General features: G+C 50.3%; 2 protein-coding genes across 2 annotated transcripts in view; one reads left to right on the plus strand and one right to left on the minus strand.

Moving 5' to 3' along the window:
- Positions 1–5057: 5057 nt before the first annotated feature.
- On the minus strand, positions 5058–43625 carry BLK (BLK proto-oncogene, Src family tyrosine kinase). Its single transcript, XM_044450292.1, has 14 exons — positions 43542–43625; positions 26762–26840; positions 24637–24653; positions 23809–23857; positions 22368–22461; positions 21382–21480; positions 19970–20073; positions 18488–18634; positions 16195–16347; positions 14274–14453; positions 13005–13081; positions 9042–9192; positions 7558–7689; positions 5058–5360 (listed from the first exon to the last, which is right to left on the minus strand). Exons 2-14 carry the CDS (start codon positions 26832–26834, stop codon positions 5131–5133), a joined length of 1506 nt encoding a protein of 501 aa, XP_044306227.1. The 5' UTR covers positions 26835–26840; positions 43542–43625; the 3' UTR covers positions 5058–5130.
- A 21290-nt stretch (positions 43626–64915) lies between these two features.
- FAM167A (family with sequence similarity 167 member A) overlaps positions 64916–70649 on the plus strand; it is a 6969-nt gene continuing 1235 nt past the window's right edge. Inside the window, exon 1 of the mRNA XM_044450318.1 lies at positions 64916–65341. Within this exon, the coding sequence (XP_044306253.1) occupies positions 64946–65341 (396 nt within the window). The 5' untranslated portion in view covers positions 64916–64945. The remainder of the gene's footprint in view (positions 65342–70649) is intronic.

Consider the following 70649-nt stretch of genomic DNA (forward strand, 5'->3'; position numbering starts at 1 on the left):
GGGTGGGATACCCTGGGATTTCCCCATTTTGTCCTCACAACCGCCCTGCAAGGTAGTGGAGCTGGGAGAAATGGCAGCCAGAGTGAGGAGAACCGCTTGCTTTGTGCTCAGGCAGCTGCCCCTCGATGCTCTGAGACCAACACGCGATGAGCAATGCCAGTTCTTCTGAGAAGCGTGGCTTTTGTTCCAGGTCTGGGCACAGGGTGGCACAGCAGGGCCCCGTCTCCCACCGCGATCCACAGAGGACTTGCCGGGATTCTTTCAGGGGAAAGACAAGGCGGAACGGGCTCTCTAATGGGTGGAGCGGGGAAATGACAGCCCGGATTCATCCTGGCAGAATAGGAGGGACCACGGCCGTTGCCTTAAGTGGAGTTCATTTCCCAGGCCCATCCGGGCCAGGAGAGCCAGCACTGATCGGCAGCCCTGATTCTTCAGGGTTCCAGACAAGCCATTCCCAAGTCCCAGCCGGAGACGGGAGGGATCGATTCTGCGGCTTTCTGCATGCAGAGCGCTGAGCCATGACTCCTCCCAGAAGGACAGGAAGCCTTGGAGAAGGCAGCCACCGCCGCTGTTTGCATTCGCCCTGGCGATGCGAAGCGAGATTTCCGAGTGATGTGCTTGTGTGTGTGGCGATGATCTCACAATAAACCCACCGGGGTCCCGGTTAGGAATGTGGAGGGATCCACATCAGGGCTGGGAATCTGCCGGAGTCCCTGGACTCAGCTCACTGCCCTCTGGCCCATTTTGCAGCAGTGCTGACCCCCAGTTCCTGCTGAGCGCCCCCAACATTTATGGGGCGCTTGCCAGGAATCGAGCCCCACACCCTGCCGGAGCTGTGCCTCTTGACATGGAAGAGGGTCGACTGTGCGGGGCTCATGGAAGGGGCGGCATAGAAATGTTCTAATAATAATAATAATAATAATAATAATAATAATAATAATAATAATAATAATAATGGAAGGAGGCCAGCATCTGGGCTTCTTCTCCGCTCGGCTCCCTTTCTCCACCAGGCCAAGTATGAGAAGGAAGCCCGCGAACGGAAGAGGGACGGAATCCGCTTAGTCTGAGTCTCAGTAGAGCCTTCTGCAGTGCCTGGATGGATATACCCACTTCCCCAGATGCTGGTATTTTGGTCTGCCTCTTGGCTCTTGCACAGTTTTAACAAGGTCGACGTCTTCCGAGCTCTTCAGCCAAAGCTTGCTGCATTTGCATGGCGTCTCCTGCTGGAATGGCTGGAATGCGGCCGAGGAGCATCCAAAATGGAAGAAAGAGCTGCCGGAAGAGCCTTGCCCGGTCCGCAGAGCTGGAGAAATCGACGTGCTGATTCCGGGGCTCGTGTTGGCGTTCCCCGTCAGGCCAAAGGTCAGCTGTTGGTTGGGGTTCTTGCAAGAGTTGCCGTGTGCCTGCCTGAACTACGTCGCCACCTCTGCACAGAGAGCTCTGCCTCAGTTCACCGAGTCACAGGCCACTGCACAAGAAGCAGATGGCAGATGGGAGCAGCTGAGCTTCCTTTTTCACACACTGAACACCTGTGAGGGTTGTTGTTGCTCACACACCCACCCTAAAGGCTGCTCCGGCCCAGGCCACCTGCCCTCACACATCCCATAAGCAGAGCGAAGGCTTTGGAATCCACCAGGGGGATGTGCCTGGGAGAGAACGCCCACCGCTGCTGGTTGGATGGAGCCCTCGGTGGGGAGAGGAGGAACTGCAACTTGGTGGGAAAGGCTCAGGGTTCGAGCCAATTGCCTCTGAAACCCTGGAAAGCCCCTGCCAGCCAGCAAAGAGAACCCCGAGCCGGACAGAACAATATTCTCACCTGCTTCAGGCCACTTCCTATGTTCCTGTGCCCACTGAACTTGTCTCTGGATCAAACCTCACGCTAGGCACACAGTCCCATCCAGGATGCAAGCCATTCTGTACCTGGAGAGGGAAGGCTTACGACTGCCCCTCCCCAAGCCACCCCCTCAGCCGCCTCCTTCAAATCAAATTAAAAAAAGAAAAGTGTCTGCATTTGTACCCAGGGATGCTTTCCCCTTTTTTTCTTGCACTTATTTGAGATAACGTACAGAATGGTTGTATTCTGATCTTCTCGGGGCTTCTCTTTGCAAGACATTTATTGTGCTTTCATAATCCCTTATGCACAGACGTTCTCCGGAAGCTTTCCTGCATTTTCCAGGCTTTATAGCTTCCTTTATTTTCTCAGTGAAGGAAGCCTGGGATGGAACTATAAACTGGACCAAAACCCTTGGGCATTGTTGCAAATCCTGACTACTGCAGCTCCGTCACAGCATCACCCTGTGGTTGGTTAACAAAACATCCAGATAGCAGAGAAATACAAACCCCAGCGGGGAAAAACCCCGTGCAAAGGATGTTTTTCCCCCACAATAAAAATAGAAAAAGAAGCCTCGGGAAAGTCTTCCTCGTGCAGAGGAGCCCTGGCTCTCCCTCCTGGAATTATTGGCATCCCTGGGAAAAGGGATAATGCTCAAAAGTTCTATCCCCTTCAAAGACAACACTGGCGCGGCCCAGTAGGTTCCTGTGACATTTGATAGAAGTGCAGTCTAGGCCAGGGGTCGGCAACCTTTAGCACTCAAAGAGCCCTTTGGACCCGTTTCCCGCACAAAAGAAAACACTGGGAGCCGCAAACCCCTTTTGACATCTAAAATGAAGATAACACTGCATATATCGTTTTTTACCTTAATGCTAGGTATATCTTCATTATGATTTAGCTGCAGCTCTTGCTCAGTCACTAAAAACTGTTATTTTTAATCTTACATTATAAACTAGTAGGACTCCTTTCATATATTTTGAATAGGAGAACCGCTTCCTGCAGAGTCAAAGGCAGTGCTAAAGGGCTGCATGCATTAAACTGCAAACCCCGTAAGTTCGTCAGCAGTAAAAGCAAATGAATCTACCCATGTACCATTAAAAATTTGGTTTTCTTCAGAAACTTTTCTTCGATTTATCCATGGTTGGCCTATGGGGTGGCAGGGTGGGGGGGAAGCTCAGTAAATCGGGGCAGGTCGCAGCAGATATAGGTGTGTTTAGGGACTGATTAGCAGGTAAACAGGCAAGTGCTGTGAATTGTGACAGGTCCCAAGCGCAGCTTTTAACATTCAGAGGAAGGAGATGACATTGGGACAAAGTGAATCTTTTCAGCAGTGTTTCGTGTAACGTGAGAGCCTGCAGGAAGCTTGTTCCACTCTTTCCCCGCACAATAGCAGAGGAATGTCACAATTTACTTAACCCGCTAGTGCGGTGCGGCGTTCCTGATGGATGCCTCATCATCACCTATTGGTATTTTGTAACTCGGAGCCTCGGCTGCGGATCGTCGGCTGTCACGCATGTTTTGAGCGACGGAGCCGCAGCAGAGGGATTCAAGAGCCACGTGCGGCTTTGGAGCCGCGGGTTGCCAACCCCTGGTCTAGACACTGTTCTAAGCCACAATGGCCTGTCTGAATGTGGGAATCACACCTTTTCCCAGCAACAGGTGATGGCCACTTGGAACAACTGAAACCAACAAGGTGCAATTGCATTTGGCGATTCCAGCAACACACGCCTGGCGACCTAGTCAAAGAAATGCTAGAATGAGATGCCGTTTCACGCCTGCTGAAGCTAGGACGGTTACCCCAAGGAAGGTCTTGGTGTGGATCCAGAATTCATCAGAGTCCACTGGAATAAACAGGACTTTGCAAGGCTTGTCGATGGAGTGGTTGAAGCCCCACTGGGGAGGCTGTTCACGGATAGGCTGGACATGCACATGGTGGGCATGTCAGGAGTGGAGCTGGCTGGAGCCAGGGTCAGACTAGATGACCCGGGAGACCCCTTCTGACTCGCTCTGTTTCTCTGTTTCTATATCTAGCTCAAGCTAAGGTCGCAGTGAAGCTCGGCAGCAGCCACCCCACTAGCTTTCCCAGACTTCCTCTCGTGCTCAGCCCAGCCTTGGAAATTTTGCAGAGCTGATAAGACATCTGCGAATGCTTGTGGAAGAAAGGCTGTGCAACTGGCAGCCTTCTTGCACACCGCGTGCTGTGACGTGGAGGAGGGACGTTGCTTGCGGAGGGCTCACATGGGGCTGAATTCCTTCTAAGTGCACTGTGGATGCTGGGTCCTCCTGCCAGGAACTCAAGCTCACAGCAAAGTGGACTGGAGCCCGGGACAGCCCAAGGAAACAGATGGATTCCCAAGGTGGTGGATCCCCAAGAAACGGATGGATTCCCAAGGATTCTCAAGGTGGATTCCTCTCACATTCCTAACTCAAGCCCTGTTGTGCCCTCAGTGTGTCTTTTTAAGGAATGACCACGCTTGGATCCTGCTCACGGAAATGCACGGAGAACTATCACTGGCATTGGAGTGTGTTCCAGCGGGGGTCTCCTCACAAGCAGCACTCCTGTGCCCTGGCCGTGTGTCTCACACTGACATTTCTGCTGCCTAATCTCCCAGAAGCTGCACATCCACAGTTGTGGAAAAGGGCCACCCGCACCTATCAGATTTCCCAGTTATGACGAAGCAGTCTCCCTTTGTACAGATCAGAATTTGTTTAATCACAGAAAAGAACCCTCTAGCCATACAGCCAGGCCAGTCAGGGATCCTGATCATGGGAAATAACCCTCTAGCCATGCAGCCAGGCCAATCAGGGTTCCTCATCATAACCCTCCATTGTTAGAGCTGTGCCAAGGTCAGGGACTATTGATCACAAGGAAGATCCCGGGCCAATCAGGGCCCTCATTCTCAGGGAAGAATCCTCCATGCTCGGTGCCAAGCATGGGAGTGTTGCATGGCTGCGGAGTCGGAGGCCTGGCCAGCGTGGGAGAACCTGCTCCCTCTCGTCTGTGCCTTCTTTCGCTTGACTCTTTTGCCCAGCCCCGCCAGTTTAAATTAGAGTCTCATGGGTGCAGATGGAAAGACTGGTCTGAGCCAGGCAAAAAAGCACGGCTTAAGAGGCAGATGTGTCTTTCCTTCCCAGATCTTCTCCTTATGCCTGGCATGGACAATTCTTGTAGCTCATGGCCTCATAAGGGAACCGGATCCTTTCAAACATGTTGTGACACAGAGAAAACGTTGAAGGGAGGGAGATGTCAAACATCTCGGTAAATCCCTCGGTGAAATTTCAAGAACTCTCCAGCAGCTCTATCTGTTGGTCGTGGGGTGGGGAACTGTGGGTTCGGGCTGATACTGCAGCTCCGTGGCAGTGAAAAAGTCTTCAAGGGTGGCCTGGAGGTAGTCAAAGGTGGGCCTTTCTTCCGGATTGTTCTTCCAGCATTTCTGCATGATCGCATAGAGTTCGAGGGGGCACGATTCCGGGCAGGGCATCCGGTACCCCCGTTCTAGGTTTTGGATCACTTCCGGATTAGTCATTGCTGTGGAAGGGAAAGGAAACATTGGGAAACTGGCTTATATTCTCTCCGCCCAGTCTGCCCCAGGATCCCTCCTCCTCCGCCAGGTGGGAGAGGAGCTGCAGCCAACCAGCAGAGGGGACAAGATTCTCGGGTGCTGTCAGGGCTGGAAACAGGAGCCCAGTGGCCCTGGGCAACTGCCCTGGGGCATGGATGGCAGGCTTCCTTGGGGCAATTAAGGATTCAGTTCCCCAGACCCAGGAGCCCGTCCTGGCTCCAGGATCCTGAGGCGTCCTGGGCAAGCCACCCTTGCTTGTGAGCCATTGTGAGTGTGGCTCCACCTTCGCACAGTTACTGCTCACCATCCTCTTCCTCCTTGCACTTGCTCGCTGACCAGGCAGAGAGGCAGGGGAACAAGCAGGCTGCAATGGGGAGGAAGAGGAGCGAACCCAGGGGGTGGTAGTCCAAGAGGCCTGGCTGGGGTTCTGGCCTCCAGCCATGCCTGTTTCTGAGCCTTGCTCAGGCCACAGGAGCTGGTCCACCTGGTCCCAGGTTGGCTACTGGTTTGCCTCAGTCCAAAGGACTACCGAGCCTTCCTGTTTAGGCTGGGACTTTGCCTGGGTGGGCACATCTTTCCTGCTTCTGCAAAGGGTTCTCTGGACCTCCTTGGGATCCACCCCTCTTGCATCTGCGGACCCTCCTCTCCTGCTTGGCCTGGTCCTGCAAAGCGAGCTGGGCCAAGAGGAAGTCTGTGAGCACTCAGGAGTCCCCCTCCCAGTTGCAAACTGGCAACCTTTCCCTCAGGATCAGGGGCTGCACATGGCAAAGGTCACACCAGGTACCGTTCCCAGTGACCAACCTTGTTCCCGGCCCACTGCTGTCTGGAATTATCTGTCCAACCTTCCACCATCAGGTGCCTTCCAGATGCTTCAGACTACAATGACCATCAGTCCCAGCCAGGTATGGTGGTGGGAAGGCATTGAAACTGGAGTTTAACCATACCTGGGGAGGACAGGCCTATTCTGATAGGCGATGGCTCCCAAGAACTAACAGAGAGGTATTTTTTGTCAGATGTAGCCTGAAGCCCTTTTCTGCCATGGCACTGAATTTTCAATGTTTTCCGAAGCCCTCAGATCTCACCCCTGTTTTGCACAAGTCCATGGTGTCCTAGCAGCTTTTGTTGACTACCATTGTAGATTTTTAGCTCCTTCCCCCCACACCCTTGAAACAAATAAGAAGCAAGCTAATTCTGAGGGAGGGTTCCAGTTGCCACCGGCTTGCACTCTGAAAGGGCTTCCTCTGGAGTTCCAATGCCTCTGATGGTATCAGGGCCATCTGGGTGTAGCACAAACCCCTTGCCACCTTTGATGGCATCTTCCTCAGCAAAATATCCCAAACAGATGGTCTTTTTTGAAAAACAACTAAAGAGCTCTTAGTGGAAGGATGCCCACTGGGGCGTTACCCAGTTTTGAGTTGCAAATGCCAGTGATTAAGTTGGTAACTTCTGCATGCAAAACGCACATGCTACCATAAAGGAATCTACACCCTCCCTTTGGGTTATTTTAGGTTTAAGGCAAAGCCCTAATGAAACAGTTCCTGGGTCTTTTTCATCCATACAGGCTGCCTCTTTCTTGACGGGTTCTGCAGGAAATCCGATGGAAAATCCATTTTCCAGGCACCAAGTCAAAACATTTAAGGCTCTCCCAGTCTTAAGCTTGCAGGCTTTGGAACTCCTTCCCTTCAAAGTTCATCCAGGAGAGGTTCCTGATTTTTTGAATCAGTCTTGCATGCTCCCAACACATGGGAAAATCGCAGACTTGGGAGAAATTTAGGCTTAAACCATTCAAGGAAGAGCTGCCTTAGGTCATTTCCCCCTCATGTTCCTCGTAATCTGGTTGTTTGCCAAGTTTCAGCTTCTTTGCTGGTGAAGAGATAATGAATATATGACTAGTTTTTCTAGAGGGAAAAACTGAGGCAAAGCTGGAAAAATTGGTTAGGGTCCATGCTTTTCTTTGGATTTTCTCATGGACAAAAATATCCCAAAGTCCTGGCATTTCTTCCCCCCAGACCCTTATGTCACTACATCTTCCCCCCACACTTTGCAAAAAAATGGGAAATATAAATACAGAAATAATCCACCATGAGTAACTTTGGATAGCGCAGGGTACAAATTCAATGGAGGAAGGGATGATGGGTGATGTGGTGGCAAGGCCTGCCCTACCTTGATAGGGACACTGTCCGTAAGTGACAATTTCCATGAGAAGAATCCCGAAAGACCAGACATCAGATTTGATGGTGAAAATCCCGTAGTTAATCGCCTCTGGAGCTGTCCATTTGATTGGAAATTTGGCACCTATCAGGAAAGGAAACATCTGTAAGGAAAAGCTGTTATGGATCCTCTCAGTCCGATTTAGGCTCCGAACACCCCCAGTGAGACACTCTTGGCCAGATAGGATACTCTGGACTCCTACCTGGGGTGCAGATTTTGCTTAAAGTGAGCTGAGCCAAGATTGAGTCTGCAAAACACACAGGGGTGATTGTGGCACCTTCGTGCCAAGTACGCAACTTACATAAAGCCTTGCACAGAGTACGCAAACGATCCAAAGCTTGCGAGTGATGTCTGCAGAACCCCATTTGCATAGTGGGGACCTGTGTGCCAGGTGTGCGAGCGGGCCTCATGGGCTTGCTTGGACTTGCTTCTGCTGGAAGGCCCCCACAAACGAGGCCAGGGTGGGGCACAGAGGAAATGGGAGCCGAGTCGAGGAAATTGGACGGAGCCCCAAAATGGATTGCTCCCACATGGCAGCAGCGCAGGTTCAGGGGACTTTAGTCCAGCACATCTGGAGTTACACCAGCTCAGGAAAGGACCGATTCAAGGCCTGGGCATCTAATAAATATCCGTTGCTCAGACTGGCCAGAATCTCTGAGATAAAATTTGGGAGCTAAGCCATCGATCTGAGCCTGTAGGCACTGGATTTCACCTGCCCAGGTCCAAGTCAAACTGTGGGTTGAGTGTGGATTGTTGTGGAAATGTGCCTTATTAAATCTGAAGCTAGCTGTGCGAACAAGCCATGGCCGGTCAACCCTGAGAAACCATGGTTTGTTGTTGGGTTGTGAGCTCTGGGTTGTTCACCATGGTTTGGTATCTTGGCTGGGTTCAGACAACATGGTAGTCCAACAATTCAACAACAGTCCACAAGTCAGTAGCCACCCTCACTCAACCATACTTAGGGGCTGAAAATGGATTATTGTGTTGTCCAAAGCCCAAGGGTGTGGGATGGGCTTCCATGGGAGGTGGTTGAGGCCCCCTCGGTGAGGGTGTTCAAGGACAGACTGGACATGCACATGGTGGGCATGTTGTGAGGGGAACTGGCTGGATCCGGGGGTCAGACTAGATGGCCTAGGAGTCCTCTTCTGACTTGCTCTGTTTCTATGTTTCAAACCCAGCTGGTAAGTAAAGCATATTCTGAAGGACATCCCTGCCAAAAAGGATGCATTTATGCACACAGAAAGCTAGCCTGCCAGGAATGTTCTGCACCCCCGTCCTGTGTTAGGTTTTTTTTGTAACGATTGGAGTCTCTCTTGCCAGAATATTAGAGTTAAGAGAAGCAGTCCAATCTTTAAAATCACTGAGTGGGCAGAAGTTGGTCTCAGAAAGGCCAACCTTTGGCCGCTGGAAAACAAGGCTTCAGATGTTGAACTGACCTTCTCGGGCAAGATATTCATTCTCTACAATTCTCGCCAGGCCGAAGTCCGCAATCTTGCAGCACAGACTGTCCGACACCAAAACGTTTGCTGCTCTGAGATCCCTGTGGATGGAGTTCATTTTCTCAATGTATGCCATTCCTTCAGCAATCTGGGAGGAACAAGGCAGATGATGGAAATGAAACAGTGTAGAACAATCACAGATTCTGCCAATCATTGCAAAGATGGATTCTGTGTTTGGCTAATAATGAGCAAAAGCATAAATTCTGGTTTCTCCCTGTTTTCACTTCCCCAGTCTTCAGTTTCATCTGTTCTACCTCAGCCAATGGTGCTGTGTGTACAGTCTGTGCAAAATTGGTTTGCATTTTGTGCAAAATAATTTGTGCATTCTGTATGCATTTTTGCCTGGTATGTTACTTTAATGCAACTTGGCTAATGTATGCCATTTTTGCATGCAATTCTTCCTAATGGAATGCATTTTGAACACAGTTTAACTAATATGCCTGGAATTGTGTGCACTTTTCCCTAACAGACACAGGTTGGTGCACATATTAGTTTAACTTAATTACAGGGCTGCAGAACAGAATTCAGAGAAGTGTAAAACCTGCAATTTTGTTCATGCAATTATTCGGCAAGTGAAAAGTAGGAAGATTCACATTCAAATAATTAATGTAACTTAAAATTACATTACTTTAAGATTTCTCCAACCCCATCCCTAAACCTGACAGCCTTCCTTCCAGCCAGCCTTTGAATCTTTCTGCCCTCAAAAAAGGGTTGAACAAAATTTGGTTTCCGGTTGTTTGGACCTACAACTCTCATCAGTGCGAGCCAGTCTTGCTAATGGTGTAAGGTCATGCAATTCATTAGCCAAAACCTCTGGAGGGCCACAAGTTTCCCAGTCTTGCGGGAAGAGCCTGGATCCTGGGTGGCATCCCCAGTGGAAGGGGAGCGGGGCAGAAGGAGCTCTCCCCTCCCGCCTCCAAACAAACACATCCTTTACTGGTTTATATCTTAGTGTGGATGGAAGCTTATACTCTCAGTTGATAAGCAGGGTATAAACAGAACAAGAAAATGGATGGACTGCTACTTTCTGGAGAGCATTAACTGTGTTGTTGTGAGTCGCAAAGTCGTGCCCGACCCATCGCGACCCCACGGACAACCTTCCTCCAGGCTCTCCTGTCCTCCGCCATCCCTCGGGGTCCACCCAAGCCCACACCCACTGCCCCAGTGACTCCATCTAGCATTAACATTAACATCTAGGATTACTCAGAGGAGGGCTTTCTCTGCGGTGGCGCCCCGGCTATGGAATGCGCTCCCTAGAGAGGTCCGCCTGGCGCCGTCATTATATGCTTTTCCACACCAGGACAAGATCTTTTTATTTAACCAATGTTTTAAAGTTAATTAATTTCAATGGTATATTTATTTATTTAATTCATTTTAACTATGTTATTGTATACTCTCGTGGTATAGCCAATATATTTATGGTATCGGAAGCCGCTGAGAGGTCCAGGAGAACCAACAGAAATGAACTCCCCCCATCCCTCTCCCTGCACTGGTCATCATACAGGGCGACCAAGGCAGATTCAGTGCCATACCCGGGTCTGAAGCCGGACTGAAATGGGTCCAGAGAATCAGTCTCATCCAAGAGAGCATGGAGTTGTCCCACCATTCCAACACCTTGCCCAGAAACGGGATGTTGGCCACTGGTCTATAATTGGTGGCCATCTCTGGATCCAGGGACGCCTTCTTTAAGGCTGACCTGACCACCGCATCCTTTAGAGAGGTGGGCATCTGGTCGTCCCTCAGAGAGGCATTGATGACCTCCAGGATCCAGGCATCAATCCCGTGTTTGGCTTTGGTCAGCAGCCACGACGGGCAAGGGTCCAGTAAACAGGTGGTGGGACGTACTTGTCCAAGCACCTTGTCCACATCATCAGGCCACAACAACTGAAACTCATCCAACCATATGTGACCAGACGGTAACAATATGTGCCCAGAGACCTAGGTTCTATTCCCCATCCAGCCATGAATCTCTCTGTGTGACCTTTACTCTCACTCTGACCTACTTTGCAGGGTTGTTGAGAGGACAAAATAGGGAGGGGGAGTGTATAAGCTGCCCTAAGTTCTTGGCCGGAAAAAGGGCATGAGATAAATAGAGCAAAGACACGCATTTAGCCGCTGCAGAATCACGCTATCTGGAACCAGGATGGTCCACGGCATGGCAAACCTTCCGTTTTGTATGGTTTTGCTCTGCTCAAAGGGGCGCAAGAATTTTCCAGCCCGCAGAGATGGTGTTGGTAATTTTATTTTCCACCCCGGCGCTTTCATGTGGTCTCAGACAGGATATGAAGAGAGACTTTCCACAAATATCTGACGCGCTCGAGCTGACAAGCGTCGGGCTTGACTGCCGCTCACCTCAGTGGAAAGCAGAGAGATGGGTGTAACTTCCCGTCCTGGCGATGAGGCGATAGTGGCGACAGCTGCTCCCCGCCCTCCGCACAGGCGCAGGCGCTGGGCTGACCACAAGAACAGGCACACACTGAGCACTTTATAATTTTAGCGCCTGCCTGTGAGATTGTGTTGGGTCAGCCCTCGCTCTTGCACCGCTGCTTCTGCAAGCCTCTCCTGGACACGGGAAAGCTCTCCTCTTTTCTCCTCCCTGTCTGCCAGCCCGTCTTTCTCTTTCCAGGACCCCTTTCTCTCTCTCTCGCTCTCCCGCTCTCTCTGCCGCCATCTCCTCTCCCTCTTCCCCTTTGCCCTTTTGCAGCAGGCTTCCGAGGGATGGGGAGGTTTGCCGGAGGGTTGAAAAAAATGCTTTCTGGGAGCTTAGGAACAAGCCAGAGGGTCCCAGGTCGACCACCCTTGTGCTTAGCAGTGCTGGGCAAATGTGAGCATTGTGGTCCAGCCAGAGATCTTGCATTCACTCCGTCGTGCCCAATTAATTGCAAATGTCACCCGACAGCTGCCAGTCAAGAAATCTGAGCTCTGCATTGACATCACAGAGTATAGTTCTACAGGTCAAAAGGTGGCTCAGATGGGACCCTTCTATTTCAGCTAGTTGTATTTTCCCCCGGTGCTACAATCAACACCTGGGCTCTGCCCTCCATGGCCATCTCTAAGCCAGGCTTGCAGGAGGGCCTTCTCGGTGGTGGCCCCTGAAATTATGGAATGAGCTCCTCACTGAGGCTCACCTGGTGCTAACCGTACTATATTTTAGGACAAGTTAAGCCTGTCCTCTAAAACAGGACACTGAATCAGCTCTAGGAGGTATATTGGGTTGGGTATCTAAGAAGCCTTGTGACTGACTTTTTAAACGAGACTGAGGGAACTGGGTCTCTTCAGCCTGGAGAAGAGGAGACTCAGAGGGGATCTGTTGGCGACATACAGGTATGTGAGGGGGTGTCACACGGAGGTGGGGAGAGACCTGTTCTCCCCTGCAGAGGAAGGCAGGACACGCTCCAACGGAGCAAAGCTCAGGGAGCCAAGGTTCAATTTGGATGCCAGGAAGCACTTCCTGATGGTTGGGACCCCCAGGGTGTGCAATGGGCTTCCACGGGAGGTGGTTGAGGCCCCATTGGTGAGGGTGTTCAAGGACAGGCTGGACATGCACATGGTGGGCATGTCATGAGTGGAGCTGGCTGGAGCCGGGGGGTCAGACTAGATGGCCTGGGAGACCCCTTCTGACTCAGTCTTTCTATGTTTCTACGCTTTTTCTTGCAATGTAGTTTTTGAGATTGCTTTTACTGTTATCTGTATATTTACACTGTATTTCTATTGTATTTTATGCACTGCTGCAAACTGGCCAGGGAGCTTCAGCAATGGGGCAGAATAAAAATAAATAAATACAGAAATGCATAAATGCATACATAAATAAACCGGTGTGTGGATGTTGAAGAAGCTGCATCCAGGCCGCAATGGGTCACTGAGAACAGAGACCATTTCAAAGGGAGTCAAAGCACCTACCTGGGCGCCCATGTCCACAAGTTTGGGGAAGCACAGCCTAAGCCCCTCGTCTGTTTTCAAGAAATCCAGCAGGCATCCTGAAAGAGAGGAGAAGCAGCATCTTTTATTATCGGGCGAGTCGGCAGAATCGCATTTGCCACCGGATTCAGAACTGGGCTTTACAGAGGGCTGGTGCTGGGGCTTCCATGAGCAAGCCGCTCAGCAGGCTAGTCTGAAATGTGGCAGGGCAGAAAAGCTGGAAAACAGGAGGAGGAACAGTGGGGAACTTATAGGAGGTTAAGGATGAGCAGCACATTTAGTCCGTCTGTTCCATCTAGACTAGCACGAGAGTTGTTTTGTGGCCATTTTTCTCCGTGCTCAGTGACTTTTAGAAAACAGGTTGTCCTCGCAGGTAGGGGAGGTGTGGCCATGTGCACTGCACCTGAGGAGGCACGTAATCCAGTGCCGTTTTGGGAAACAGCCTGATCTTCTCCCCATCTGAGATTATGGGACTTCATCAATTCCCATCCTCAGTGTGGGGGCAGGAAGAGAAGAGAGACAGAGGGCGAGTCTCCTCTTCTCCAGGCTGAAAAGACCCAGCTCAATTGATCTCACAGGGCACCCCCTCCACACCCCAATCCAGCTACTCTGCTCATGTCCCTGCAATGAACTGATTCCAACCTTGCTCTGTTTCTCTTGTAATGAGGGGCCCAGAACTGAGCACAATACTCCAGTTGCGGGCGCACCAGAGTCGTATAGAGTGGCAGCAATACCTCTCTTGATCTAGAAGCCACACTTCTGGTTATGCAACCAAGGGTGGCGTTCACCCTCTTGGCCACCGCATCACACGGCTGGCTCATGTTCAGCCTGCAGTTGACCAGCACCCCGAGGTCCCTTTCACAAGTGCTGCTCTTAGGAGCTTCATTTATATCTTGCCCTTTTCCCTCGTGCCAGGAGCCCAAGGAAGCCTACCTGCTTCTCTTCCACACAGGTTTTATCTTCACAACAACACCCCTGTGAGGCAGGCTGGCTGAGAGTTGGTGGCCGGCCCAAAGTCTCCCAGAGAGCGTCATGGCTAGAACCTGGATCTCCCAGGTCCCCAGTCCAAACACACCACCCTGGCTCTCAGCTGTGCACCAGATTTACAACTCTGAGCAGACACTCGGCCTTAATTGCCCTTTGGTCCCGTCCAGGAGGATGCCTGTGTTCTGATACAAAAATTCCCCCATAAAGAGAAAACTAGCGTGCAACTGGCACCGATCCACCGGCCGTGGAGCCAAGACATTCTACCTTTGGCCATGTATTCCGTTACGATGTAGATCGGGTGCTGTGTGACCACGGCGTACAGGCGGACCAGCTTGCTGTGCTGCAGCCTCTTCATTAAATTGGCCTCGGCCAAAAAGGCGTCCCTTGGCATACTGCCTTCCTTCAGGGTCTTGATGGCCACCTTCACGTTGTTCAGGTAATACCCTGCAAAATGATGGCAAAGGCAATGAGCGGCGGTCTGTTCCGGCAGGATCTGGAAACCCAGCCTTGGTGGTGTCGTGGAACGAAGGCATCCGGGGACGCTGACCTCCACTGCTCCCCCACCAGATCCCCTGCTCTCTGGGGATGGGGAAATTAGTTTTCCGAAGGAAAAGCATTTATTTTCCCTTTTGCAGTGTGAGACGACTTGATCTGGAACGAGCAATTGGCATCCAGTAGCTCTGCAAAAGATCTGCTTCAGGTGGGACGAAACCAGGAGGAGGTGACTCAGCTCGGGGTCCTTCACAGGCAAAGCGCTTTCCCATTGGCTTTGGGACAAACGCTTTTCCCAGAAAAGCCTCTCCCAGTCTCCAAACCTCAAATCCTTGGCAAACCAGGACACGGTCAACACTGGAGTCCTGCATTGAGCAGAAGCTTGGCCCCCTCAGCCCCCTCGAGTCCACTATTCTAGGATTCCTTGACAGATTTCTCATCATGTGGATGTCTCCAGAAGAAGGATCGGCAGGGGAAAGGTTGGGGAAAAGCCATCGTGGCCTGCGAGCTGCCCACAGCTGCCATTCAGAAGATGCTGTTTAGGTTATCCTACTGCCCAGGGTCAACAATCAAGGGAAGCACAACCAAGAGGGTTGTGATGGTTCTCAGGATCTTGTTGTCTTCTGTTCGTTGGACTTCTTCTCCTTCTCAGCCCTGGCTTAGGGAGCAAGCTGAGAGGAAGCCCACAGGTGCTTGTGCAATTCTGGCTGCACAACTGGCAACCGTCTTCTGCATCACATGCAGCACAAACAAAGGCTACAAGTTGTGTGATTCCTGGTGGCTGCCTGCATAAATGCTTGGTGAGCACAGGAAGCTGGACACGTGGTTGTACGAAACCAGGCTGAAGTCTGGGGAACCAAGCCCAGAGAATCCTGCAGCTTCCCAAACCCAAAGTGGGTTCCTCAGCCCTCTTTACTTCCAATCGTGACTCAGAGAGTGGGTTCATACAACATGGCAATCACACTCGAAGGGTTATTATTCAATTGTGGGTTGCTGCTGAATTGCAGGTTATCGTGTCATCTGAACCCAGCCTGAATAACAAGCCACGGTGACCAGTCCACAACCCAGCAACAAACCATGGCTTCTTTTCAAGGGTTCTTTGTGGCTAACTAGTCTTGGTTAGCCAGTGCAGGAGAGTTCAAACAGCAGCATAACCCACCTTTTTTCAACAACCCATGCTCAACCCATGCTCAGGTCATTGCGGTGCTTGTTCTTGGACTTGCCAGCAGTGGAACCAAAGCCACGGCCCTTGTCAGAGCAGAGGTTTCTCTGGGAATTTCTCTGGAGGAAGCACTTGGGGCCTAAGACTTGTCCCCATGAAGAACCCCAAGCAGCTGCACTGGATTCTCCCACAGGCCAGGAGCCAGGAGACCAAACCGGAAGGCTCTTCTGCAGTGAATGGGACCAGGGACTCTGCCAAACTTACCGTGGCTCTCACTCGCTGCAAGGTTTCAAAGGATAATTATAGCAAGTGCTTCTTTAAAAACACTGCGCTCTGGAAGAGCAAAGGGCAGCTGGTCCAAAGTCACCCCACGAGCGTCAAGGCCAAGTGGGGAGAGGGACCCGGGCTGCCCGTGTCCCTCCGCAGCGCTCTCCCTGCCGCACGGTCCTGGCTCTTGGGCTCGAAGGCCGTTCTGACCTCCTGCTGCCCCCCTCCACCCCGTGCCTTCCCCTCAATGGCCAGACTACTCACCCATCCAGACCTCTCCGAACTGGCCCGCCCCCAGCTTCTTGATGAGCTTCAGGCTCTCCCGAGGGATCTCCCATTCATCCGCCCCCCAAGGTCTCTGCGGAGCGGCGGATAAGCACGGATTCCTCAGCCGCTGGCACAGCCCGTCTTCACGATCTGCACATGGAGGGCACAAACGGGAGCAAGGCCTGAGGGGCGGTGGCCGAGGGCTGGGGCAGAAGGCGGCCTCGGCCCTTGGGCCAGCCACGAGCTGGAAGGCTGTGGGGAGAAGGCAGGGAGGGCCCCGAAGCCCAGCCCCTGCCCTCCCGAGCCTGAGTCCCCGTGCCCCCAGGGCCATCTGAACGCGTGGGCCTGAGGGGCACTTGCCCGTGGGCCCCATACTAATCTGTGCATGTTAACCCTTGGGAAATCGGAAAACTTCCAAAATTAACAGCAGTTGTAGTTGTCGTCGGGGCCCCAGGACACTGCTTTGTCCGGGGCCCATAATGTTGTTAAGACGGCCCTGGTGCCCACTTCCAGGGAAGGAGCTGCAACTCAGTAAAGGGGTCCCAGGTTTGGTCACTGGCACCTACGGGTGGGACCAGGAGGAAAACTCCTGCCTGACGCTCCAGGGGCGGCTGCTGCCAGCCAGAGTCCTGAGCTGGCCCTCCCCTTCTTGCCCTCCAGCTCCAGAACACCAGACCGTCTCTTTGCAATGCTGGTCTTTCTTGGCATGCCACGCCAACAAGACAAAGTAACTCTAACAGCTGGAAGATAAGCCTCTGCTCATGTGAAGAGTGTAGAACCCAGACTGAGGACTTCTCCTCTACATCTTCCCCTGTCAGTGGCTCTGTGGGCTCTATCACAGGGTGGTTCCCATGGGCGAAGGGCCGGCCAGCAAGACCTCCCCAAGCCCCCTAACCAGGCAGATTTCTCTGCTAACGCCTTGTCTTGGGGTCAGGGGCCAGGCAGGGCAATGGCTCTCCTCCTTCCCACTCTGGACAGCTCCCATCTTTCAAAGACATCTCTGCTCTCCTGACCTGCCTGGGAACCTGTGGACAGCAACTGGCTGAGAGATGCACCAGAGGGGGCTCGAGAAGTGCGATCAGCTCATGCATGCAAGCTGTCCCAGAAGCAGTGAGCTCCGAAGGGGCCATGTGCTCCTCTCCACGGAGCAAGCAATGCTGGGAAACTCTGTGACTGCTCATGTGAGCGGAACGCATTTGGCCTGGATCTGCTCCAGCCATGACATCACGATCGACTTTCTTCTCCACGGATGGCCTGGGCCGCCCTGAGCGAGATTAGCTCTTGGAAAGCGGTGGGTGCAATTGACTGTCCATGAAAGTCAGGACAACGTTCTTATCTTGTTTAAAGGCTGAACGAGGCCTTATATGATTCATGTGTTTGGAAAAAGTTGTGCTTAAAAGTGTCAATAAATGAGTATAAATCGAGTGAAATGCATACTTTGGACTCCTGGGTCTGAGGTTGGAAATGTCCGTGCCCTCCCCGCCAATCTGGAGAGAATTAACCACATGGCCAAAGATGGCTACCTAGCCGAAATGCAGCGTGGGAGATGCTGCATTTCTCCTGCTCCGCAGCGGATGCTCATAAGCCTCCACATTCATGGGCTCATGAGCATCAGGGGTGCAACTGAGAGGAGTGCGCTGGAGTTACATTCTAGTCTCTGGCATTTGTGGGCTTCCATGTGCGCTCAGTCCAGTCTTGCAAAGCAAGCCCAGCTGTGGGGAGGTCTGCAAACTCTCCAAGAAAGGCCATGCACCTGTGAAGCCTCTTCCGTGCTGGCATGAGCTGGTCCCTTCCTTCTTCCCTCTGGGTCCAAAACCCAGGACAATATTTCAATAAACGCAGTCCTTTTATTGAGACTCCATAGCTATAACCGCTTGAGCTCTGAGCAGCCTTCTGCTGAAACTGAAAAGAGAAGTCTCTGCTCATGGAAAGAGCGGAATCCAACCTAGAAACTTCCCTGTGGCCTCTCCCTTGCAGTAGAACTTCTGGCTCCACCTTGCTGGGGAGCAAGAGGTGGCCCATTTCTTCCAAAGCCCTACCGTGCATCTTGCACCTGGACTGGGTCTTGCACCCGCTACCCCTCTCTCCTGAAAGCCTTTCCTCCCCTTCTGAAACAGGCCCATTCTCATGCTCAGCCTGAGAAACTTCAGTAGGCGCACATGATTATTAAAAACATACACATGAATCTCCTTTCCACACGAGAGTTCTCTACAGTCAAGCGCTAAATCTGGCCTTCTCAGCATACCTTGCTAAGCCCTGCCAAACCTGACCTGTTTTGAGAGTGACTTACCGGAATAATACTTGACAAGTTCCTGCAGTGTGGGGAATTTGGCTGTAGGGCAGATGTAGTATCCCCCAGAATCCATCCCATGGATCTTGTAATGTTTGACAACATCCCCTTGGGGTGAATTGTCTCTAACGGAAAGAGCAAAGCAATCTGGAACAGCAAAAGCAGAAATGGTCACTTGATGTTGCCACTGGAAAAAGTCCCTGAATTATGCAATCAACAGAAATGTCGTATCACAGAGACTTTAACGATTGGGCTTTCTTTGCTGTTCACAGGCTGATCTTGCGTGAAAATGAGAAGGTGAAGGAGAAGAAAGAGTCGGGTGTCTACTAAATCAGATTTCCTAACCTGATCTGTTGAACTACAACTTTCATCGGCCACAGACATCCTGGCCAGTGGGCATTGCAGCCCAGTGCATCTGGAGGAAACCAGTTGTGGTAAACTTGCTAAAATAACAGGACAAAACCAGCGATTTCGCTCAGACACAAATACAAACCTCAATGGAGGGGAACAGCTGATCAGAGGCAATGAATGAATGAGTCCTTCACTCATTGCCCAGTTGTGCTGAGTCAAAAGAAGTAAAGTGGACACAGTCTTCGAACAGGAAGCTTTAAAGCATGGGTCTTCAAACTGTAGCCCAGGGGTCAGATCTGGCCCACCATTCCCATTTATCCGGCCCCCCATGCGCATTTGGACCCACCATGCGCCCACCACTGCCCACCTCGTCCGGCGCGCGGGGAGGCAGCGGTTTGCCCACTCGGAGAAAACACTCTCCAAGAGAGCAAGCCACTGCCTCGTGCGCCCACCTCGCGGCGTGTGCCGCCCCCGCCCTGCCTCGCTTCCCCTCGCCGTGCGCATGTGCCACCCCCATCCCCGTCCGGCCCATGCGCACCGCCGGCACCACCGGCATCCAGCATGGGCACCTTTCAACGGGCCCCCTGGTTAAAAATGTAGAGGACCCCTGCTTTAAATTAAAGGCACAGTGTTTCTTCAACGCCTCAAGAATATTCTGGTTAATTTGGTACTGCAAGCAACGTAACTCACCCCCAAGCAAACCCAAACCCAAATCAGGTCTAAGAAGGGAAGCATAAAACGGAAGACGGGGGGGACGTGATCTGACAGTAATGGACAATTGTTCTCCCTCAAACTTACGTCAGTGCCAGAGAAAAGGGTCTGTGATCCTACAGTGGAAAGGACCTGTTATAACAGGAAGGCAAATGACCCTTTTCTGTCTGCATTGCCATATAAATGAGGTGTGTACCCGATAGACACCCTTCTTCCTCAACAGCAGCACTCAGGGTAGTTTTGCAGAAAATGAGAATTAAAATGGCAAAAGATCACATTGGTGCTGTTTCTAAACAAATCAATGCCATGCCTTCTCTCCAATGAAAGCATGAAGTCTGCATACAAGACACACACACACACACACTGCTTGAATGATGCATGCGATCAGGGAAGGATGAAAAGAATTCCCCAGCTTCTTACTCGGAGTCGTTTCACTCTCCCTGATTAGGAAGGAGCCCACCGCGTTGCCAGGCCCCAGCAGGAGACGTTCAGCTTCTTTCCTGTTGTGACCTTTGCAAAACCATCTGAGAGAGAGAGAAAGAGGGAGAGAGAGATTTGTTAAAGGTCCCAAGCTGGAGCTGAGATTGTCAGCAAGAGCCAGAATCCCACACAATTCACAAGTTGTCTGTTTTTGACTAACAGCCTTGAGAAAGGTTTTCTGTCCCCTTCGCTCATGCTGTTTCCCATGCAACAAATTTATCTGCCCGCCGGGGAGAAAGGTGGAGATTGAATATGAGATCCAACAACCAAAGACACACTGCTTGTGCATGCAATGATCATGGGCGAACATGGAAATTCCTTCTTCGTGCAGTTAACAGTCCTCAGAACCAAAAGGGACATTACTTTTCCATTTTGCGAAATAGTGATTTATGAATCCAATAGACATTTTGCAATAGTAATTGCAAGTTCAGGGGTTTTAATTCAGATCAGGTGGAAAGGCTTGAAATCCCCCACCTCCCTTCTTGCTTTTTATGCTTTCCTAACCTTGCAGTTTATTGGATGTTAAGCTGCCGTATCGACTTTTGATTTTGCCACAGAGTTGCGATCTGAGCACTGCATGAGGAGCATTTCATTTCCTGCTTTTCCAAGGCATAACCTCTAGGTGGCACTGTGGTTTGGAAAATAGTGCAAATACAGACAAGAAAAAGGTGCTTTCTTTCACCTTCTCAACTAAACGAAAATAGAGACAAGGAAATCGCTCTTTCTTTCACCTTACTTTCTTTTCGGCATCAGGCAAAGACCTTCCTTTTAAAAAGGTACTTTAATAAATAATGCCATTGACCTTTGTTTTGTTTTTCTGCTTGTATTTTATTGTTATTCTATTTTTAATATTTCATTACTGGTTTTTATTGTGTTTTTATCTTGTCATTGTGAGCCACCCAGAGGTGCTGTGGCACAACTGGGCGACCTAAAAATGTTTTAAATAAATAAATAAATGGTACATTTTTCCTGTTGGGAAAAAAAAATCCCCCGAAGTACTATTTAGACAGTGTAGGGAAACTGGAGGGTCATATCTTCACCTAAAGAACCAATAATCCACTGTGCAGGGAATGATGTGCTCATGTGGACTAGCCTCATCTAGAAAAGCCTTAAACCCAGATCACATGCCATGCACCTGTCTTAAGAACTGAGATTTTCCAGCCTGCTAAAACCGGTTCCCTTTGGTTTAGCAACCCGCACCTTTCCAGAGTTCTTACTGTAGAAGCACCCGGGCCAGAAACATGGTTAAGAGTATTAGTTGGACATCCCCAAATTGTCCAATTGCGGTAAGAAGGCTGATGCTTCTGTGACAAAAACACAAAGGGGCTTCCATGCAGAATTCCCAGACTCACTTTTCTTCTTCCAGGCTGTTGGCAAGAGCCACGAAATTGCTAGGTATGTAGCCTTTATTCCCGGTGGTGAGCGATTTTGCTAACCACCAGTCGCCATCGCTGTAAGCAAAGCACAGTAATTTTAAAAAAATCAATGAATGAGCAATGCAGAATGAAAGGCGAAGTGACCACATGCTGTTTACTCCACTCCCGTGGAGGAGGGAGGGGTTTTTATGACGCCTGCCAATTATTCTGGGCTGGTGCAGCTGGGAGCAAGGGCCTGAACTGGGATTTCAGCCCCAGGACTGGATTCCCTTTTGGAGAAGCTGCAGCGAACTGCATTCCAGTGCTAAAATGGGCAGGGACAAAATACCCAGCTGGCTGGCCTGTTTTGTCTTAAAAGCTCTTGCTGCCGGTATCTGAACCCTGGAAGAGGCATTTCATTTGAGAATAGGAAAATCTGCACAACATTCAGGAAAACACTAAAATCTTGAGGGTTGGGGGAAAGGGGGGCACATGGGGGAACCCACATTGGGCCAGAGCGAGACCGCAGGAGAACTGGATTTGACCCCAAGCCTAAGTTTCCCACTCCATTTTAAATGTGGGCAACCTCCAGATGTTTTGCAACGATTCCATGAGCTCCAGCCAGCATGGCCAAGGGTCAAGGATTCTGGGAATAGTAGTCCCAAAACTCTGGAGGGCAGGAGATTCCCTATTCCTTCATTCGGATGTGGAGAGTCTCCTGCATGGCCTCTCTTTGCTCCGAGAGCCTTAGATATACCTCACCTCCCACTTGGCCGGCTAAGATCACAGCCGGAACAGGTGCATTTCCAGTTGTGGGAAGAAATGGCATCTTGGCATCTGGGACGGAATGTGCACAAGGATAAAGGACGGGCTGATAGGAGTCCTCTCTTTGGGCATGGGTCATGCCTGAGTTTTCTTTTTCTGCATTCAGAGGCATGCCAGGGCATGACTGTACCACCCAAAAGCTGACTAAGGTCACTGACCTGCAAAGGACTTCAAACTTCTCGCCTACGGTGAGTGGCAGGTCCCGTTCGTTTGCAGAGGTGAAATCAAACTGTGCGATGACATAATGCTTTCCTGGAGCTGCAAAAACAGAAGCATTGACTGGGGCTCTAGGCCCAGAAGTGAATTGTTTCAGCTGCCAGGGACATCAATGTTAAGGCAGCTTCTGTTTTTGCTCCTTTAGTTAGAAGCTTTTGTTCCTCCGCTTTTGTTCCTTTAGTTAGAAGCTTCCTGAACCAGACTCGGTTTAGCCTGTTCCTGTTCGGAGGGGGGTGGGGAGCTGCTTTAGTTCTTTGCAGCCAGAGCAATTGATTATTATCTTAACAGTTCCATTTTCTTTTAGTTTGATGGCCATAACTGTGAAATTAACTAAAAATAATAACATTAATGTGCAATTGCTCTCAGGTTTCTCATTGCAGAGATTTGCACCTAGCCCAGAGATTAAAAGCAAATTAAAACCCAGGCAGATCAGCCAGCTGACAATCTTACACAGAAGAAAGAAAGTCATCAAATCAGGGATAGGCTAAGCTATTGCAGAGATTCAGGTCTCAGACCCACAGGACAAAGGCAAATCAAATGAAACTGCAAATTTGCATATGCTAATTTGCCCTAGTTTACCACCCACACCCTCACACAGGCCTGCTCTTTCCCCATGGTTTCCATGGGCAAAAGAACAAACCCATTTCAGGAGCCAAGGGCTGGATGTCCACACAACTATGTAAACCCCTCCACTTACGAAGGGGGAAAGTGACTTCATAGCCTGAACAGTTGCTAGTTAATGAATGCATGCGGAGCAAGACACTTTCTAAATATAGACAGCTCTGTGTGTGTGTGAGAGAGAGAGTTTAAAATCTGTCTGGCCTTTTCAGAGAAACCCACTAACAACCCTCCTGCTTTTCAGTTCAAGGTCACATGTTCCAGGAACAATCTTTCGTTTTGTCAGGAGGACAGACTCTGGCTTCTTCTCCTTTCTGATTTATGTGAGAAGTCAGGCCAGGAAAGGGAAGCCATTCACTTTGCAAGCCCAGACCTCGGCGAGCGGAGGGTGCTGTGGCTTCCTGCGCTCCAGGGATCTCAGGCCGATGGGAGCAATCGCAGTTTCTATCCAGTTTATCAAACACCCACCTGTTTCCTGTTGCATTTTGACTTTGCCATACTCAGTATTAATTGTTTCAGAATGCAATCTTAATCCCATCTTCCTCAAAAAATAGTCTTCCTCTTCCCAGAATGTCCCACTTTTCTGTCTAAACATGCATCCTTAGAAAAACACTTTCTCCCTTTGGAAGGACCCGAGAGTATTTAACAGGAGGCTTCACCCTGAAACTTGCCAAACTGTGTACATACATGCACTGATTAGAACAATAATTAGAAGGGAGGATACGAATTTAAGAAAGATGGGCATGGCTTTAGCCCTTCTCTTACCATCGCTCAAAAGCCGGTCAGCAGAAGCGCAGAGTTTTTGCTGCTTGCCCTTTGGGAGAAATAAAAAAGAACAGAAGCCAAGCATGGCTTTACTGCACCAGACAACGCCCACCCCACCACCAAGGCCCATGATGCACAGCATTCCTTTGCCAAGTGGTGTTGCAGGAACGCCATTCAGCATGCCCTGGATGGTTTGATTTCCTTGATTCGCAGAAGCGATGCCTGCATTATGCAGAGAATGTGTCCTTGGTACTCATGTTGAACAGACGGAAGGGCTGACGTGTATCTGATAAGGAAAAGCAGGAGGGAGGCACTCTCTGGCCAGATATTTTTTGGACTTGAACTCACAACAGGCCCAGCCAGTGCAGGTGATTGTCCTACAGAATCTGGAATACTGGGGCTTCCGTGCTCTTGACTCAAGGCACTGAGATCTCGCCTTCCTCCTGTGACGCTCAAACCAGACCTTTAAGGGATCCTGGGGAGGCCTCCTGCCCCATTACTGGACAGGCCCATTTAGGGATGCACTAATTCTTGGAGATGCAGGCTACTAGTCCTCAAGCTCCAGTTTTGCACATGCGCGTTCTCAGGGTGGCATGAGAGGCAACCCATTTTGGAGGGTCTGAGAGATCAGGATGAGGGGTGTGCAGGGGAGGTGGGTGGTTCTGGCAGGGCTGGCAGCTCGGACTCTGCTAATGAGGTGGCTGTTGAAATGGACCCAACTGCAGCCCAAGGCTCTGGGTACCCACTATGCCCGCTATGGGGAGATTTGCTCAGGGGCAGCCGAGAGGCCCAGGCAACCCACTTGTGGGAAAGAGGAAGAGCAGCAACATTCGGGGGGGGGGGGGATTTAGAGATGGGGAGTTGGATGGGGAACTGCGACTTGATAGTCCACCGTTGCATTTGTGGGGTGGCCCAATTGAGGTCTCCGAGGGAGGTGCACAGGGATGTTCCTTTCCACAGGGACAGGTGTGGAAGGACTCGTAAGGAAAGCATTGGGTGAAGAATGTCAAAAAGGGCTCATCGTTCCGCTTTGTGTATGGTCAGAGGCTTGTGGGCAAAACGAAGACCTTTGGCAAAGAAGCCCCAGTGAGTTTGTTACTACCGGGAGAGAGAAGCACAGCTTGCAACATCCAGTATCAGAGGAAGTTTGTGCACCAGGTGCAGGGGAACATGGGCAAGGTGGTGCAGCAGCAGTCAAGTTGTCCAGAGACTCTGTTTCGTCGTTTTGTAAGCCGTCGAGAGACTTTTAGTGTTGGGACGGCATATAAAAACTTTAAATAAACGAACAAACAAGTCCTCTACTTATGAGTTAGGTTCTTCAGGACTTCCTCAGCTCAGCACAATAGAATTCACTTCCACAAGGTGCAGGGATGAACGAACAAGTTCCTGGAGGAGAAGTTTATCAAGGATGGAATCGGTGCAGCGAAGGGCCACTAGGATGGGGTGGTTTGCAGGGGAAGCTGCATGGGGAGAGGCTGAGGGAGCTGGGTCTCTTCAGCCTTGAGAGGAGGAGACTCCGAGGGGATCTGTTGGAGACACACAGGTATGTGAGGGGGCATCACACGGAGCTGGGTAGAGACCTGTTCTCCCCTGCAGAGGAAGGCAGGACACGCTCCAACGGAGCAAAGCTCAGGGAGCCAAGGTTCAATTTGGATGCCAGGAAGCACTTCCTGACAGTTGGGACCCCCAGGGTGTGGAATGGGCTTCCACGAGAGGTGGTTGAGGCCCCATCGGTGGGAGTGTTCAAGGACAGGCTGGACATGCACATGGTGGGCATGTCGTGAGCAGAGCTGGCTGGTGCCAGAGGTCAGACTAGATGGCCTGGGAGGCCCCTTCTGACTTGCTCAGTTTCTAGGTTCTGTGTCTCTATGTTTCTATGTTATTTGTGGCTCAAAGATGGCTAGATGGCTATGAACTGCCTCCAACAAGCTTGTGACTGGGGAGCATGGGTGGGAGGGTCTGGCGGCACTCCAGCCTGCTCCAGCGGGGCTCCCCTTGTGTTCTTGGGGGCTTGGCGATCTTTGGAGTCTGAATAAGGGCTGGCAAGAGGGGCACAGAGCCTTCAAGGCGAGCAGCTGTGGATCCGCTCATCCTCATGAAGGTGTTCCACCACTTCTGAAAGCCCTCCGAGGATGTCCATCTCCACATCTTCTGGACATGAAGGACCAACCAAGACCAGCAAGGAAGAACCCTTGCTTGACGTGCAGAGGTCTCTGATGCAACACCCAGTATCCCCAGGTAGGTGGAGGAAGAACCTTCCTGAAACCCTGGAGTAGGGATATGGGGTTGGGAATTTGACGGAGTCCCTGGGCTCAGCTCCCTGGACCCCGCTCTGCTTTGGCATGGTCCCGAGTTCAAGTCCCTGGGAAGTGCGCCCCACATTTGTGGGGCGTTCAACAGGAATTGAGTCTTGTGTGCTGTGCAAAGGATCCCTCTCCCACACCAGGGCTTGGAACTGTGGACCCAGTGCAGAAGAAGGTCCTGATGGTGCGACTTTCGTGACACGTGTGTTCACGGACTTTCCAGTGCGTCAGCCTGCTTTGCAAGACCAGGCTGAACAAGAGAGGAGGTCCATGAATGTGAGAGGGACGGATTCTGGTGAGCTTTGCCCTTCTCCTCCCCTGGATGCTACTGACCCCTGACAGTCCAGGCCTAGCTGGACCAATGGTCTGGCTTAGAGTGCGGCAGTCTCCTTTGATCCCGTTTTCCGTAATTTATGGGACAGGAGTCAATGGGATGGACTGGGGGAATGGGAAATGCTTGTCGGGGCCTGGCTGAGTGTCCGTCCCCTGAACGTACGGACCAGGCTGCAGGAATCGGTTCATCCGGAGGATGAAGAATTTCAGTCCTTCGACCCCAGCTTTATAATGATTCAGCGCAGAGCATGCCCAGGTTTGGAGATGAAGCCTTACCAGTGACGGCAGCTCAGAATGCTTGCTTTTCGGAGGCCCTTGAGGTTTCCGCCGATAGATGGAATTGTACTTCTCCCTTTGGAAGGGCTTGGTTTTGCTTCCGCATAGTCCCATCCTGCACTGAAGGAAACACAAGCAAGGTTGTGTCCGGGCAATCACTTGCTGATGTTGCAACAAGTAAAAAGAGATGCCTTCTGCTTACACCCAAATGCCATGTCTGGAATGCTCCCTCTCTGCTGGGCAACCCAAGCGACTGTAGAAGAGGGATAAATTCTAAGAGCAGGGCCTTTCTGGTGGCGGTCCCAAAGCTGTCAAACAACTTCCTCTTGAAGTTGCAGCTCTTGGGCTACTTTGTGGGAAGTTGCGAGACACTGTTATTCCAGTTGGCTTCTGGCCTGTCTGGTTAAAGATTAGGAGCCAGGCTGAGTGACTCAGGAAGTCAATCAGAGGGATTCTTCTGGGAGAAGAAACTCCTGGGAGAGGAGTTTCCCCTTACCTTTCCTCTAAGGGAGGGGGGGTCTCCCAGGGCAGAGGGGAGGGGCAGCTGTATAAATCTGTCCCTTGGACTACCCCACCCAAGCAGCAAACAACATCAGTGCCAAAGCTATGTGCTGTTACGGTTGTCTCCACCGAGTGACTGAAGATGGTACTGCTGGCTTCGAACACAGATACAGTTACATTTATTAAAATTAGCTAATGCATTGTAAACATGAAGTAATCACATAGCGCACACCTGTAGTGCCCCTTAGCATGCATGTTCATGTGCTCGGCACTATGGCGATGACAAGAGGACAGACACACGCAGCTCCCTCCTGCAGCATGTCATTTGTTTGGACACTGCTCTACCAGAGCAACATTGCGGAGGAGCAGGATGCATTCCCAAAACAGAATAAATAAACCCTGCAACAGGAACCACTGAAATGCTTCATTTGATAAAAATGTATTAAAATGTTGAGCAAACATCTTTTACACCAATGTGAAAATGAACCACGCATTTAAAATGAACGTCTGTTGCTCTGCGATGGTTATCGTTCCTCTGTGTGCTTTTTCAGTTCAAGGGAAAGCGTCTAAAATGCCAGATTTTGCCATTCAGATTTAACACGATATTCCATCGCAAGCTGCGAGTGTGTTAGTCTTTTTACATCTCAGTTTTGGGCAGATGTCAACGATGAAACTGAAGCTGTCAGCAGTCAAATGGAGAGAAAGCAAATAGAGGCTTTTCCTCCTCTCTTGTAATATCAGAATGAACCGAGGGGTCATCCACCGATGCTGAATAGAGGCCACTGTTAACATTATTGGTTTTATCTGGCCAGGGCAGCTTATTGTATACTGTATTGTTGTATTTTAATTTAATATTTATATTTTTAATTTATATTATAATTATTTTAACTTAATGATGTGAGCCGCCCCGAGGCTTCGGTGAATGGGGCGGCATAAAAATGTTTTAATAAATTTAATAAATAATAATTGAGGAAAGCCAAAGGAAGACCTTCTCGAAGGGGGTGGTTATGCTACGGAGCTCGCTCAGGGCTGGCGCCAATAGCTGGCATGGTGGGGCACCTGCAAGGGCCCTCCATGGACTTGCCGCTCGCCTTCCTCCTCTCCACCACCTTGCTAACCTGCCTCCCACTCTGGACCTGAGAAAGGATGGGGAAATGGCAGCAGCGTCTGACTCCCGTTACTCACTCCCTGCCAAGGAAGAGGAAGAGGAAGTGGAGAAGGAACAAGAAGCGGGGAGGACAAGGGCGAGAGGCCCACGAAAGGTGTCTTGATCGGGGTCCTCGAATCCTGGCCTGCGAACTGAACTCACTAGCACAAGTTGTAATAAGGGGGACACTCATATGGGCAGCTTGAGATAAAATGCATGGAAGGGAACCCCATCAATGGCTTCCTCTTTCTGAGATACACCCCAGGTCCAAAATTACTGAGCATTTTGGTGCAACGTGTTGGTTGAGCAAGAAGGGTATTCTCCAACGGTAGATTTTGGACTGGACTAAATATACCGCAGATTTTATTTTCCTGGGCTCCAAGATCACTGCAGACTGGGACTGCAGCCAAGAAATTAAAAGACGCTTGCTCCTGGGGAGGAAAGCTATGGCAAATCTAGACAGCATACTAAAAAGCAGAGACATCACCCTGCCGGCAAAAGTGCGTATAGTCAAGGCTCTGGTTTTCCCAGTTGCAATGTATGGCTGTGAAAGCTGGACCATAAGGAAGGCTGAGCGCCGAAGGATTGAGGCCCTTGAATTGTGGTGCTGGAGGAGACTCCTGCAAGTCCCTTGGACCGCAAGGCGATCAAACCGGTCAGTCCTAGAGAAGATCAACCCTGACTGCTCTTTGGAAGGCCAGATCCTGAAGATGAAACTCAAATACTTTGGCCACCTCATGAGAAGGAAGGACTCCCTGGAGAAGAGCCTGATGCTGGGAACGATTGATGGCAAAAGGAGAAGGGGACGGCAGAGGATGAGGTGGCTGGATGGGGTCTCTGGGGCAGTGGGAGTGGGCTTGGGTGGACTCCGGGAGATGGTGGAGGACAGGAAGGCCTGGAGGAGTGTTGTCCATGGGGTCACAATGGGTCGGACATGACTTCACAACTAACATAACAATAAATATACCACAGCAAGGCCACAATCCTGTTTATATTACCCGGAAGTAAGCCCCATTGGACCCAGGGGGTCTTGCTGTGGAGAAGCACACATTGGATTGTACAGTAAATATGGAGAGCTTCAAAGTGACTCACAACTCTTGGTGTTTTGGGGTTGTTTCTCTGCAACACACTAACTCGCCATGAATTTCCCACAGTGCTGTGCAAGCTGTGTTGAAATGTGTCCGCTCACACATCAACTACGGGATGCTGAGATGTGGTTATTGCTGATGGTGCAGAAAATGAAAAGCCATCGTGTTTGATAAAGGAGCAGCACTACCGGATGAATCAGCCCCTGTTTTGCATGAGGCCGGCAGAAGACCATAGCAGTCATGCTTTCCTGAAAACGATAAGAAGATAACCCAGCTCTTCAAAGCAAAAATAAAGATTGCGCTAATTGAACAAGGGAAATCTTCATTGCATTAATATGCGTTGGCTGCCCAATTCCAGTCACCTCAGAGTCAAAGTAGGTTGGGATACCAGCTTTGGACCGGTGGATGTACTGAATAGGGTCACAATGACCAAGAACACTGTTTGTGCCCTTTTCTGGATCCCACACCGGCTCTTTATGGGGCTGCCTTTGAAGATGGGTCTGGAAATTCAGCTGATAACAAACACGGCTGCTTGAATCCTTGCTGGGGCCAGCCAGGGTCGAAGTAATAAAGCCATTTACTTCTCGGCTTTCTTACTGGATGAAATAGATGGATGCTCTCTGGAAAGAAACACGAAGCTCTCTAGAATAAAAGCCTGATGGTGGCAACTGTTATTTTTATTTCTATTTTTAGAATTAATTCATTGCAAATCATCCAAGACATCTTAGCATGGGATGGTATAGAAAAGTTTTAAATAAATAATAAATCTCTGAGAGTACAAATGTGCCATGGAGAAGAGAGGCAGGTGGGGGGGGGGGTCTGGGAGCAGGTTGGGGTTTCTCCAGGGGGCAATTCAGATCCAGAGGACCCCTGCCTCCTCCCCTTCCTTTCCCAGTTCTTGATGAGCACTTCCTCCATGTCTTGCTCTGGCCATTGGATGCACATAACTCTCCGAGGTCAGAGGTTTACATACATTGGACTGCTGTGATCCTGGGGGTGTTTGGACCAAAAACCTTATCCTACAACGCCAAGCATGTGCTAGCCATAAATTAGCTAATATTGTAATCTCAACGAAATGCTAAAGCCTCAATTAAAAGTTAAATTAACATTAGTGAGTTGCTGTACTTGCCTCATGGCTTTCCTACTTTTCTCTCCGTTAATGAATTACCTTGATAGCCAGCAAGCAATGCTATAAATTAATTCTGTCACCTCACAAAGATTTTCCATTACCTGTATGTTTACTTTTCTTCTAGTTCAACTAATTATGCAAATAAACAGACCATCTTGTAAAGCCTTGATAACGGAGTGCAGCTTACAGGAAGAAACAATTAGCTAATTAAGTCTGTGGTTCTGTTACGGCAATAATATTTGAGAATTTCGGAAAAGTATAGCAAGATATGATCTCTTGCCTGAAAGTATGCATAATATCAAAATTGGCCTCAAAGTATAATCATTTAAAATGGCAGCAACACAACTGATTCCGTTACCTTTGACTCAGCCCCTTTGTTAGACTTTTACTTCAATATATTTCCAAGAACAGCCACCTCACACCTTGTATTGCGTAACTAGCTGGATTTGATAAGAATTTCATTCAAGTCAAGCTGTCGATTCTTAAAAAACAGGGATAGCCTCATTTTGTCAGGACAAGCTGTTTTTTTTTGAACGGGTGATGGCTAACGTTGCCAGGTGACAAAATTTCCATTACAAGAGCTGAGTGTTTGCAAATGTATCTGAGAAATATGAGCTTTACTAAATAAACTTAGCAAACTTAGGTGCATCGCCTGCTAAAGAGTTCCCCAGCCACAAACAGTGCCAGAAGAACTCCGATTTGATGTTGCAAACGTAACACTGAACCCTTTTTAATAGAAATGTTATGGAAGGCATAACGTATGCAACACTCTACAATAGATATTCCCCATCGAGCTCAGCTGATGAATGAATTAAGTCCTACACAACTACTATCCGTTTGTTTCAGTCCACTTCTGTGCTACCCCATAACCTGAAGATCTCTAGGCAGCTTACAAATGCTGAAAACAGCAAATAAATACAATCGATAAAACAGATGCAAACAATGCAATTGGCGGGTTATAAAAAATGCAAAACCACACGCAGCATGACAAAACGCAGCCCATAAAATCAGCAGCCATCATTAAATAAAGACAATGTAGCTTATAAATGAAATTAACTGAAAGCGTGTTTGAACAAAAATGGTTTTACCTGGCATCTCAAGGAAAGGAGAATCGACATGGTCATATGGCTGGACGTGCACATGGTGGGCATGTCGTGAGCGGAGCCGGCTGGAGCCAGGGGTCAGACTAGATGGCCCGGGAGACCCCTTCTGACTCGCTCTGTTCCTATGTTTCCATGTCCCAGGACACACGACATCAGCTGCAGGTCAGACTAGATGGCCTGGGAAGCCCCTTCTGACTCGCTCTGTTTCTATGTTTCCGTGTCCCAGGGGGCAACCTCCAAGCTCTGGGCACCAATGCCAAACATGCCCCCCCCCCCGGCTCTTTCCCCCTTGATCTTATGGGGAGGGGCTATTTGGAGGAGGACTTCAGAGAAGGATCTAAGTGGGTGGGAAGGAATATATGGAAAGAGGCAATCCCTCAGGTACCTGGTCCCAAGCCATTTAGGGCTTAATATATCAGAGACAAACACCTGGAATTGGACCTGGTCTGGACCTGCAGCTGATATCGTGCGTTCTCACTGGCTGCTCCTTGTCGGCAGCCACGCAGCCCTGTTCCGAAGTGATTGTACTGTCCAGACTGCTTTTAAAGGAAGTCCCACATGGGGCACATCACAGTAGTCCGGGCAAGAGGTTACCAGCGCATGAATCCCCACGGCAAGGCCCTGCTCATCCAAGTGGGAATGCGGCTGGAAGATCAGCAGAAGCTGCAGGAAGCAGATCTTGGCCACTGAGTCCACCTGGGAGACCGGGAAGAGCTCGGGAGCGCCCCTAAGCTGCGACCCTCACCGTTAGGGGAAGTGCAACCCCATCCAGGGTGGGCTGGAAGTTTCCTGGTTGGAACATGGGAGCGCCCACCAACAGCGCCTCTATCTCGCCTGGATTCAGGTCCAGTGTATTGGCCCTCATCCAGCCCATAATTTTCTTTTCTTTTATAACTTCTTTTACATCTTTTATATTTTTTATTTATTTTATATCGTTAATTTTAATTTTATATTGTTATTTTTGTATTTTATTGTATTTTATTGTGTTGTGAGCCGCCCCGAGGCTTCGGCAAGGGGCGGCATAGAAATGTTCTAATAAATAAAATTAATTAATTAATTAATTAATTAATTGAGTTCAAACACAGGTCCAGGACAGCCACCGCCTCACCTGGGTCAGATGGAAAGGCGAGGTAGAGCTGGGTGTCATGAGCGTATGGATGACACCTTAGCCCACCCCTCCGGATGACCTCCCCCAGCGGTTTCATGTGGGTGCTAAAAAGCATGGGGGAGAACATCAAGGGCCATGGTGCAGAGTGACCGTCTCCCAGCACCACCGACTGGAACTGGCCAGCCCAGTGGGAGCAGGGCCACCGAAGACTGGTGCCCTCTACTCCCAACCCAGCCAGCCATCCCAGAAGGATGCCAGGGCTGATGGGTATCAAAGGCCACTGAGAGGTCCAGGGCGATCACCGGGGTTGCGCTCCCTTGTCTCTCTCCCGGCAAAGGTCATCTCACAGGGTGACCAAGGCAGTCTCCATCCCAAACCCACAGGACGGAACACATTTGATCCAGATTGGATCCGGCTTAGAGTAGACCCACTGAAATCACTGGACAAGAGTTCCATTCCAGTGATCTCAGCGGATCTGCTCTTAGTATGCTTATGTTTGGATCCAGCCCCATATATTCTTGATGCCTTCATGTGGACTAGCTACCCTTCAGAACCAAATGGTACTGGAGTTTTCTCATCTTCTAATACAGAGGTGGAAAACTTGGAACCCTTTAATGCATCTCCACGCATTAAACTTGGAACCCTTTAATGCTCAAGGCTGATGTGAAGATTTTAATCAGGGTGCCTGTTTATTACAAAGGTAACGGCGTGGCTTCCTACTTTCCATTCTTTTTCCAGCTAAGCAACCAAAGAACAGAGTGCGGGGGAGGAATGTGTGGAGAAAATTCTGTTTACTCATTCAGGAACAATTTTCACAATCCGCATTTGGCTTCTTCCTGCCTGAGATTGGAACCAGCTTCTTTCTTTAGAGTAACAGCCTCTACAGCACTAGCGAAATTGTCATCATGCACCACTTTGCACAGGTCTTCAGTAGCAGAGCCACAAGAGCTAAAAAAAAAACAAAAAACCCCAACCTGCTGGAAATTCACCTCCAGACCTCAAACACGACCTCAGCTCCACATCAGGAGATCTGAAGATGTGCCGTTCCACCAGTGCCTTGGAGGGTGACAGACCCTAGCTAGCCCGTCTCCCACACCGGCGGCTTAAAGGCCAGAACAACAAAACTGCCGGGCTCAACAATAATGACTTTTCTAAATTTTTTACTCTAGAGAAGGCACAGGGCCCCGTGTGGGTCAGGACCACCAAAATCCAACAGCGTGGTGTCCGTTGCAGGGGGAAGCCCTTCTAAAGAGAAAACTGGCTGCTTACTGCTCAGTCACAGTGGTTTGGTGATGGCAAAAATATTAAACATTAAAAAGTTGCCTGCCCCCGCATCGTAGGAGCTCGGAAGTTCCAGAATAAAAAATGAGCTGTGAAGAAGGGTTTTCCTGCGCGCCCTGGAGCGCAGCAGTAAATATGGGAGCGCGAAGTGAATAATCTGCTGCTGTTCCACCTTTTTTTTTTATTATTTATAGCCTGCCTTTTTCCTACAAAGGGCTCAAGGCAGCTTACAGCTCCACCTCCATCTTATCCCCACAACAACAACCCTGTGAGGTAGGCCGGGCTGAGAGTCTGTGACTGGCCCAAAGTCACCCAGCTGGCTCCATGGCTGAGCGGGGACTCGAACCCAGGTCATCTGAGTCCCAGTCCCAGCTCTTAACCACGACACCACACTGGCTCTCTTCTTTTCTTTTCTCTTCTTGCAAAGAATCCAAGCAGCTTCGCCTCTCCTCTCCTCTGCATTTTTATCCTCAGAACCGATCCTGTAAGTCTCTTACACTTACGACTCACCCAGCGAGCTTCAGGGGTCCAGATCGTCCACGTCCCCGTCCAGCACACCGGCCACGTTGCCACACTGGCAAACAGAGCATTGATAGCATCGCACAGTTTCGTTCTCACACCATGGCTGCAAATTGTGCCTTCACAGCAAACAGCATTAAATGTACAGGCACAGTTTCCACTGGAAAAACACACTCAACACTAACAACAGGGTCGCAACTGTTTGCTTTGGACCAGATGTGCAAACTGTTGCAAAAAATTGATCTTCTTTAAGCTGTTTGCCTGCACGTGGAACAATGCCTGTGCTTATTTCCCTCCTCCTTTCCTCGGAAGAGGATAATAGTGTCGCACAGAAGTTGTCGTAGCACCACATTCTCCTCCATGAATAAGGAAGGTGATTTATTTCTCACTTCTTTTCTTGCACCCCTTTGCCACCCAATAGTCAAAGCTCTCTGCATGCTTTGCCGAGATTAAAAACCTTAAAAACACAGCATTATATGTGGTGTACAATCTGTATGCAAACGTATTAACAGAACACACATGCAGCATCCATTTTAAACAACGAGAAAATCTGGAGACTCTTACAGACCTAACCCTATGCTGCCAACCATGTGGGAGAAGACGGTCTTAACGTGCTGTGAGACAGAGAACGTCAGTGCCTGGCAGGTCTTGCTGGGAGGTTGTTCCAGATTTGGGGGACACCACGAGAAGGCCCTGTTTCTTGCTGCCGCCTTCTGAGCCTCACTCAGAGGAGGCACCTGGAGGAGATGCTCGACATGAGTGGCTAGGTTCAGGGGCCTCGCCTGGTTCAACTCCGGTCGATTGCTCCTGTTCTGAAGGCAGCCCCAGCACTATTGTCTGCAAATGCTCCCCCACTGCCCTGCTTTAGACATGCACCGTTCCCCAGCCACTGAAGGCCTAGACTTCACGGGGCTGTTTCTTTTCAGAGGGGAGGGCTCTGCTCTTCTTGGGATTTCCCTCCTCATCTCACCTCTGACTTTTCCAGTCTAGTTTAAGACCCACTTTGAAGGGGAATTCAGTTCCTGGAATCACAATCCATTGATGTCCCCGTGCCACCTCCAGCGTAAGAGGCGGTATGACTTGCGTACCCCAGTTGCTGGGGAGCATGGGCAGGGGGGCCTGTTGTATCCCCATCCTGCTTGTGTGTTTCCCATGGAGCCACTGTGGGAAAGGCAGGCTGGAGTGGATTTTCATTAATGAATTGGATGAGGAAGTACAAGGAATGTGTATCACATCTGCAAATGACAGAAAACTGGGGGGTGAAGCTGATACTCTGGAAGACAGGAAAAACATCCCAAGCAATCTTGATAGACCAGAGGGCTGGACTGAAAGCCACATAATGAAACTGAACAGGCACAAAGGCCGAGTTCAGCACCTCGGAGAAGAGAACCAAATGCATCGTTACAAGATGGGAAACAGGTGGCCTAACAGGACTGCAAGTGGAATTATTGTAGGTCACAGGCTGAGTAGGAGTCAAGAATGTGATGTGGCCGCAGAAAGGGCAAATGCTGCTTTAGGCTGCGTTAACAGAAGGATCACTTCCAAATCCTGTGGGGTGTGAGTTCCCCTTTGCTCAGCACTGGTGGGGCCTCATCTGGAGCGCTGCGTCCCGTTCTGGGCACCACAGTTGGAGAAAGATGCAGCCACGCTGGAGAGGGTCCCAAGGAGGGCGGCAAGGAGGATCCGGGGACTGGAGGCAAAGCCCTGTGAGGAGAGACTGGAAGACCAGGCATGTTTAGCCTGGAGAGGAGACGCCTCGGGGAGATCGGAGAGCGCTGCACAAGCACCTGAAAGGCTGTCACAAAGAGGAAGTCCAGGACCTCTTCTCAGCCATCCCAGAGTGCAAGAGATGGAATAATGGGCTCAAGGTACAGGAAGCCAGATTCCAGCTGAATATCAGGAAAAATGTCCTGACTGTTTGAGCAATACGACCGTGGAATCCCTGACCTGGGGAGGTGCTGGGCTCTCCCGCCTTGGAGGCATTCAAGATGCAGCTGGTCAGCCGGGTGAGAAGGACGTGTGGATGCCGAGTCTTGTATTGGGCAAAGGGCTGCCGCCTTGTTGGCCTTCCCTGATCTTGTGATGGACCCCTGGCCGGATTCAGCAGTGCCCTTCTGATGTTTCATGTTCTTTGTTCCTGGGATGGGCCCAGCCGTGACTAACCCATGCATTCCAAAAGAGTAACCCAGATAAAGGAATGGATCTTCCATAAATATTGCAGCCCCCCCCTTCCCAAAATGCCTTTTGTGCTTTGGTGCACACATTGGCCAGCCACCCAACAGTGTAGCAGAACAGGGCTGAAGCCACGGGGCCTTTGGACTGGCTGGGAGCGCCTTCTCCTCTGTGCAGCATTCCTGGCTCCTTCTGAGTCTGGCTGCACTCTTCGCCGTGGCTGGCTGTGTGCGGGACAGGAAGCGATTCCCTGGGGGCAGGACATCGCTGCAAGCGGTCACAGGGGTGGCTTCACCTTGAACGGGCAACAAGGGCCCTCACGGGCCTGCAGAGCAACACTCCTGCATTCAGCACTCGTGGATGCGATGGCATTAATATGGAAGACCATGCACCAGCTCCCTGCTTCTAGAAAGGTAGCTTCTAAAGACCCACGGAGGAGGAGTGGCTCACCAAGAAGGACCATTCTGCAGTTCACAGCAAAGCAAAACCAAAACACGCTAACGAGGCTTTCCCAAAGGGGCAACTGCACCCCTCAAGCAAGCAGGGGTTATTTTTGTTCCTGAAAAATAGGCACCAATTCTCTCTCTCTCTCTCTCTCTCTCTCTCTCTCTCTCTCTCTCTCTCTCACACACACACACACACACACACACACACACACACACACACAATTTCCCCCTCACATGGACTAATTTCTGGTCTCATGGCTTGGCTGGCAGTGCAGCAGGATTTTCAGTGGGGAATTCTTACAGGGGAACCAAAACATCCCTGGCACACGCATTGCCTTCCCGGAACTGACTTAGAACACTCAATTAAAACTTAAAAGCCCACCCTGAAAATAGACAGACGCACGGCTCTGAGTCACTCTTCACACTATGTATGCCTTGCACCCTGGAGGGGAAAGCATTGCCATCTTCATTCAGACCGCACGCGTCTCCGTAGACTCATTTCAACAGGTCGCTGTGTGGGGCAGTGTTTCCCCCACTCCCTTCAGGACGCCTCCCCCATCCCTCCCTTCCTTGGTCTTCCTTTTTCCTTCTGCCTGTGACAATCCCTGGCATGGCCGTCTTCTCCAGAGAGTCTCGCCTGCTCATGAGATGCCCAAAGTACGCTGGCCTGAGTTTTGCTATTTTTGCTTCTGGGGAAAACTCCGGCTTGAGTTGACCTAGGGCCTGCTTGTTTGTCTTTGTCCCGGGTATTGGCAAAGCTCTCCTCCAGCACCGTGTTTCGAAGGCATCCCTTTATGTCCTGTCAACTTCCTTCACGGTCCACTTTCATACCCATACAACAGTGTGGCTGTCCAGAAAACAGTCTTTCCACTTGCTTTCCTCTACTTCCTTCACTGCTCCTTGTCCGAGTCTCGGTCTGCGAAGAATTCCTTGGCTGCAGTCCTCTTTGCCAGCAACCTCTTCGCTGACCACCTGAAGGTTTTGGATGTTCCCGGGCTGACAGTGAGACCCAGGCTTCTTGCTGAACTCCGTGGGCCTCCTGCACAAGTGGGCAAGCAACCAAACGGCCCCTTACACACATGCAGTCTTGGCTGAGCTTTTCTTCACGAGGCATCCATTGTTCAGCCTTGAATCCTTTCGCACAGTTTTTCCACGTTCTTCAGCTGAGTTTGGGACCCTCCAGTTTTGCTTCTATGTTTTAAGAGCACCTTTGTGAAGCCTTCAGAATGGGGAACTGGTATATTATTTCTGAAAGGGAAAGGAAAGGTATTTTCCTGCCCATGAAATGGCAGGATTCTGTTATGATCACAGTGCCATCTCCCACTTCTGCAAACAGTGATGGACAGTCCTGGGTAGAAAAGTTCATTGAAAAGGAACTCTGCACATCCGTTGATGCTACCTGATGAGAGCAGCCCAGGTATACTGACAGAAGGGAATCCAATATGTAGAGAAAGAATTTAGCAGCTCTTCCTGAATTTCCCCGACAAATAAAGCACATGCTTCCCATACTTAGCTCCACAGGTAAGTACAAGAACCTGGCATTGTCCCAGACATACGCACACCTGAGTTCCTCATCACATGCAAACCTGGGATGGGGGGCTGCCTGGAGTGACTAACAAGCCAGCTGCAACCCTACATAGCTTGGCTACCACCCCAACAACCTGCCCTTCCTTGCCGGGTTCGCACGTAGCAAGAAGCTGCAGCACCCAAGCCCCCTTCGCAACTCAGATCTTCAAACAGGCAGCAGAACAACCTCCGGGGAAATCCACCCATGGCGACTTCTGAGAAGCAGTCCTCGGTGGAGGACCTTGGAGTGGCCACTAGTGAACAAAGCAGTACCAAAGAGAAATGCTGACGTAAAATTGTGCGGTGCTGCACACGAAGAAATTCAGCTGCATTTCCTGTGGTTCGAATAGGGTTTTTTCTGTTTATTTTCCTTTATAGAACCACAGGAGGGGTCACATGGCTTGGAAATTTCAAGCACATGTTGTGGTTAAGATTCCCTGTGCCTGACAGGCAATTGGACACAGCAGGGGTGGTGTGTGTGTCCCCTTTCCCCTCCTCTTCCTCCTGCAGTATTCCAGGGACACTGTGGGAGCATCCAGACGTTCCCTGAGCTGCAGAGCATCCTTTATCAGCCTCCTAAACAAATAACTTTCTAAACGCAAAGCACTTGCAAAAGACAGTTTCCCCCATCCAGATTTGGGGCTGGGAGGTGCTCCCACAAGGATGCCCAGATGCACCTTTATTTGATCACCCAATATTTTTTAAGAGTAAAGTATTCCTCCTTCGCTCTTTGCACAGGGCCAACTTTTTCAGAGTATTCTGAAAAAAATAGATGGCCGTGAGCTCCAAAAGTCACAGTCTGGCTGGTGTGCTCTGTTCACAATCTTCTCCAGATTTGTTTTGATAGGTGGGAGCAGACATAGAAACAGAGCGAGTCAGAAGGGGTCTCCCGGGCCATTTAGTCTGACCCCCGGCTCCAGGGAGCACCCTCTGTGGCAGAACCTTTAAGGTTTAGGGAGCTGCCCTCTCTTTCCCAATTTGGATAGCACAGAGGCCCAGGACTTTTCCTGGGAAGGACACCTCCCCTTCCAAGCAATTACATTCAGGAGGCATTCAGAGCACCAAAATCGATCTGAGGGCTGGAGCAGCTCCCCTGTGAAAGATGTAGCCAAATTAGAAAGGGTCCAGCAGAGGGCAACCAAAATGATCAGGGTCTGGAAACACTGCCCTGTGAGGAGAGACTGAGAGAACTGGGCATGTTCAGCCTTGAGAAGAGAAGGCTGAGGGGGGACATGATGTCCCTCTATAAGGACCTCAGAGGCTGTCCCTAAGAGGAAGGGCAAGACCTCTTCTTGCTGATGCCAGAGTGCAGGACAGGGAATAATCAAGTCAAGCTGTGACAACCCAGATTCAGGCTGGACATCAGGAAAAGCTTCCTCACTGTCAGAGCAATGTGACAGTGGGACCAGCTGCCCGGAGAGGTGGGGGGCTCTCCCACACTGGAGGCATTCAAGGTGAAACTGGGCAGCCACTTGAGTGGGACGGTGTAACGTGGTGTCCTGCAGCAGCAGGGGGTTGGACTTGATGGCCTTCATGGCCCCTTCCAGCTCTGCTATTCTCTGATTCTACGAGTGGCTGCAACAAATGGGGCTGTTCAGCTTAGAAAAGGGAGAGTCAGAGGAGGCATGACAGAGGTGTTTAAGATCATGCGCGATGTGGAGAAAGTCGAGGGGGAGATATTTTTCTCCCTCTCCCAGAGCATTCAGCCACAGGGTCATCCCGTGAAGCAGACAGTTGGGAGAACAGGCAGGGCTCCTTTTCCATATGCTTCTCCTTCACACAGCCTATAGTAAAACTGTGAAATTTGTGACCGTGTGAAATTTGCGACCGTGGGAAGTGGGGATGCCCACCCACTGGGACGGCTTTAAAAGGGAACTGCGCAGATTCAGGAGGGAGGAGGCGATCAGTGGCTCCTGGCCCTGCTGGCTCTGGGCTACCTGCTCTAGCAGAAATGGCCGGCCTGCTGCTGGGGAGCTGGGCAGGGGGAGGTCTCGCGCCCATCCTGCTGGAGGGATCCTGTGGCAGCTGGTTTGCCGCCGTGCGCATGCATGGAGTCCTGAAGTGGATGGACCCTGCGTCTGATCCAGCATGGCTTTTCTTACATTCTTAAATTTGGGACTTGATAAAACTTAGAGAGAGAGGGAGAGAGGTATCAGAAGGTGGTAAGGAAACGTGAAAAGCATCTGTCCCATCTCTTCCCCGCAGCTTGGAAAGGCAGCAGTGCTTTCCCCGCTTTTGCTCTTCAGTCAGTTTGTGCCTAAGGAGTACAGTGGATTAATTCAGTAGAAGTCATGTGTCCTGAGCGGCAGTTTGGTGCTACATACGGGTCCTGATCTTGCCAGCAAAGGAAGGCTCTAGCTGTTCCCGCATGCGTATCGTGTGATTTGTGACATGCAACTGGATAATGCACAGTTCATGTCCCCGCTGCTTGGAGGAGAAACGTGTTGAAGAGAGAGAAGCATTGTGCCCTGGGATTGTGTCCCGGGCATCTCCACCTTCCCTGAACCTGTGAACATCTGGATGTAGGTTTAGGGGACTGTCTGGAGGCCAGAATGGGCCACCGGAGTCTTCTCCCCAAGAATAATTATGCACTGACTGAGCACACCCAACATAACAACCCACACTTAACGGCTGAGTATGGGTTGAGCCATATCGTATGAAACATAGAAGCATAGAAACAGAGTGAGTCAGAAGGGGCCTCCCAGGCCATCTAGTCTGACCTCCGGCACCAGCCAGCTCCACTCACGACATGCCCACCATGTGCATGTCCAGCCTGTCCTTGAACACCCGCACCGATGGGGCCTCAATCACCTCCCAGGGAAGCCCATTCCACACCCTCGGGGTCCTGACTGTCAGGAAGTGCTTCCTGGCGTCCAAATGGAAACTTGGCTACCTGAGCTTGGCTCCGTTGGAGCGCATCCTGCCTTCCTCTGCAGGGGAGGACAGGTCTCTACCCACCTCTGGTGGCATCCCCTCACGCACCTGTATGTCGCCAACAGATCCCCTCTGAGTCTCCTCTTCTCCAGGCTGAAGAGACCCAGTTCCCTCAGTCTCGCCTCATACGGCTTCCCCTGCAAACCGGCCACCAACCTTGTGGCCCTGCACTGCACTGACTCCAACCTGGCTAGAGAAGAAGTCCCAGAGAAGGCCATCATGCTAAGGAAAGTTGAAGGCTGAAGAAGAAAAGAAAGACCAAACAAGAGATGGATGGATGGACGGACGGACAGACTCCATGCAGGAATCCACAGAGCTGAGTTTACAAAAATGGAGCTGGACTGTCATGGGCAGGACATTCTGGAGAATTTTCATGCACAGGGTCACCAAAAGTTGGAGCTGACTTGATGGTACATCACAGCAACAATGGGTGGAATGTGGGTTGTCCTGGAGACATGAGTTGTTACTAAAACTTGGATTCTCGTGTTGTCTGAACCCGGTCATGCTAACAAGCCATGGCTCGTTGAGCACAAACAGCCCAAGATGAGCACTCTTGGTGTGTTCTTCGGTTGAGAACTGTGGTTTGTATGTGGTTAACTAACATGACTTGTGATCTCAGCTGGGTTCAGACAACACAATAACTGACATTTTAATACCTACCATTTTTAAGCCGTATACAACTCCTGAGTATGGGTTTATGTTGTCTGAAGCCAGTCATGGTGAACAGTCCTCTATTCACACAACTACCGGAGGGAATGCCAGACAAATGCAACATCCTCTCAGGGGTGGACTAAATCTATCCCTGGCCTTAAATCAAATTAAGCTTCTCTGTTCAGTTCTTTTCAATAGGCCATCCATCATACAAGGTGAGCAATCTCTTATGAATAAAGTACAACATATCTTATGAAACCATGAACAGGGATATGCCAAGACACATGAGGCAGAGGAGTTAAGACAGCAGTCAGTCTGAAAGCAAGCCCATTGCTCAAAGCCATTCTAACTTTAATCCAGTGTACCAGACAATCCCATTGTCACACCAAGAGCAGGATGCGATGTGTTTTAGCAGTTACCCTGCAGGGGGAAAAATCAATCACCCCCAAATAAAATCCATAATTAGCTTTCGAACAGCACTAATTAGCATTCTAATCATTTTTAGCAAAAGTATCTTAAAAGTGCATTGTTTCTCACATTTGCAAATGTTACATCCTTCATCCTGGAGTAACAGTCCCTTTCCAAGCACAAGGTACAAATTATGCATCACCTAAAAGGAAGAACACCTGTCAAATGCCAGATCTCAGACATTCCTTAGGAGATCTCTCCAACAAACAAAACCGGGTACAAAGTCACCACAAATATCTCCATAAAGTGAACCATTTAAGCAGGAATGGGGGCAGTGGGGTGAGAATCTTCCATTTTTCCATTCCCACAGATATCAGGGGCATAAAAAATACTGGAGCAAAAAGAATTAACAAAGGCAAATGAATAAGCAAACCTGCTGCGTGAGAGAGAGAGAGAGAGAGAGAGAGAGAGAGAGCATCAAAATAGCATTATCCTGTGATGCAGGTCAGAGTCTCAAAACATGGTAATGGTGAAACTGCACAGGATCCAGTGCATCTCTCCCAAAAGGCTGGTTCAAGTATTCCCATTTCACAGGTGGCAAATGGCGAAGAAAAGGATGTAGACCTGGCCACTGAGGGATGCTACAGCGGACCAAACCCATGCCTAAGCAAGCAGCCCCCCCAGTGCCGTGGGCCCATGCGCCCTTCTCTGGGGCGATCCTAGGCGGGGTGGGTGAATAAACGCCGCACATTAAGCTCCGCTTCTCACCTTGGTCTTGGCTGGGAGAGGCTCAGGACGAATCCCATGAATATCCCATAAAGCCCCTGAGAGGTCCAAGGTCAGTCCAGCGCGCAGAAGCCGTCCTAGCTCAGAAGCGGCAATCGGCACCAGCCACGCTTCTCCACTAACGCTCTAATACGGCATCTCGCCTCTGTCAGTTGTCTTCAGTTAGTGGTTTCCTGCCAGCAAGATGAGCATAGCGAACAGGAGTGAGCGCTCGTTGGCTCGGGAGCCCTTGGGCCGGCAAGCCAGCCCTGGGGCCGTCTCTGCGCTAGCGTTAGTTAGACTTGTGGCCACTTCAGTGGAAAAGAACACTTGCCCTCAAAGCCTCTCTCAGCGAAAACAAACTGTTTGCATCTTTGCTATTTTTAACTTCCTGGCAATATTTACACCTTTCACCCACTTTGAGAAATTAAAGGTGCGAGTTGGTGCACGTTTAGAAAGAAAAAAGCCCTAAAACAGATAAGCGTGGATGTGCAGTATATTTGCCCGGTTGAGACCTGCCTAGGATCGCAAACTAATTCTTCTTGTAGGGATAGCCATTTTGGAGTCTGGAAAGCTCCTGGTTGCCTCTCAAACTGTGATTAATCTATGGCAAAGAAAAGTCCTACAATTTAACCCATAAGGAAAAGAGTCCATTTCCTGCAAAAAGTTGTGTGAGGTGTGTCAATTTAGGATACTTTTATCTCATCCTTTTAGCATGCAGGTCAAGGTGCCTAGACAGTTCATTATTATTACTGATAAAATAATATGTTATTTCATAGAAACATAGAAACAGAGTGAGTCAGAAGGGGTCTCCCAGGCCATCTAGTCTGACCCCCAGCTCCAGCCGGCTCCACTCACGACATGCCCACCATGTGGATGTCCAGCCTCTCCTTGAACACCCTCACTGATGGGGCCTCAGCGACCTCCTGGGGAAGCCCATTGCACACCCTCGGGGTCCTGACTGTCAGGAAGTGCTTCCTGGCATCCAAACTGAACCTTGGCTCCCTGAGCTTTGTTCCCTTGGAGGGCGTCCTGCCTTCCTCTGCAGGGGAGAACAGGTCTCTACCCACCTCCATGGGACATCCCCTCACATACCTGTATGTCACCAAAAGATCCCCTCTGAGGATCATTTCATTAATATATGTGTTACATGAATAGATTACTATTCTATTAATATATTATTATGCATCATTATAATTTTAGAATGCAGGAACCTCTGATCACAGCCCACCAAGGAAATTTGCATCTTTGTTATCTCCTGTTTAAAGCCAAAACAAAGAATTCCGCCCTCTCTCCAGTCAAAAGGGCATTATAAAACACAGTCATACAAACAATCTACCTCTTAAGTTTATAGGGTTGTGTGCAACTCCAGGCACAGTTACTTGGGAATAAGAGCCAATGAACCCAATATCTTGCTTCTGTCTAATGCTTGTCCTTCTTCTCTGGCTTCCTCTATGCAAATCTGTCCTGGACAGAGGGCAGACTTGAAAGCCTCATTATCCCCGCATGCACTTGAAAGCCTCATTATCCCCGCATGTACTCAGCAAAGCAAGAGGCAAGTCAGTGGATGCTGCTGAAGCAGTTGCTCCTACTCTGAGAATAGCCCCACAGTGGGGCTCCCCAGGGTTCCCCTTCCACCACACCACTGGACAGGCAACCACGGCCCCAGTCACCCTGCACACAATCACACACACGTCCCTCTCTCCTTCTCTGCCCCATCTCAACCCTCCTAACAAAAAGTACCAGGAAAAGAATGAATTCCCACCATGAGCTCCAGAATCTTGCTGCCTCCAATTGTTAGAGCAGCAGAACAGACACATCCATAAGCCCTCCAACAATGGAGGGCAAGTGTTGACCCACAACTCCCATCATCCCTAGCCAGCATAACCCATCACCAGGGGGGTGTAGGCCAACCCTTCTGGGTGGTCAGCAGCTGCCCCTGCTGCATCCACAGGCAGACAGGCGTGTGCCAGCCAACAGAGAGCTGAGCTGGCCCCAGGTATTTTTATCCTGGCTTACGGGTGACCAAATCCCTCAAGAGGCTAGTCCTCTCTGTTGTGCAGAGCAGGTGGCAATTTTGAGGACTGCATGAGGTGCATTTGTGTGTGCAGCACGGAGAACCCCTTGCTCCAGATGCTATCGTGCAAGCTCGGTTCGCCTCAATTTAGTCGCTGTTCAAATGGAAACAATCACATTTTCCATCACCTCCCTGCAAGTCAAGAGCGTGAGAAAAGCGTAAGATTTCTTAATAAATTCCAATCCAGAAGCCTCCTCCTCCAATTGGCCTCTGAAATTGGACTGTTTAACCGCAGCGACCTGAAGGTCAGAGTTGGAACATGTCTGCAAACTGAAATGCTGTTTCCTTTCCCCACCCGAAAAGGGTTTGTGTGTTAAAAATGTCCAAGCAGAGATTGCTCACTGACAAGGACCACCTGGCGGCCCACAGAAGCAGCAAGGGCATTGTGACACCTGGGCTCACAGGTAATTACAAACCCAAGACTGGGGGACCAGCTCACCCAAATGCTGCAGGGAGGAAATAAACCAGATTTCCCTCTGCAGTCTCTCTGGATTGTGCAAATGTAGCACAATGATTTACTTCTCGGATTTTATTTAGCTTCCTCAGCATGAGGGACGGGGGGAACTAGGGTCAGCATTTCCAGATGAGCATTGTCGAAACTATGGTCAGTTCGTGAACTGGTTCACATGTCGCAACAACTAAACCTGGGTTTTTAAAAATGGTTTATGGGTACTTGTGTGGATTCATTGCCAGAGGCTGGTGGATTCTGCCCAGTTGTTCCCACTGGAAGCAAGATTGTTGTGACATGTGAACTAGGGAGAAACAAGCCAAAGAAATAACCCAAGAACAAACTGAGATTTCTCTGGTTTATCAGAGAACAGAAACCATTATTTTCCTGGCATGTCAGAGAAAAGCAACTATTCCTCTGACATGCTGAAGAAAACATTGTGTTATTTCACCAGTATGCCAGAGAAAACCAACTGTTATTTCTCTGGCTTGTTGGAGAAATCGGATTGCAATTTCTCTGGCTTGTTGAAGAAAACAAACGCATTTTTTTCTCCCACTGGCTTTTCTGGGTTATTGGTCAATTGTACAGGAATCTAGGAACTGCATCTTTTAGTTTGATGGTTCACAGACAAAGCAACTCTATACCCACTTAGACCTTTGATCCATCCTGCACAAAATTAGATTTTGGACCCCTCTAGCACTAAGATCCAAGATTTGCAGCAGGGACTTTTTCTATGCCTTGCTGGAGATTCCAGGGTCTGAACTGGACAACTCTGTCAAGCAAAACATGTTCAAAAGTCAGCTTGATCTTAAATTTGCACTGGATCACTAGCTAGCTAGCTAGCTGGTAATATATGCAAGTTTCTTCTCTGTTTTCACTTAAGGGTTGAAAAACAGCTGGGCGGAGGAAGGCGATTTCGAACGGACGGACAGTCCCCGCTCCCACGGTTTCCCAGCAGCTGAAGCGTTATATCTAATTTGACTCTCTTTGAGCCCCGTGTCCCCACAGGTCTTGTTGTTGTATTTGCACTTCACATTTTGAAACTTTCACTTGCATAAAAATGCACATGGGGGAACAGCTCAATTTGCCTTCCTTCTTCAGCTGCCTCTTCTTACTTTGGCCCACAGAACAACCCCAGGTTCGCGAGACCTCCTTCCTCCCCATGAAATGGCCCCATTTGTTTACAATAAGAAGCCACCGTGGGCGAATGTCCCTGTGACATTTGTCACTGTAGTGGCAGCCACCAATCTGAGCAGGATGGTGCACGGAAGCTGCCCCAGCCGGTGGCCCTGATGGTCAACACCAGGAATATGGGGTGCTGAGGCCTGGCCTGGAGGCATCTCTGGGGGCGGTTGGTCCACGCCTGGTGGGGCAAAGGGCCTTTTTCCAGCCCTTTATGCCCTTAGTGTATCGCAGCCTCCAACGTGTCCCACCTTCTCCTTTCTGGGGATTTGTTTATTTTATTTATTTAGCATTTTTGTATGCCGTCCCATTCGCATAAGCCTCGGGATGGCTTCCAACATTATAAATCAATGCACATGTAAATACATACATATAAAATCTGGATACATCCTGGCTCAATATTAAAACCAATAAATAAAATCAACAATTATTAAAATATCGTTTCAATAAAAAGGTCTTGGCCTGGCGCCGAAAAACAAATAACGACGGCGCCAGGCGGGCCTCTCTGGGGAGCGCATTCCATAAGTGGGGCGCCAGCGCAGAGAAGGCCCTGCTCCGGGTACTTTGCCTTCTGACATCTCTCACGGAGGACTCCCCGAGGAGGGCCTCTGCCACCGATCTCAAGGGCAAATATGGAAGAAGGCCTGCCTTGCCTTCACGCCGCTTGACCTTGTCTTGGAGAACCATCTTCACATATCCGAGGGACTGTCACCCTGAAGACAGAGAGAGTGTTTTCTCTGGCTTGAAAAGGCCAAACCTGGATCAAGTGGGTGGACACTTCAGGAAGCAGATTTTGGATCAACAGTAAGAGGGACTTCCTAAGAGTAAGAGCTGACCGGCAGTGAAAGAGGCTTTCTGAGGAGGTGGTGGCTCTCCTGGAAGGGCAAGGCATAGTTGCACTTCCCTACACTTGAGTAAAGGTGGGAAACTTCCCTTTCAGAACTAACGTTCTGTCTTTCCTTGGGATTCCACTTGCTTTGTCAGGGTCTCTTCCCAGGCTGTAGGGCTTCCCCAGAGCGCTTCTTCTTGCACACCGAGGCATGTCCCTGCAGGCACGCACAATTCCCACAATGCCACACTTTTTCACACACTCAGCAGCTGGGGAGGCACGGTCTGAACTGTCAATAGTCTACACTCAGAACATTCCATTTTTCTCCCCCACTGATAAATCCTTACCCAGAAGAATAAACACCCTTCTGGTTTCTAAAAAGGGTGGAAGACAAGCTCCTAAGACTGCAAGAAGAGTCTTGTGGGTTCACACCCAAGCTCCATCCAGTCGTCATTTTGTTCCTACAACAGTGACCCTGCAAGCAGAAGTGTACAAGGACACCCTCGCACCCCTGTTCCCCAACAACTGATGTACGTATGCGCATTGCCTCAGGTACTGGAGTCACAGCCGTGGACACGCTTCCCCTGCATGCATTCGCCTGATTCCCTTTTCAAGCCATCCCACCGGACGGCCACCAGGATATATCCTGAGACAGCAAATTCCATAGTGTCACTATGCACCTTGTGAAGAGGCACCTTATGCACTTCTGGAATCTTCCACCAGTCGCATGCATGGCGGAGAGAAGGCATATTCCAGTTTCCCCAAGCCGGCATAGCTTTGGACACCTCTGTCATGTCTCTCTCCGCCCACCGTTTTTGAAGCGCCCACCGTAGTCTTGGATGCGTTCACCATTTCTCTAGCCCTGTGAGCCATTTTGGAGATCGAGATCTTGCATAGATGGATCATGCAAAAGGTGAGTCCTGCCACCTTCCCCAGCAAGGGGCCACCAGGACTCCAGCTCCCATCAGCGTCAGCCATCGCAGGCCATCGCTGGGGCACCGGGTCGGGCCAGGCAAAAATAGGAGCTCCAACATGGGAAAAGTAAGGCGGGAGGGATCTGCGGGATGCTGGGGTCACGCGATGCCCGGGTCCCGGCGGGTGCCCATCTCTCCCCATGCCTGCGACAGTGGCCGTGGGGAAGGAGCCGAATCCGGCAGGGCTTAGGACCCAGCCTTCGCCCGGGCCATCTTCTCTTTCTGGGTCTCTGGGTTGTGACTTAGTGGGAGAAGGCCTGAGAGGCTGGCATGAATGAGGGAAGTGGAAACCTCAGGCTGGAATAGTACCTTGGTATCCAGGCAACCACATTGACGCAACCACACACACACGCACGCACGCACGCACGCATGCAGAGAGGGGGAAAAGTCCCTTTGAAAAAATGCGCACACATTTGTCCAAGCCCAGGCAGACGCGAGCCGGAGGGGAGGCTGCGAGGAGGCAGCGCCGCCGCCGCCGCGGTTCTGCGCCGACCCGACTTGCGCCGCGCCGCGGCCTCTCCATGGGGGGCGCCCGTGACGCCGGGCCGAACCGGGTAAGTTTCGTGCGCTTTCAACTTCTCCCCGCCCCACCGGCGAAGCGGGTCATGTGGGGTTTCCTACGCGGCGGCAAGCACTTGTGGAAGGTGTGTGCACACGCACATCCGTGTTTGAACTTAGCCCGAGCGGAGATGTGCTCACGCAGTGCGGACGTGGACAGGGTCTTCCTTCGTACTTCGGGTGTGTTTGCGGGGCTTTAATCTTGGCGGCTGCCATGGCTAAGTATGGCTCTGGAAGGAAGCTCTGTTTCAAACGTGTCTGTTTCCCCATTAAATGTGAGCAGGATCAGGACTGAAGCTCCTCCATCCTCTGGCAACATTTCTGCCTGGCTCTGTGGTTTGTTTGCTTGTCTATTTGCTGTTTGTCCCCGGGTGGCACAGAGCATATAATGCTAATCGTGTTTAAAACATTAAAACCACGGCATTCTCCTAATGCGGTTCGGCAAACAACATTAAAACCTTCCGTGTCAGACAGAAAGGAAGCTAAAATCAGAAATCCCCACACCTGACGGCAGCATTTGCCAATTCTGGTGAGTAAGGAAGAGCTCAAAGGTGAATGCGGACACCAGGAGGGCATTCCTCACCTGAAGAAGTCAAGGGGAAATTGGGATTTTCTCTGATCGAAAATTTAAGGGATGCTCGGGAAATGCAGAGTCGATATTAAAAAGACAAAAGGAAGCGAGAGAATAGTATCAACAAATGTATGATGTGCTCCAGATGTAGGAACATCTGGGTGACTCCTTGGAAACAGCAAGCATCCTTTCATCTCACCCCTCCGCCCCCCCGTTGAATGGACAACATTCAACGAAATCGATGTTTCTCCTCATTTCAGCCCAGACTGTCAGGCTGAACTTAGCAGCTCTGCAGCTTTCCTGTGATACGGCATTTTTAGGGTGTGGAAGAGAGCAAGCACGCATGTTTGGGGAGCCAGAGGTGGTTCCCGGGTGAACTCACACTCTGTTGCGCCGGATCTAACCCCCCACCCGGCCCCCGCGAGCTTCTGCACCTCTTTTCTGCACACATTCAAGCTCCACACCCTTTGCAGTTTTCTTCAATTCAAGGAGCGATTTCCTCCACCTTCTCCTTTTGTTTGCATCCTCCTCAAAAAACCGGGAAGACAAGCAAGCCAGAAAAGGGCTCCCCAGCCAGAGACGTCTGGTGTGACCCAGCCTGGCTGAGAGTCACTGCCCCAGCAGGGCAGAGATGAAAGAGCCCTGGATTTAAGCTCTGGAAGGATGCCCTAAGCCAGCTGGGGATGCTAGGGGTTGTAGTCCAGCTGGAGGACACTGGGTTGGGGAAGGCTGACCCAAAAGGAGATGATTCTCGAAATGGGAACCTCAATTGTAGGCTTCTGGGAGCTGCCACAAAGAGGTGAACCAAAGAATCGGCTCGCTGCCTCCAAAACAGTCTGACGGGTTTTCTGGCTGGCCAACACCCAGATGAAGTCGGCCGGGTCAGGTGTCTCTGGCTAGGAAGCTGTTCTACCCAATTTCTTGATTTTCTGGAATGTGAAGGAAAAGTTAGAAAATCGATTTTGAATGGTTGCACAACTGGGCAAAAGGGCCAAAGCAAATTCTCTCTGGTCTCCTCATGGGCACCCCGCTTTTTCCATTCAGGTTTCTCATGCTTCATTTTCAGATGAGGGTTGGCCCTTTCTAGCATCTCAGGTCGCATTCATTCAGGGGCTACTTCCACCTGTGCCCAGGTGCATCAGCATCACGCACAGGACTCCGGTTGAGCTAAGCTGGTCCAAATGCGTGCAGTTCAGCGGTTCGGTCCCTGGCCTCTGCAACAAGGGCTTGAAATATTTCTTTGTGAAACCCGGAGAACCATCAGGACGAAGGGTCTGAAGGATTCCTCAGCAGCCATTGCGAGTGGTTCTCAAAAGGAGAAAAGAAACACAGAGACCAAATCATGCTTGTGATGCCAAATCAGTGTTTTCCTTCGGAGAACACTGCTTCTGCCATGCATAGAAACATAGAAACAGAGCGAGTCAGAAGGGGTCTCCCAGGCCATCTAGTCTGACCCCCGGCTCCAGCTGGCTCCGCTCACGACATGCCCACCACGTGCACGTCCAGCCTGTCCTTGAGCACCCGCACCGATGGGGCCTCAATGACCTCTCGTGGAAGCCCATTCCACACCCTCGGGGTCCCAACTGTCAGGAAGTGCTTCCTGGCATCCAAATTGAACCTTGGCTCCCTGAGCTTTGCTCTGTTGGAGCGCGTCCTGCCTTCCTCTGCAGGGGAGGACAGGTCTCTCCCCACCTCCGTGTGACACCCCCTCACATACCTGCATGTCGCCAACAGATCCCCCGAGTCTCCTCTTCTCCAGGCTGAAGAGACCCAGTTCCCTCCGTCCCGCCTCATACGGCATCCCCTGCAAACCGGCCACCAACCTTGTGGCCCTTCGCTGCACTGACTCCAACCTGGCTAGATCCTTTCTGTAATGCAATCTTTACCAGTTTGCTCGTTGCACCCCACTGGTACCATCTATGAAACAAGAGTGCATCTCATGTGCAGAGAGCCAGTATGGCTCAGTGGTGAGGATGCCAGACTGGGGACCCAGGAGGTCTGGGTTCTAGTCCCCCCCCCACAAAGTTCCCCGGTTGACTTTGGGCCACTCACTGACTCTCAGCCTAGCCTACCTTGCAGAGCTGTTGTGAGGATAAATGAGAGAGGGTGGGGAGTCTATAATCACCTACGGTTTCTTGTGGGAAAAAGAGCCAGATGTACATTAAATACACACATAATATTTGAGGCTGCAGTGCATGTTTTGCACAGAGATGCTCACAACTTCAATCCCTGATCTATGCACATGGTGGGCGTGTCATGAGCAGAGCCAGCTGGAGCTGGGGGTCAGACTAGATGGCCCAGGAGGCCCCCTTCTGACTCGCCCTGTTTCTATGTTTCTATGAGCAGAGCCAGCTGGAGCCGGGGGTCAGACTAGATGGACCAGGAGGCCCCTTCTGACTCACCCTGTTTCTATGTCTCTATGAGTAGAGCCAGCTGGAGCCGGGGGTCAGACTAGATGGCCCAGGAGGATCCTTCTGACTCACGCTGTTTCTATGTTTCTGTCTATCTAATTAAAGAACTGATGTTGAGTTGACTGACTTCTTGCATCACGGAGAGCCTGTGGAGAGCCTTCAGCATCCGCAAGGAGATAGGCTGGTTTGCCACGGCTGGTTTTCTCACTAAGGGACCCCCAGTACTTTTGCATGGTATCTCAGCGCGCCCTGGAACACATGGTCTGAATGGGGAACCACTGATGGAAGGCTGCCGGGTGGGCACTGGCCCAGTGTGAAGAACACGAGGACAGCCCTGCTGGGTCAGAACCGAGGCCCATCCAGCCCAGCGCTCAGTGCACACGGTGGCAACCCAGCCGCCCACAGGATCCCTCAGGCAGGAGGGGTGCAAGACCTCCCCCTGCCCAGCTCCTCAGCAACCGGGGCACGCAGGCAGGTCACCTCTGGGCAAGGGGGTGGCACACGGCCAGCAAGGCTGGTGGCCACGGATAGCCTCTTCCTCCAAGCACTTGTCCAGTGCCCTGTGCCTGTAATGCTACTTGCCGTGGAAGAGAGAGTCCTCACCTGTCACAGGTGAAGCGTCTCATCGCTGCACCAGCCCTCTGATCCCCTCACCGGCGTGCCGGCTGGAGGTCCCTCCATGGCAAGAGTTTGCTCTGTGCTCTTGGCAGTCCAGCCCTCCGTCCAGAGCCAACAGAGGCACGGCTTTTGCCAGGTTCACCCCCGCCCAGCTGTTGGCAGCTGCTGCAGCTGCGTGAGAGAGAAGGGGCAGAGCCGCAGTGCACAGAAACATCCCTCTGGACTCCCTGCCAGGCTTAAACATGAGCCACTGGCTGAGGGCAGGTGTCCTTCCACCCCTGGCATGCAGGTTCCAACCTGGCCAGAATTTATCACCAGCCAGGACATGGTGGGCGTGTCGCGAGTGGAGCCAGCTGGAGCCGGGGTCAGACTAGATGGCCTGGGAGACCCCTTTTGACTCGCTCCATTTCTCTGTTTCTGTGTTAAAACAAGCATGCCTTGTCAGTGCTAACATGTACACACCATCATAGGATGCTGAGTGCGCCCACATCCCAAGGGGCTGCACTTGTGACTCCAGTTTTAGCACACACAGAGCGCAAATCTGTGGTTGTGACGTGCCATCAAGTTGTCTCTGACTTATGGCAACCTTATTTTTAAAAAAATATTTGCTAGATGTATATCTCACCTTTTTTTCTTTTTTAAAGAAATCAAAGCAGCTGACATCATTCTCATCTTGCTGCTCTCAAGCTTAACCCTCAACAACAACCCTGCGAGGTAGGCTGGACTGAGAGTCTGTGACTGCCCCGAAGTCACCCAGTGGGCTCCATGGCTAAGCGGGGACTAGAACCCGGATCGCCTGAGTCCCGGTCCCATGCTCTTAACTGCTAGAAAATGTTCTGTCCTTCATAGGCGTGACCCACACTTGCAAACTCAAGGTTGTGGCTTCTTTTATGAAGTCCATCTATCTCATAATTCTCCTTCTTAGCAGTAGGAGCATAAGTCTTACTATTCCTCTTACTTTTCCACCCCATTGTTCCTCCAAGGAAGGCAAGCCAATGCACAGGGTTCCCCCACTGCTGGCTTTGATGCTCACAGCAACCTTGTAAGGTGGGTTAGACTGAGGGATCATGACTGGTCTGAGGTCATATGCTCAGATGCAGGATGCCTTGAATCAAAGTGTCCGTGATCCGTGGTCTGCAAGGCAACAACCCAGGGCTCTGACCCTGAGAAAAAATTTCTCAAGGGCGTGGTGTGAGCCCAGACAAAATGCGTATGGCATTTACTCTTCGTTGCTTTTGCTCCTAAATTCCGTTGCTCTTCTGTGGGCTCCTCTCCACGCATTGTCTTAAATGAGCAGGATGTCCCAAATTTCGCCATTCACCGCTCAGGGCAAGCAGGATGTTAGGAGGGCGGCCATCCCAAAACGCTGATCTATGCTTTCCCTGCAAAAACACTCCAAGCAGCAGCTCCGGTTAAGGATTCGTGGCATAGCAAAGCTACACACCCTCTTCCCAGTTCTCCTCTGATATTTTTGCAGGCAAATATTCCAACAGACGCTGTTGGAATATTTACCGAATAGCAGAGAGCTCTTTTGAGCATCCCATGAGACTGAATATTAATAGGATTTTATTTGATGCTTGATATGGAATGCTGGTTAAGATGTGAGAGTCCCTGTTGGCTGGAATCTGAAAGCGGATTGGCTCAGTGGCAGGCTTCCCCGGGCCCAAAACCGAATTAACCCTGCCAATTTAGTGTCCCCGTACTGCTTGTGTCATTGTTTGTGTCTTTCTTTTTAAAATCATGTTTTAAATGCGATGTGATCATTATACTTATCAGTACAGAAATAGCGCAAAGCCATAATGCAAACAAGTGTTTTCCAGCAAGAGGGGCTGTCTGTGTTCTGAGCTTTATAGGATCGATCTATAGAGCTGGACTCTGTTCTCCCAAAGGAGGTTCACCACCAGGGAGCACCCTGGATGGCTTATAAAGCTCAGAATAAAAGCTGGGAGGGATAAGGAGCCCCACAAACAGAGGTGTCAGCAGCTTCCGCTGGAAGCCGGTTGGAGATGTTTGCCTGCGGATGGAAGAATCGCTTATCGCAATATGCAGGCAACCGTAAACTGTAAACACAGGTTCCCGGCTCCCTCTTTTCTCAGCAGGCCATTATGCTAGAAGCAGGGCTGGCCCACAAGCGGCATTTTCCACGATCGCCCCTCCTCCTTGTTGTTGTTTCCATTTTTCCAGTCTGAGAGAAAAGAGGTTGGGTACCAGGTCAGGGAGGGGAAGGAAGACTTCGCATGGCTCATCCTCGTCTGAAGAGCTTGTCTCTCCCCTTCAATCACTATGGCAACCTTGAGAGACGAAGAGCCGCCCCGGCCCACGTGACACCCCCCCCCCCCCCCGGCGGTGGCATTCTGGTCAGCAGCTTCCCGGATCAGCCACTGCTCCTGGACTTGGCACAGATCCTCCCCGAAGGGGTCGCAGAGCCAGTCTTAGGAGTAGGAACCGTCATCCCTTGCGGGCTGCCTGCCCCACCACACAGCTGCCCTTGCGAGAATGAAGGTCCAGGGCCCTGAGGACCTCCCCACGCCGGTCCCACTGGATTAGGTGGCTTTTGGCCCACGTGTCCCTGACCTCCTGCCGCTCCTCCCTTGGCTGAGCCCGTTTCCCGAAGGGTGTTTCCCCCTCTCCCATCATGCACCCCCCTTTATATGTAGTAGCATCTTTCGGAAGCAGAGGGTGAGTCTCTGGAGCAAATAGAAAGCCTTGGATCTTTTCAGTACCTGGCGTTGGCCCTGGGGAAGGCCAGCACCCCCTGGGAGGACTAGAGGTATCCCCAAGCCAGAGTTTGCCAGATGAAATGGGGCCAGGATTTCTCGGCGGGTTGGGGTGATCTCTACAGCCGGAGCCCGTTCCCCTGATCAGGCTCCCCGGTTCTCTCTGAGCTTGGCTGCGATTGCTGAGCAGGACGGAAGGGGAAAGACTAGAGCCACAGAATCACCGAACAGTAGAGCTGGAAAGGGCCAGTAAGACCAAGGCCAACCACCTGCTCGGTGCAGGACACCACGTTACAGCATCCTGGACAGATGGCTGTCCAACCACCTCTTGCATGCCTCCAGGGTGGGAGAACCTGCCCACCTCCCTGGCTCATGGGTTCCATTCTCATGTTGCTCTAACAGTCTTCATGATATCGAGCCGGAACCTGGCCTCCTGCGACTGGAGCCCAAATTCGGTGTTCTGCACTCTGGGATGATCAAAAAGAAATCCCGGCCTTCTTCTCTGTGACAGCCTTTCAAGTATTTGGAGACTGCTATCAAATCTCCCTCAGTCTTCCCTTCTCCAGGCTAAACATGTCCAGTTCTCTCAATCCCTCCTCAAAGGGCCACAAGGATGGTGGCTGGATTGCAGGGGAAGCCATATGAGGCGAGACTGAGGGAACTGCGTCTCTTCTGCCTGGAGAAGGGGACAGTCCGAGGGGACATGTTGGCAACACACAGGTACATGAGGGGGTGTCACATGGAGGTGGGTAGAGACCTGTTCTCCCCTGCAAAGGAAGGCAGGACGTGCTCCAATGGAGCCAAGCTCAGGGAGCCAAGGTTCAATTTGGATGCCAGGAAGCACTTCCTGACAGTCAGGACCCCGAGGGTGTGGAATGGGCTTCCATGGGAGGCGGTTGAGGCCCCATCGGTGAGGGTGTCCAAGGAGAGGCTGGACACACGTATGGTAGGCATGTCATGAGTGGAGCCAGCTGGAGCCAGGGGTCAGACTAGATGGCCTGGGAGGCCCCTTCTGACTCGCTCAGTTTCTGTGTTTCTATACTTTCGGTTCCCGGATCATCCTTGCAGTCAACCTCAGAACCCTTTCCAGCTTGCCTGCTTCTTTCTTCAACCGTGGTGCCCAGAACTGGACTCCAGATGAGTCCTAAGCAGTGTTTAGGATAGGGGAACTAGGACTGAATGGGATTTGAAAGTGATACTTCTACTAATGCAGCTATTAATGCTATTAATACATCCCATTGTTGACTCATGTTCAGCTTGTGATCTGCAACAATTCCAAGATCCTTACCACTGAGCCCAGTATCTCCCATCTTGCAGCAATGCATTTGGTTTCCTTTCCCTCGGTGCAGAATTTGGCATTTGTTCCCACTGAATCACAGCCTGTTCCTTTCAGCCCAACCCTCCAGGCTATCAAGAGCTCTTTGCATTTTTTTCTGCCTTCCAGCTTCCCCATCCCACCCAACCCCGTGTCATCTCATTCCCTGAAGCTCTTCACTGAGGTCATTAATGAAACAGTTGAAGCGCACTGGGCCCAGGACTGAACCCGGTGGTGCCTGGATTGCTACCGCTTCCCAGTTTGAGGAGGTGCCATGGATGAGCCCTCGTTGTGTCCGATTTAGCAGCCAGTTTTGGATCCTCCTGATGATTGTACCGCCAGACTTTTGCCGATCAGAATGTCGTGTGGCAAAGCTTTGCCGAATCACAATATATTATGCCCACAGAATCCCCGCAGTCCACAAGGGAGGTTAGCAGATCAGAAAATGAGATCAGATGGATTTTTCCAGTAACAAGACAAGTCTTGAGCTACCTTGCTGAAATGCAAAGAGTTCAGGGGAATCTTTTCCTGAATGGGCAATTCAGATGCAGTGGTTTTGCGAAAGACCCAGGCCAGGTGGAAACGAAAACAACAGGAACCGATCTCGTTTGCTCATTTCTTCACTTCCAAATTTGCCACTATTTTTTCTAAGGCAAACACAACCGTGAGGAACACAGGTAGCTTCAGAGCCCAATAAATGGCATTTTGGAGGTGTTTGCCTGGAAAGCTGTCATCTACCTGCATATCACAAGTAACCAAATCTCAAAGAGAAAAACTTGATGTGACGTTAGACCCAGTGTGGGTCTGGTTTTTGTTATATTTTTAAAAGAACGATCCTATGGATGTTTAGGCAGAAATAATAGCTGGCTAGGAATACTGGCAGCTGCAGAATTTATCTGTCCACACATGCATAGGTTTTGGCCATAAACCGTTTGTTTGAGCGATGCATACTAAATAAATAAATGGTCCTAGCTTAGCATGGTAACGTTTTCAGCAGAAAAGCTGGACCTCTTGAAGCCCACGGGCCATTTTGGAGAAACTCTTGGTGGACACATTATAATTATTATTATTATTAAAACATTTCTATGCCGCCCCTTGCCGAAGACTCGGGGCGGCTTACAACACAATAAAATACAATAAAATACAAAAATAACAATATAAAATTAAAATTAACAATATAAAATAAATAAAAAATATAAAAGAAGTCGCCCTGGCCAGATAAATAAGCAAATATTGTTAACAATTAAAATGACGTTTAAATAAAAAGGCCACAACCCAAAAGGTTCTCCCCAAAGACCAGTGCTTGGGGAGAAAGGTTGTGGCCATTTGGGGCAACCTGGATGACTGGATCACTCTGCAATACAATGAAAATGCAACTGTGAAAATAATCAAATGGAAATTGCCATGCTTCCTCCGGGAGAGGAACTGAGGAGACAGACGCATTGCTTGGCCAATGGGAATAAAGTGAGCAATGACGTGTCTGTTGCTAGGGAGCATAGGACAGTATTTATTTAAAACTTTTATATGCTGTCCTTTATATATAATATCTCAGGTTGGCTCACAGCAATTAAAATCAAAATCCAATAAAACAATCAATATTGCAATATAATAAAACAATAAATAACCAATAAATAAAGCAAAGCAAAGCAAAAGCGACTGTTAAAACCATTAAAATACTAATTTTAAAAATACCGCTTGAATAAATAGGTTTTGACCTGGCGCCGGAAAGAATATAGTAGAGATCAAAGGCTAGAGGTGCCCTCTTCTGTGGCTGCTCTTGCCAGGGGACTCCATGGGATTTTCATCCGAGCCATGGTAAAATGGCAATACTGGCTCTAGATGCCTGGAGAAGATGCAGTAAAGCATGGAGATCTAAGAACTGATCACAGATTCTCTCCATGGTTTCAGAAAACAAATCCTACCACACAGGAGCCAGGCTCCAGATGACAAGAGAGATCCACCATGGCATGATTTCACCGTGGCTTCTCATGTCTCAGAATTGTGGTGCTGGCGGAGACTCCTGCGAGTCCCCTGGACCGCAAGACGATCAAACCGGTCAGTCCTAGAGAAGATCAACCCTGACTGCTCTTGAGAAGGCCAGGTGCTGAAGATGAAACTCAAATGCTTTGGCCACCTGATGAGAAGGAAGGACTCCCTGGAGAAGAGCCTAAGGCTGGGAACTTAGATGGCAAAAGAAGGAGGGGACGGCAGAGGATGAGGTGGCTGGATGGGGTCACTGAGGCAGTTGGCGTGAGCTTGAGTGGACTCCAGGGGATGGTGGAGGACAGGAAGGCCTGGAGGACTGTTGTCCATGGGGTCGCGATGGGTCGGACATGACTTCGCAACTAACAACAACAGCAGTGGGAGGGCAAAGACACACGTCTCCCCCTCGGCTCTGGCAGCTTCATTTCGCTTCAAGGAACTGGAAGGGATGCAAAGGTCAGACTTGGCATTGCTACCGAAACGCTCTCCAACGCCACTCCCTCCCCAGGGAGCAAATTCAGGTTATCACCATGGAGTTTGAAGCTGTACCCTCTGCTTTCCTCTTCCCCTTCTTCAGCCAAGCCGCCTCTTGAGATCTGCCAACTTGGAACAAGGAGTCTCCTAACAACTGGCTGTATTATGTATCTCGCCCTCTTATCTGGGTGTCTGATCAGAAAGAGAGCCAGCCGTGTCTCGCCAAGGACCCTGAACTGGGGCTTCCTCCTTGGCGGCCGATGCCCTTTCCTCGTGACCATGCGCAAACTGGGCGACAAGAACTCCTTGAGGAAGCTCAAGAATGCGGATTGCTTGCACAGAACCGAAATGCCTCTCTGTGAGAACAGTGTAAACACAGGCAGAGCTTTCTGGAGTGTTTGATGCAGCGTGTGACTGGACCGAGGGGTGGTTTATTTCCGGGTGCTTCATGCAAGTGTTTCCCCAACAGAGCAGGTTAAAGATGGCTCAGTTGCTCTTCGTAAGTTCCATTTTATTTATTTAGATGTGCAATGCAATCCTGCAGTGAGCTGGCCATCTGTAAGTGAGGTGAATTTTCCATACCTTCAGCATCTCCCACATGCTCTCATGGCTGAAGGACCTCCTAAAATTACCCTCATCCTGTGTTTGGATGTTGCAGCGGACAGTGCTCCACACAGATTATCATTATGGATTTATTTATATGCTGTCCATTTATCTTGCACCTTACACCTATTTGCATCTGGCCTTTCTTTCCCTCTGCAAGGAACACGAGGCAGCTCACACCCTCTCCTGAGTCCCAATCCAACGCTTTCTCATGACAGCATCCTGGTCGCCGTCCATCCATGTGTTGGACTGCAAGATCCCCTGTCTTGTGGATAGCTGCCAAAAGCCTCCCTTCCCAACTCAGAAATGATCGAGAGAAACAGAAACAGAGCGAGGCAGAAGGGGCCTCCTGGGCCATCTAGTCTGACCCCTGGCTCCAGCCGGCTCCACTCATGACATGCCCACCATGTGCACGTCCAGCCTGTCCTTGAACAGCCGCACCGATGGGGCCTCAACCACCTCCCGTGGAAGCCCATTCCACCCCCTCGGGGTCCTGACTGTCAGGAAGTGCTTCCTGGCTTCCAAATGGAACCTTGGCTCCCTGAGCTTGGCTCTGTTGGAGCGCGTCCTGCCTTCCTCTCCCAGCATCACAACAGTTTAACTTTTCCCAGCATTTCAAAAGTGTAACTTTTTAAGTTGAGTTTTAACATTGCATTTTATGCTGTACCACGGCTAAGCTTCAATGCTGATTCAGTTTGAATTGCTGTGGTTTTGCTGCCTTATGCTAATATGTGTTGCTTTTCCTTTTTTGCTTTTTGCATTAACCGTTCAGAGAGCCTTGGCTATTGGGCAGTAGAAAAATGAAATAAATAAATAAATAAATAAATAAGGTATACATGTAAGTATGTTTGCGCATGTATGCATGCATATATTTATGCACCATCCTAAATATAACTATGCAGATTTCCTTGGCTCGTTTTGGGGCAAGGGCAATCAAGCAGTACTACAGTCTCATGTATATTCATGCACGAATATATCTTTGCGCTGTCAAATAAGGCACCCTGAGGCAGTTCTCCTGAAGGGGGTAACCCTGTGCCAGGTCATCAGACTACAGGTGCAGACTGACATGCTGTAATGTCTCATAAGGAAAAGCAAACAGCAATGCTTCCCCGCACACAGAAATCTAGTGTGTCAGGGAGAAGGTTAAAAGAGTGTCTTTTCACTTATACGTTCAGGGATCCTCCATCTCACAAGACTAGCCATGGCAACAGCCGCTCTGGGCCAGCTAAGAGACTGTGATATCTCAATTTCAGACACTGCACTCTTTCAAAAAGTCTCAAGAAAGATCCCAGTGTCTCATTAGAAGGATCTGGTGGAGGAAAACCTTCCTGCAGTCATGCATCCCACCAGCAAAAGATTCCTCCATCTTGCCACAGTGCCTGCGCGCCTTGGATAGAGATGACCCCCGCTCAGCACCGAGCATCTTCAGATGTTTTTATAACAGTGGCGCTTCTTTTTAAGGAACAAATTTCAGGCTTCAGGGAAGTGATCTCTGCTCTGGACAGGTGCCTCCAGAGAGAGGGCAGTTCTGAGCTAGGTGGCCAGGTAACCTCACCTGATAAGAGTGAGCTTCCTCCAATCTAATTAAACGTTACACCCCAGCAGGCAGGTGGCAGGCAGGAAAATACAAGGGGCTCATCAAAAAATTTCTGCACTTTAAAAAATTCTATCTATTAAGAATTTCAAAAACAAATTACATCACTTTTGCAATGCGTTTTCCCAGCGTCATACCAACTTTTGAATGCCATCAGCAAAATATATATAAAATATATTTATAAAATATAAAAGTACGGAAACTTTTTGAAGAGCCCTCATATTTCCTTCACCAATCTGAGGAGTACATATCCACCTCAAATGCAAAATCCCAATAATTTTCAGACCACTTTCGGGAAGCCTAAATGAGCCTTTGATTTTCATACTTCTTCGGTCAGTGACAGTGCATGTGATTTTTAAAATATCGTGCACTGTTCCACATAGGTCGTCCGGCCAAAGTTTAGGGCGACACGTAGGGAAAAGCAGGCCCTGTGTTCTCCGTAGCTTTCTGTTCACATTCTTTCAGTGAGTTCTCCCCAGAATAATTGCAGGCTTGGTGGTGAAATTACAGGAGCCTTGGCAAGCGTTTGGCAGGCTAGAGAATTACCCAATTACTCAAATTACATTTTAATGCATTTGCATTGCAATGTTCCAAGAGTCTCTTTCTGGCCCCATTCCCAGGCGGGCTGAAAGGTGGGTTTTGCTTTACATCGGATGCTTTGAAGGAGAGGAGCAAAACCTTCCGAATTCAGCCGCAGACTTCTGTGCGTGACCTTGAGAGAAAGTCGCTTAGCGTGCGCTTGGGCACATCATCAGGCTGCGATCATCCTGTGCAGCCCTTAATTTTATAGCCAGCATTTCTGGCTGGGGTGGGAAGGGGCAGGACTTGCTGCTGCCCGACTGCGCAGCGGATCGGTTCCTTAGCTGAGTTATTTCCACTTCAAATCACCGTAGGGTGCAAGGGCAGAAAACAGTATGAGAAAAATGCTACTACACCCCGTAGCAGCCACTGGTGCTGTGGGGTGCAGTGGTTATTAAAACAACTAGACGGGGCACAAGGGAACTCTGCCAACCTGGGAATGAGTGTTTCTGCTCAGTGTTTTTAAAAAATTGCTCTGTTCTATATCGCTGCAATTTTTATTTCCTGGATGACTTTAAGAAGGGCTGATCCCTTGCTCATCTTCTCTCAGCGCATTTGTTTTGGATACTGCTCAAAGCTGACTTTGGGGTTTTCTTGTTGTTATTTTCTCTTTTCACTCTACCACGCTGCAGGTAAGATCTAAAGCTAGATCCATTTCATTCCTCTGTGAGGCCAATGCACAGATGTGTGTTTTTTATACGTTGAATTGTGGGTGGGTTTACCTATGAACGGGATACTGTGATCTAATGCATCTGTATTTCTTTACATCACCTCTGCTTAAAGATAATTTTCAGCAGGGTCAGGGCCAACCAGGATTTTTCACGGAGACACAGAAAAAGAGTCTTCCAGGTGTTCGTTCTGCTTTGAGAAGCGGCTCTGGAAGGATGCCACTTTGAAGGCAGGTGGTGCTGAGCTGTTCACTGTGTGCCAACCATCTGCTCAAAACAGAGCAAAAATGCTGCTTCTCTAATGATGCAAAATGCTGGATCCCAGGCTGCCGATGTTGGAATAGTGGGTGGATGGGCCCACAGGTGGGAAAAGCAAGATCGGGAAGTGAAAGGGTGAAGCGCCCCCTCCCCTTGCCACAAATGCATTTTGTTTCGTTTTGCTCCTTTTAAGCTTGGTGTCAGAGGCTCTTTACTAATGCCGATAATGAATCGCCAAGACCCTCAGGGAAGACTGAATCACCTTAAACCCCAGTGTTTTAATTGGTGAGATCCCCCGGGCCCCCTGCCTGGGTGATTTACGACAGCTGCTACCAGGTAGTGGTCTCCACCGCCAACCACAAGCTTTTAGAACATACACAGAGTGTTTTATGGATTCCGAGTCACATGGGCCCAGCAGCTGGGCTGTTGATGATGAAACACGGTGAACACAGTCGGAAGAAGGTGAGGGGCCTGCAGAGGGGGCTCAGGACAGTGGCATTTGAGGGCAGGAGATTAACATAAGGATCACTGAGGCACGGGGGTTCCTGTGGGTCTTGGCATGCAAACGAGGGCGATTGCAGTGCTGCGAACCTGGCAGCCTGGTCAGTTCTTCCTGATCAGCAACACAACAGCCTTGGCAGCTTCTTGGGGAAGCCATCAGGTCCCACATCTTAAAGCAACAGCAAGTGCCCAACAGTAACCTGGCTTGGAATATTTTGGGTGCTTCCTGAGAAAAAGGGGTGCAGGCATTGTATAACACAGACACATAAGCACCCCTTTTCTGCCAGGGTTTATCTGAATTTTCCCCACATTGCCTCGACACGTTTTGCTTCCAGCAGTCCCATGTACGACAACCAGGCTGCATAACTGGATAAGCAAACAAGCTCCTGGGTGGACCCTGCGTAAGCCCAACTTTGCCATCATTTCGTCAGCACCATCCAGCCTCCCATATCATGGGAACTGAGAACAGGAAGCCGACAACCTGTTGTGCCCAGTAAGAAGATCGGGGTGTTAGCCCTTGCATAACACTCCGCAAGAGCGGTTCTCCGTTTTCTCTGACCTCATCCTTAGTAATCCACTTCATAGCTAGAAGGGCAGCACCTGACAGGTCTCTCCGGAGCAAGACGTCTCTCTGGAAAGCTAGAGAGCTTGTTTAATCTTGCCCCGGATCACCACGAGACAGCTGCAGTCTCGCAGTCTCCCAGTTCCTACGAGTCTTAACGTCTCTGGATGGATGGCTGACGCTTGAAGGGTTTGCTTTCCATTTTTCTCAGCTTGGGTCATACGAGGAAGTTCTGGTGGCTGGCTGGTTCCTTTTTCTTGACGGTTCCCAGCTGAAGGGGAACAATGTGTCTTTGTGTTTCTGCTTAGATGCTTTCCTATGTTCTACAAGGAGTGTCTTGAACCGAGTGGCCGAGCGGCTGGGTCCCCGGGGGAGCTGGTTTGCTGAGCAGAAGGATTTTTACGTGGCAAACCGTTGATGAGATGCTTCTTGGCTCATCCGCTGACCGGGCGATGGATGTTTACGACAGTGCAACAGAGAGCAAGATGTCTGTCCCCAAGCTCCAGGCAGAAGAAATGCTGGTTGCCGCAGATTACAAGACTGGAGAGGGTCCCGCCTCCGATGACCACCTGCGGAACCTGAAAGCCCTGACGGAGAAACTGAGGCTGGAGACCAGGAGACCTTCGTATTTGGAGTGGAAAGTCCGGCTGGAGGGGCTCACATGGAAGTGCCACCCCAAACCTCCAGAGGAGGAGGAAGAGGAAGGGGAGGAAGAGGAGGAGGAGGAAGACTACCAGGACAAGAATGCCCTGGAGGAAAGCGTTCCTCTCAGACGGACGCAGGGCCAAGTCACTGAAGTCCCTTCCGAACAGCTCACCTCAGAGAAAAGCAGTGGCTTTGCAAATATCGATGAAGCTTTAAATTGGCTCAGGAAGGAACTGGTAAGTGGGCCCCTGCGGAAGTGTAATGGCATTTTATTGGGTCTATCCTGCACGTGCTGATTCAGAGGCTGCCTCTTTTCGCTTCATTGGGACGTTTATTGTCGCTCTCCTGTTGCGTTGATAGGGCCTCCTTCCCTTTGGAAGGGCTGCATGACAGCTTGCGAGGTTCTGCTCATCTCCACTTTATCCCCCCAACAATGATCCTATGAGTAAGGCCAAGCAGAGACCCCAAAAGTCCCCCAGTGGGCTTCATAGCTGAGGGGGATTAGAGCCCAGGTTCCCTGAGTCGGGCTCCTGCACGCTTTGCCTTGACACCCAGGACTGCAGCCTAAAGGAAGGAAAAAGTCTGCTCGGCCGCAGAAATGAACCTTTCCCCCTTCCTTCCCCTTGTCTTCTTTTTCTCCTCCTCCTCTCTCAGATTCTTCCTGTTCTCTTCTTCCATTTAGACGCCACTTAGCAGCAGATGAAAGGGCATTCGCCTGTCAGCTCCGTTAATCCCCCTCCTCCCCCTAGCAACTGCCTCCCGCATTCCCAGGTGGGGCAGGGACAGTGGCTCCGGGGACCCAGATCAAAGCAGCCCCTCCAGAAGGCAAAGTGCCGCACCTCGAGGCCTCACGTGCGGGGCTCAGCCCCACGCCTGGAAGCCGGGACGGTGCTGCTGGAGTTCGGCTCCAGTGACTCCCCTAGAAATGCTGACCAGGCGTTGTGCTGGCGTCAAGATGTGGGGCGGGCAGCACGGGATGAACCTGTGCGAGTGCTTGGATGGAAGGCCTCGCGCCGCAGGATCAGAGGAGGTTTTGCGCAGCCCCAGGGCGGCAATCAAAGCGAAGCCGGGCTTCCCCCCGGCAGGAGACTGGGCAGTTCGAAAAGGCGCACGGCACGCCTTGTCCTGGACTGGGCTGGCGTTCAGCAACAGCCGCTGTAGCCCCGAGGGCGGCATGCGGGGTCACGCGGGGCTGTTCACACGTCCTTGGCTCAGGCCGCAGAGAGAGACTCGCCAGGCAACAGGCAACGCACGGTGCCGTGTTCCCGTGGAAGGAAGCCCCCGCTGTGCCGGCCTGGCTTGCACCCCGGTGAGGGTGCTTCGTGCCAGGGGCCGGGACGCAGCCTTGGTCCACCAGCGAGGGCCTTAACCCCTCTGCCCCCAAAGGAGCCCATCTCCCGGCATGAGCCTACCTGTATGCCAGGTTCCTCCTCAAAGGCCCTCCTCCAGGTGACTACTTTGAGGGAGGCTGCGAAGGTGGTGACAACAGACGGGGGCGTCTTGGTGACGGCCCCCCAACTCTGGAGCAATCTCCTTGCCCATGTTCCCTGGCAGGCACCAAAGGGCCCTCTTTGCAGCTCCAAGTTACGAGCTTCCTTTTCACTTCAGCATCTGGCAGCGTGAGGTTTTGATTGTCTTTTAATATTCTTTTATGCTATTTTAAGTTGATTTTTTATTCGTGCTGTTTTTATCTAGTTGATGGTTTTTATATCTTGTTGCCCAAAGTGCTTTGGCTATGAGCAGTATAGAAATGAAATGAACAACAGTCAGGTCCTGGAGTTTTCTTGTTGAACATTTAAGGTTGCTTTAGAAATCTCCGAGTTGTCTGATTATATGTTTGCACAGGTGCCTTTTAACGTACGTATGTATTATAACATAGTTTTAAGGCGCAGACCTTTCTAAATCACCCAGAAATCTTTAGCTTTGGGGTGTTACAGAAATGCACTCAGTGGAAAGGAATGGAATGGATGGGCAACCGTTCATCAGGATTTCAGACAGTTTTTCCCAGCCCGACCTGATGATGCCGTGGTTGCACTCTGGACTGCAAAGTTAAGCCCTTTCCTTAATGCACCAAATTGCACAGGCTGCGACTTTTTGTAACTTGTACAAGAATTTAGCAAAGCAAAGCTGGCTTCGCAAAAGGACGGGCATATGCAGGGAGGAAGGGGGAATTTGCTGTGCAGGACTCCCACTTCCAGCTGTCAGGTCCTGTGTGTGGGCTGACCTGTGTGCACGGAGTGTGTGTGTGTGTGTGTGTGTGTGCAGGTGTGCTGCCAAGACACACTCTCCTTGCTGGCCTCTCCAAGATATTTGGCTGACCACTGCTGGAAACAGGATGCCAGGCCAGAAAGACCTTTGGTTTCACCCAGCAGAATCATTCTGATATCACAGGGTGCGGGTCTACCAAATGGCTCCTCTTGGGCGTGAAGAGGCCTGGCATGAAACCAAACCAACAAGGTCTCTAACACCGTTACTAGGAGATATGTAACAGGTTTTGTGCAATTTGTTTTGTGCTAGGAGAAGGGCGCTGTGAGATTTAGGGTTCCTTCAGCTGCCACCCCTCTTTACTGTAATGGGAATCAACTGGAGAGGCCCCATAAATTCTCCCCGTGGCACCTAGATCCAACCAAAGCTTGGCACTCTGAAAACCCACTGATTTCACCAGGAGATATGCAAGAATGCATGCAATTCTGGTGAAATCATTGGGATGTGCAAGAGTTATTTAACTCCATCCAGAGCGTGTTTTCTGTGGTCTCCCAGGCAAGGGTTCTTTTCATAAAGCCAGGCCAGGAGTAGGTGGGTCTTTTGTAGACCCATGACTTCGAGCAGCAAAAAAAAAAAAAAAAAGACCAAGACCGAAGGAGACATGCATTCAGCACATCCGTGATCCCACAACTGCATTTCTGAATGCTCCCAAAGGAGGTTGCTGGTGCAAGAAACAAGCTCTTTATCCAGGACACCAGAAACAGAGCGTGGCTGCGATTCAGCCCGGGCACCTTTCTTGACATTGTGCCTGTAATTCTTTTGTCAGCCATCACACCGCTTTGTCTTTTGCCCTTTATGCTCCTATGCCGTGGAAGGGGAAAGCCAATCTTTCCCTCTTTCTTTTGATTTTACAAGGGGACCAAAAAAGGAAAAAAGAAAGAAGGGGAAGAAAGCTCTTTTCACTCCGAAAAGCAGCAAATGAAAGATGGTGGGAACCTTTATCTCCCTGGGAAAGTTTTTATGCTGTTGGGCTGGAGCTTTGGACTGTTCCTCATTTTAAAAAAGACAGTCCTTTTGAGGTTGACGACTGCAAGAGCATAAAGGCACGAGAAACGCCTTGACAAATCGGGCTAAATTTGATCTATTCCAGCCTTCTGCATTCAACGGCAGCTGCTTTCCCACACAAGTGAAGTATGGGAAGGACAGCATGCACACCTGACTGCATTATTTAGCACTCCAGGATACACTGTTCCTGAAAATGGAGGCTCCATTAAGCCACTATTTAGAAGCACAGAAGCAGAGCAAATCAGAAGGGGTCTCCTGGGCCATCTAGTCTGACCCCTGGCTCCATCCGACTCCACTCCTGACATGCCTATCATGTGCATGTCTAGCCTATCCTTAAACCCCTCATGGATGGGGCTTCGACTACCTCCCGTGGAAGCCCGTCCCATGCCCTTGGGGTCCTAACCATTGGGAAGTACTTCCTGGCATCCACCCTAAATCTTGGTTCCCTGAGCTTTGCTCCATTGGAATGTGTCCTGCCCTCCACTGCAGGGGAAAAAAGGTCATGCCCCATCTCTGCATGGCACCCCCTCACCATGTTCCTGTATGTCGCCAACAGATCCCCTCCGAGTCTCCTCTTCTCCAGGCAGAAGAGACCCAGTTCCCTCAGTCTCGCCTCATACGGCATCCCCTGCAAACCGGCCACCAACCTTGCGGCCCTGCGCTGCACTGACTCCAACCTGGCTGTATCCTTCCTGTAATGAGGGGCCCAGAACTGAACTCAATACTCAAGTTACGGGTGCACCAGAGTCGTATGGAGTGGCAGTAATACCTCCAAATGATCCCTTGAAAGATAGAAGCATAGAAACAAAGAAACAGAGCGAGTCAGAAGGGGTCTCCCGGGCCATCTAGTCTGACCCACGGCTCCTGCCGGCTCCACTCACGACATGCCCACCATGTGCACGTACAGCCTGTCCTCAAACATCCTCACTGATGGGGTAGCTACTCTATAGCTACCACGGGTCACAGCTCTGGATAGATCCCTTCTCTAAAGACTTCATCTTGTAAAGTTCTCCAGGCTGCACCCGTGGAATTTCACTGGCTTCTGCTGCCCTTATCAAGAGGTGCATTATTTGAGGCTGCTCCCACAGAATCCTAGAAGAGTTGAGTTGGAGGGCTGACCCGCCACGGCCTGAATGCCTCCAGGGTAAGAGAGCTCCCCACCTGCCTAGGTCGCTGGTTCCATTGCCGCATGTCTCTCCTTCCTTCCTCTCTCCCTTAACTTAACCCCTCTCCCATCACTCTTATTTGGGGGAGAGGGGTAAACTCTTCCCCTGCACTGGAGTACAGGATATGTGGAAGAAGACAGTTTTATTCAAATGCTATTTTAATTGTTAATATTATTTATTTATTTTATTCTTTGGCCAGGACGACTTAATTTATATTGTTAATTTATATTGTTTTATTGGATTCTATTTATTTACGGTTGTGAGCTGCCCCGAGGCTTCGGCGAATGGGGCGGCATAGAAGTCCCCTAAATACATACATACGTTCCAATGGAGCAAAGCTCAGGGAACCAAGATTCAGGGTGTATGCCAGGAAGCACTTCCTGACAGTCAGGACCCCGAGGGTGTGGAATGGGCTTCCATGGGAGGTGCTTGAGGCCCCATCGGTGCGCGTGTTCAAGGACAGGCTGGACGTGCACATGGTGGGCATGTCATGAGCGGAGCCGCCTGGAGCTGGGGGTCAGACTAGATGGCCTGTGAGCCCCTTCTGACTCGCTCTGTTTCTATGTTTTGAATACTTTTTGCAATTAAATATAGTCTTTGTTTGGTTGTTTGTTTAGTTTGCTTGCTTATCCTTCTCAACCCAGCCCAAGTTTGTTCAAAAGTCCCCTCCCCATCAAATTTTATTCAAAAGAAAGACAGTCTAGAAATAGAGTAGATACATATGCAAAGGAGAGAACAGGAACTCCAAATGAAGCCGACAGGATCTCCATCATTCCGGGGTCGCCATTAGATGGCAAGAAGTCTAACAGAAGCCCAAACAGGCTACGCTTGCAAAGAAGTCTTACTCTGAACTCGGCTTGGGAAGTGCAGTCTGGGAGGCTTCGGCAAGGGGCGGCATAGAAATGTTATAATAATAATAATACTAATAATAATAATAATAATAATAATAATAATAATTTGAATGCTGTAATTGTGGGGGAAACAAGATGCTCTTGAAATCAAAAGGCAGATCAGACTGAAGTTGCTCTGCCTCGTCAGGACAGCCTTGGGCATCCATGGTCTTGCAAGACGGCCTTGCTCCTCGAACCGGCTGTCCATGTCTTACAAA

This window comes from Varanus komodoensis, unplaced genomic scaffold, assembly GCF_004798865.1.
Source record: "Varanus komodoensis strain SLA01 unplaced genomic scaffold, ASM479886v1 scaffold64, whole genome shotgun sequence".
NCBI classification, from domain to species: domain Eukaryota; kingdom Metazoa; phylum Chordata; class Lepidosauria; order Squamata; family Varanidae; genus Varanus; species Varanus komodoensis.

Bases quoted from the DNA above. Each gene is read 5' to 3' on its own strand.
- BLK (XM_044450292.1), bottom strand. From the start codon at position 26,834: ATGGGACTATGCGGAAGCAAAACCAAGCCCTTCCAAAGGGAGAAGTAC. The intron at 16,348-18,487 runs GTAAGTCACTCT...CTCCATGTGCAG, and splicing joins ACTTGTCAAGTATTATTCCG to ATCGTGAAGACGGGCTGTGC. The intron at 14,454-16,194 runs GTGAGTAGTCTG...ATCATTTTGCAG, and splicing joins GTTCGGAGAGGTCTGGATGG to GGTATTACCTGAACAACGTG.